Source organism: Aythya fuligula, chromosome 13 (assembly GCF_009819795.1).
Source record: "Aythya fuligula isolate bAytFul2 chromosome 13, bAytFul2.pri, whole genome shotgun sequence".
Classification (NCBI taxonomy): Eukaryota; Metazoa; Chordata; class Aves; order Anseriformes; family Anatidae; genus Aythya; species Aythya fuligula.
In genome coordinates this window covers 11052189-11113136 of record NC_045571.1, presented here as the reverse complement: position 1 = coordinate 11113136, position 60948 = coordinate 11052189, and the positions used below count along the sequence as shown (strand labels likewise).

The 60948-nt window shown below is 48.8% G+C and overlaps 5 protein-coding genes across 6 annotated transcripts; 3 read left to right on the top strand and 2 right to left on the bottom strand.

Moving 5' to 3' along the window:
- Nucleotides 1-9622: 9622 nt before the first annotated feature.
- On the bottom strand, nt 9623-19278 carry DNAAF6 (dynein axonemal assembly factor 6). Of its 2 annotated transcripts, none has more exons than XM_032196296.1 (7): nt 19174-19278; nt 18877-18983; nt 17121-17184; nt 15554-15659; nt 13557-13653; nt 12701-12786; nt 9623-10361 (listed from the first exon to the last, which is right to left on the bottom strand). In XM_032196296.1, the coding sequence occupies exons 2-7, from the start codon at nt 18973-18975 to the stop codon at nt 10232-10234; spliced, it is 582 nt and encodes a 193-aa protein (XP_032052187.1). In that variant the 5' UTR covers nt 18976-18983; nt 19174-19278; the 3' UTR covers nt 9623-10231. The 2 variants fall into 2 exon arrangements, with proteins under 2 accessions (XP_032052187.1, XP_032052186.1); XM_032196295.1 differs by having other exon boundaries at nt 19180-19278.
- A 263-nt stretch (nt 19279-19541) lies between these two features.
- On the top strand, nt 19542-30522 carry NUP62CL (nucleoporin 62 C-terminal like). Its single transcript, XM_032196522.1, has 12 exons — nt 19542-19878; nt 20557-20966; nt 22031-22141; nt 22578-22706; nt 23753-23848; nt 24952-25054; nt 25194-25338; nt 25667-25716; nt 25847-25981; nt 26682-26793; nt 27577-27643; nt 30305-30522. The coding sequence occupies exons 1-12, from the start codon at nt 19601-19603 to the stop codon at nt 30394-30396; spliced, it is 1728 nt and encodes a 575-aa protein (XP_032052413.1). The 5' UTR covers nt 19542-19600; the 3' UTR covers nt 30397-30522.
- An 893-nt stretch (nt 30523-31415) lies between these two features.
- Nucleotides 31416-36517, top strand: RBM41 (RNA binding motif protein 41). Its single transcript, XM_032196256.1, has 7 exons — nt 31416-31476; nt 31588-31704; nt 31802-31994; nt 33393-33597; nt 34621-34994; nt 35443-35590; nt 35918-36517. The coding sequence occupies exons 1-7, from the start codon at nt 31469-31471 to the stop codon at nt 36073-36075; spliced, it is 1203 nt and encodes a 400-aa protein (XP_032052147.1). The 5' UTR covers nt 31416-31468; the 3' UTR covers nt 36076-36517.
- Nucleotides 36518-36761: 244 nt separating this feature from the next.
- On the top strand, nt 36762-50070 carry MORC4 (MORC family CW-type zinc finger 4). The gene is made up of 16 exons (XM_032196422.1): nt 36762-36843; nt 37210-37342; nt 38312-38529; nt 38677-38824; nt 39295-39448; nt 39616-39744; nt 41205-41324; nt 41870-41994; nt 42795-42893; nt 43255-43383; nt 44936-45010; nt 45230-45293; nt 46738-46919; nt 48306-49002; nt 49208-49491; nt 49917-50070. The coding sequence occupies exons 1-16, from the start codon at nt 36762-36764 to the stop codon at nt 50068-50070; spliced, it is 2793 nt and encodes a 930-aa protein (XP_032052313.1).
- Nucleotides 50071-57133: 7063 nt separating this feature from the next.
- On the bottom strand, nt 57134-57829 carry CLDN2 (claudin 2). The gene has a single exon (XM_032196028.1). The coding sequence runs from the start codon at nt 57827-57829 to the stop codon at nt 57134-57136; it is 696 nt and encodes a 231-aa protein (XP_032051919.1).
- Nucleotides 57830-60948: the final 3119 nt, after the last annotated feature.

Here is a 60948-nt window from a genome sequence, read left to right as displayed (position 1 = left end):
CCCGGGGCAGAGGCAGCGGTTGCCCTTGCCTCAAGGAGGCAGGAAAGCAGCTTCCAGTGCACTGCGTGCCTATGCCTTGGGCCCACCAAAGGGGTTAAGGGCTGACAGGTCCTTGTTAATCCCAGCTCTTCCCACCCTGCTTCTCCTGGAGCAGCTCAGGAACAAACGTGGCCCATGAGCAGCCCTTCGAAACTGCATTGCTGGCCGTATGAACTTCACTACGTGCTCGTGTTGTGCTGCTAGCCCTGCTGGCTTCTGCCACATAGCTCTTCTCAGGAAGGATTGCTTCACTCAAAAATCCCTGACAAGTATTTTTGACACCAGCTCTCCAGCAAAATTATTTCTGCGTAAACAGCCACTGTTCTCTGCTTGCAAATATTTCTGTGCCTGGAAACTCATTGAGTCAAGAGGGTCCCTGCAGCCTCAACACCTGTCCCTGAACTTGAGAGCATCATTTCTGAGCGGCGCCAGACTTTCCCCAGCCTAATGAGGGCTGTCTGAAGCCGAGCAGAAGCCGCCCGTCCCTGAATGGCCAGATGCTGCATTGTGCCGCTAGCCCGGAGAGAAAGCGAGCAACTTCGGCTGCACTGACAGAATTCCTAATGGAATAATTAAACTCAAATAATTCAATTAACATTGCAATTGAATAACCGTGTTTGGAGCATTGCTCTAATTGAGCGATATTTGTATTGTCCCGGCCGTGAGGATAGGCACGGTAGCCTTTTAGCAGGCAAAGGGAGACAGATGGTGCTAATGAAGGGCAGGAGATAAATGCGAGGCCACTGAATTAAGTGCTCTTTCTTATTTGGCCAGAGAAGAAAGTCAAGCCATTGTGATCCTGTTGCCTTTAGAAGCCTGACTTGGTAACAGAAATAGAAGGGGCTCTGCAGGATTGCCGGAGTCTGCTCTACCATTAATTACTTTTTATTGAAAGCTCGCAGCCTGCCTGGCATTGCGTCGAGGCGGCAGCCCTGGTCTCTGCCCAGCGAGTCGTTATCTTAATCCAGCGCTGCTTCAGAGCTCAGACGGCAGCAGCGAATGGGCAGCTAAGGCTTCTGGAGGAATTTCTGCCTCCCTTAGCAACCTGAAGGAGCCTGCAGCAAGTGTCAGGCCAGAATTCGGGAGCCCAGATCTCAGAAACGTAAAACAGGGACAAAAATAAAACACCATGCTTTAGGATGCCACATTTGTAGTACTAGGTGTAGCTGCGCCTTGGGAGGCTGCAGGCACAGCAGAATCGCCCTGCCAGCACAGCTCTGGGGAAGAACATCCAAGGTAGCTGCCTCAAGCTTGGTCCAAGCCATCCCACTAACCTCCCTTCCCCCAAAACAAGGGGTACTGCTGAGAGCATAAAAGCCAGAATTTCCCATTGTTGCCCCAGCTGCTGGCTGTGTGTCCATCCCTCGAGGCTCAGGCAGGTGGTTAGCCATGGGAGAGCAGGGAGTAACCAAACAAAAACTACAGCTTACATTGTGTTCGCAGACAATTTAGAGATATAGGTGCCCAACTTCATCACACAGCCTGTGGTGCTGGGAATGGGAAGGCTGACATGTTTTTTTGTAGCAGTGCCTTCAGGTCTGCTAAGTCACTGCGAGCATCACGCACATCACCTCCAGCTACCCTGACCTGGGTCCACAGCTCTGTTCTTGTGCCATGGATCTGTCCATCTCCTCTCCCCAAGCAATTTCTATCTTGTTTCCCCACTCCCAGAGCTCTCTAAGCAATTTAATTTGTTTTGGCAGAATTTCTTAAAAAAAGGCAGCTGATACGATTATGCTGTTTGCAGCTCCTTTCCCCTCCCACTCTCGGTAACTTCTGAGCTTGGTGGTTAATTACTATGAGACCTCTACGCCTCTATCAGCATTAGCTGGATTTATGTTTTTACACCCTGCATGTCAAGAAGCAACTAGATGGAAAAGAAACCCACTTGTGCTCCTACATCAGGGGAAGGCAGGGCACGGGTTCTGGCTCTATCATGGATCAAGATCCACAGGGACTACAGCCGCAGCCTGCTTCTGCAGGAGAGCTCTGGCCACCAAGGTCTGCATTAGGTTCTCCTGCATCTAAGTGCCTGTATCGAAGGGCTGGAGATCTAAAACCAAACTGGTAAGAGGCAGAAAGAGAAAGCAGAAGGTGGTCTGCTCCTTTGGATAGTGAAGGTCTTGCTGCAGAGTAAGTCACGGAGCTGAGTTCAGGCTCCTCTTCCTTCAAGAGCCACAGCAGTGTAAGCGTGAGAGAGGACAAACACGTCCTTGTGACTGGAAAGCCACATGACGGTGACGAGTCTGCTTCTGACTCACAGCAGAAGCAGCGCTGTAATACGCCACCGCTGGCCTGCTCCGACCACCCCAGTGCCCAGGCAGAACCTCAGCGTTTGCTCCCTCCAGGATCCCATTTTCCCACCAGGAGAGCACCTCCAAAGCACACACTGGCTGGTGGAAAAGCAGGTGCTGCTGGCTTCAGGATTGCAGTCTTCAAATTCCCTTGTTTTTTCTTGAAGAAACCCCAGACCAGTTGATTTTGCCTCAGACTGAATGATGGATTGCAAGTAGAGGGAAGCAACAGAAAGTTTCTCTGGGCAAGGAAAGGACTCTGAGTCTTTACCTCCTCTCTTTGATCCAAGCTGAATTTTACAGTTGTGCTGCTGGTCCGGAAGGGGTGAAAAGAATCAATTTATTTGCAAAGCCCAATTTACTGTTGGGCAGCTATTCAGTGGCTGATATGAAACAAGCCCATTTGCACTTGGAAAGGCTTCTGCAGCCCAGAAGGCACACCGACCATCAGCTGTCAGCCCTGCTGCCAGCAGCTGACTGCAGGACAAGGAACAAGCTGCTTTCCCGGAGCCCCCCTGCCAGCGGGCTGCTGCCCGGTCTCCTGGGCCAGGTGCTGAGAGAGGAGGCAAAGGGCTGGCTTCAGCTGCTGGCTTTGGGGGGGGCTGAACAGCCCCAAGCCTCACCAACTCGAGCAGCAACACTTTGTCCACTCAAGCATCCTTTTTTTTCCTTCTTCTCTATTTTAACGGGCACGTAACTAGCAAGTAGGTTCTCTCTTTTGAGAGCTTTCCTCCATTTTTGCCACAATGCTGGACACTGGCTGTTACACAGAGCACATCTTTGGAAGAAGGAAAACTATAATAAACTCATACATAAGTGGTATTTAAGCTGGTCCACAATGCTTCAAGGGAGAACAATGCCAACAGAAAGAAATCTAGCTTGGTAAATGCTGCCCAGGAACATCCCCGACCATCCTTCCGCTGCACTGCACAGCCTTCATTAACTTACAAATGAATTCCTCCTGCGTCTCATGGCTTTCTTCAGCTGTTATTATTCCAGCCTCCAAGGACATAAACAGTTCTCTTGATTTAAGGAACTAGCCTGAGATGCTGCTTGACTATGGTCTGGGGAGGGGCAACAGCATTGGAGAAGATGTTTTATTCAAGAAAACAAAAAAAAAACCTACTTCCAAATAGAAGCAGAGGTCTTATTTAAACCCACGGAGCATAAGCTGGGGAATTCACAGTTCCAGAGAACAGCAGAGACAGGGTGTTCTCATTCAGGACCCACAGCACAGCAAACAGTTGATCAACTTCATCTCTCTCTTATCTGAGTGCTGCTCCAGACAACCTTCTGGATGATGAAACCCTGGCTCTTCATCCAGGAGACATCCTGGCCTGGAGGCAGCACCTTGCTGCAGGATAAGAGCAACCCTAGTCTCATCATTTATCTTAGATTATTATTATTTATTTATTTTTAATTAAGTACAACTAAAACATGCTCTAAATGGGGAAAAGAACAGAGGCAAGAAGGCACACACACGTGGTCCTTGCAGCAGAGGTGGCACTCAGCGTTGCAGCGCGGTGGCTGGCACCACACACTTCACGCACTAATTCTGCCTACCCTGAAACAGCCGCAGCAAGGACGGCACAAAGTCAGGCTGCATCTGCGAGGGTTTGTGGTCTGCAGCCACGTTTCCCCCTCCTCCCGCACTGCTTCTCCTTTCTTCTCATGCTGATGAAAGTAATTGCTGTGTGCCACCTTGGGCTGACCCTGGAGCGAGGCAGGGTTCCCGGCTCAATAGATCTGTGCAACCTTAGCTCTCAGCTCCTCTTGGAGACCTCATAGCTATTCCAAGCACACTTCCCTTTCCACAGCTTCTCTTGGCCCAGTATTTCTAGGGCTGGTGACACTCTAACAGAGGTACTTAATCTGTCCTGAGCTCTGTCTGCTCCGACCTTTCCCTTCAGCCTAGTGATTTTAAGGAACCTCAGTAGTTCCCCTTTCCTCCCTACCATGCTTTTGCCTGGCATCCAGGCCAGGTGGTGAGGTACTAAAGGCAAATCACGATGAGGGTTGTGCTTGGTGGCACACTCAGTGTTTTCTTGGGGCCACCAGAAGCCACACAGCCTGCTAAATCACACTGACACTCAAACCTTCTCGCAATGCCCACGACCCAGAACAAAACCAGAAACATTGCTCACCTTGTCAGAGCTTCCCACGTTGGCCATCACCCAATTACTTCTTGAATCACCTGGGCACAATGCAGACAGCCCCAAAACCAAGACAAATCACGTATCTTCCAGCCACCTTACTGCTCCTTGCACAGCAGTCATACCCCCTTTGTTTTTTCCCCCCATGAACACAGCATGGGCTCTCCCTGCTCACTCTGCACTCATTTAACCCCCCAGCTGGGGCCTTCAGACTCCCAGGTAGCTGGGATCAGCTCAGGTGAAACCAGGCAGAGCTGGCTGTCCCAGGTGAAGACAACCCCTGCCTCCCCTTTATGTATTTGCCTGCTTGTCTCAACACCTGGGGCTCTGCCTGAGCGATAAAGCTGCAGGAACCTGAGTTCTTGGGGAAGAAAGTTGCTGTTCAGGAGAACCCATCGCCTGCACTCCCAGCCTGAGAAAAAGGCATCATCTCCTTAAAATTTAACAAAATCCGCTGTTATCCATCCCCTTTCCTATCCCACCCCTTTTTATGCAGCTTTCCAATGGGTAAAGAACTTTCCAGAAGAATTTTCTTCTCTGCCTTGCAGCTGCAGGAGACAGGCGGCCCAATGCAAGTGAGCTGCCTTAGCAACCTTTGCTGTGTTGTGATACCACCAAGTTAAAATAACTTGGATTAAAAAAAAATACTGATCAACATCAGAAGCGAGCTGACAGGCTGCTGGGATCCACAAAGGAGGCTAATAATTAAAGAGAGATGGTCTCCGAGGATTGTAGGTGGACAGCATCAGCGAGCGTACTGGTAAATTCCTATGATCTTCTCTTCAGAAACGAGTGCATGAAGACAGGAAAGAGATGAAAAGGAGACCTTGAGTTGAGAAAGGCCAAAGTGGTCAAAGATTTCATTGGATTGAGAGAAATATTCCAAAACCAAAGGCGTTCCTGTGTTGTCTGTGTCACTGTTGCCGTGGGCTGGATCTCAAAAACTTCTTTAAGTACCCTGCTGGGACACACAGAGACGTATCAGGAAGCACAAAGAAACTTTCAGGCCTTGGGAAAGGCTGAAATGCTGAACGATTCTGGCTGTTTCTGGATGGGCTCGCTGTTTGCACCAGGGCGGTGTGGGGCTGGCTGTGCTGGAGGAACAGACCCACGCTAGGTTTGTCTGTTAGAGGGGCCCCTTCCCACTTTGCCCAGGCTCCTTGCACAGCTCTGCCTTGACCTGCAGCCTCAGACCTTATATATAACTTCCCGATACACTTTGGGTTCTGCCCCTAGTGCCCTTCCATGCACGTGGAGCAGACACAGAGCAAAGCTTCAGCCCTGCATTAGGCTGGGCAAGGAGAGGTGGGTCAGGCACTTCGCCAACATCTGGCACGTCCAGCCAGGGTCTGATGTGCCGAATGCCACGCATGAGGAGATGGGTGAGACATGTCTGAATGTGGGACAAACTGGGGGAAGTGAGGTGAAGCACTCAGGGGAGATCAGTCCCCTGAAATAAGACTGGAACAAATAACTGGGAGGGAAAGGGGAAAATGGGGCTGCTCGGCATCATGATGTGAATGCAAAATCTGCCTGAAGGAGAAGATAGAATGAGTGAAGAGGGACAAACAGAGAAGTTGTCCCCTGTTCGTCCAGATTACAGGACAGAAACAAGCCACCCACAGTAGATTTAAGGCACCTTCCCTGGGGCCAAGATGACAGGCAGACAGCACAGTGACCTGGCAGCAGGTCCTGAAGGAGATCCCAGAGAATAAGGGTAAATCCAATCTGCAGGCAGCATGGAGAAGAGGGTAAAGGTCTGCCACCAGCAGCAGGCCCAAAGGCACCCTCTGATGTGAGGTGGTGCATGGGCAATGCTTGTGCAAGCCCACTCTTGAGCCACTGCCTGCGTGGCTTGGTGCTGCTGCGTGCTCCTGCCATCAGACTGCCTTGCTGTATACCCAGCAGCTCAGGCTGCCAAATATCCGCAGTAGGTACTGCTAAAAGCAGTCCCCTGCTGCCTGAGCGAGACAATCTGGGATGTCCTGGGGACAGTAGTTCACTGAGGGATTCCTTTGTGTATTCGCGTCCCTCCTGCGAGGGGTGCTGGGAAGCTCGTCCTGCCCCCAGGAGCCCCGGCACACACACAGCACTGGGGGCCAAGGCTAGATGGGAAAGATAGAAGTGATACTGATCTTGTTGCCTTACTTTCTCCATATGCTGTAGGGGAGCGAGAGATCTGTTGTATACCCAGTTAGTTATTAGATCCAGCTTGGCTGTTTCAGATAACCTTTATCTGGTGGGAAGCAGATACTGATAAAAGTGTTTCACACAATGGAAGACGTACGTAGAAAGTCTGGGTACAAACTTTATGCTGAACAGCAAAAATATGAAGGAGTTCTCCTTTTAAAACAAATACAAGGCCTATAGCATGCTGCTACCTGGAGAATGATAGGAATGAGAACAGTCCAGAAGCGAGTCTGCACGTTTCAGGGAAAAATCTAAGTTTAAGTTGTTGTTCTGTCTCAGGCATTTATATGGAACAACTCTTCCAGTTTTTCTGTGTAGCATGAAGAAAGTAGCTTTGCCTCAGAAGCTCAACATGTAGGCAAAAGTGAAATGTGAGAAGAAGAGAAACAAAGCAAGCTGGGCATTGTGCTTTAGCACAACACCGTGGTTCAGATGGAAGGCAGGAGCAAGTCAAAGTGGGAGCAGTGACTCTGCCACCACAACTGGAGGACGCAATGCATGACCGAGGCAATCCAACAACCTGCAGTTTATCGGAATGCTACTGTAAACAGCCTCTATCTCATTTCCACAGCTACAGTACCCTCTAGTTAACTGCAATGCATTTAATCAAGATGTTTCTTAGGGAACCAAATAAAGCTTGATGATGCTTAATGGCTGGGGCTTAATGGCTGGGTTGTTTAACTGGGCTCATAATTTTGATTAATTAAGATGCCTGCAGGTGTTGGAGTGGTACTTAGGCAATAGCTTTGATGTTCAGAGGCAAAGGGGGTTTTGTATCCCCTTCAAAAGCATTTCTACCAGAGCTAGTTCAGCAAAGCAAAATTGCCTTCTAGCACTTGCAAAAAAGTTAACTCTCTTGTAGCCAGCTTCACCTCCCAATTTTCTGGGAAAGTTAGCTTGCATGTCCCCTTGACCACCTTCCTCTTGGGATGATCTGCAGAATTTTATTTTTTTTCCGAGGGTAGCCTCCACCTCCTTGATGAAAAGAAAGTAAGAACACAAGAGGTTCTCCAGGTGGTGATGGCAGTTGACTTGATCAGAACAGCAACCTGCACATCTCTGGGCAGATGTTTCTACTGTCTTGAAAGCACAATAGTTTGTCCTTTTGAACACTGGAAAATATGAAGCCTGGCTTCTCATGAGCTTTTCCCCTGTGTTTGGATACCCTAACACTAGTTTTAGCCTTCCCCTCTAGCATGCCTTGCCCTGTAATAGTGTCCTTATCCAGCTATGTCACCAACTCACCCCCTTCCTCCCATGGACTGGTGAGGATGATCTATTGTAGCCTGGAATATGGATGTAGAGTGACTGGCCAGCAGACAAAAAAAAAAAATACAAACCACAAAATACCCAAGAACTTCCCTTTAGGCAGAACTAAATTGTATTTCCCTCCCTTGTATTTGTATTCAGCAGCCAACTTTCTTATAAAACATATGTACCTTTGAGAATTTTGTCTCCTGAATGCAGATGAAATGTACCGAGGTTAAAAAAAGATATGGGGGAAAAACAGGACGTGAATACCAGTGTGGCACATTCTCATTTCCTATTAGAAGGACTGGAAAGAGGCACAATGAGCCAATCTCACCTTTATAGTCAGTATCAAGCACTAACATTAAATTATGCAGAACTTATGATTGAAAACTTAGGTAATTACTACATCCAGCCGTAAGGGGAATATTGCCTTGTGGATGGAGGACTGGAACGGGGCTCAGAAGAGCAGAGCTGTACTCTCTGCTTTGCCATGGACTTACTGAATGACCTTTGGCAAATGTTATGTTCACCTGTGTATAAATACAGCGTCAACCTTCCATTTTGTAATGTACATAAAAAATGCAACAGCATAACAGCATATTGTCTAGGGACCTCAAGGCAACCTTTTTTTCCAAGAAACAGCTTTACTGTAACTTCTTGGCAACCACACGCAGTACAAACTGAGTCAGGAGGAATGATCTCAGCCTCTTCGTACATCTGCATTGTTCCCCTCCACCATGGCTTCGTGGAGCATGAATAAGAGACATTCAAATGCAATTTATGGAAACTTTAGCAAATACAAACTGGAGTAGCCCCTTAGCAGCATATCCAACTGCTTGTAATGAATCATAACAACTGAGGTACCCATTTTCCATGCAATCCAGTGCATTAACACTAAAGCAGAGGTTGAGCAGTATTATTCTGACCCAAGGAATGGGTCCACTTTAAGGGAAGTGGTTGAAGCATGCAAACATCAGCTAAGTTTATCCTAGAGTTATAAGGAAGTATATTACAAACAAATGCTGAAAATTCTAATTGACCAGGAACATGGCTGAAAAAATCACCATCAGTATCTTTCATCCATCATGGAAAATTCATCCTCTCAGTTGTCTCAGTTCTCAGTCACAAATTTCCTGTCACAAATATAGCTGCATAGATACTATCCACAACCTAGCTAGTCTTTTATTATTATTATTATTATTATTATTATTATTATTATTATTATTATTATTATTATTATTATTATTATTATTATTATTATTATTATTATTATTATTATTATTATTATTTTATGCCAGGCAAATGCAGGACCCAAGCTATTTTGTTTTTAAAGCGATTACAAGATTTTAGTTAAGCATACTTAAAATCCATCAAAGTATAAGTCCTCACCTCTTTGATCATTGAGCATCTTTGCTTGCTGCATGACTAACAATGTTAAGTGAATGTATTTGCCCAGAAGCTGGTAACATCATGGTTACCCATCTCTGTTGCTCTAGATTAGACCTGAAGGGCAAAAGAAAAGCTCCTGTGCACTTCTGCCCTTTAAGAAAGTGGTACTTTGTTATGCAAAGTTCCTCTCATTCCATGTTTAGGAAGTCTCTCAGGACACAATGCAGAGAAGGCAGAGTGAAAGGTAACTGGAACAGTTCATTAGAGCACATTCTTTTATTAATAGAAATCAGAAGAACAGCTGGAGGGGCAGCAGGTGAATAGATGACATCGAACCATACATTGTCAAAAATTGTTCAAAAGAGCCAAGTTGTTCAGCAATGCAGTTGTAGTTGGTTACCTTGTTCTGCCAGGGTAAAGAAGCCTCAGAGGTGTGGATGTGGATCCCTGAAGAGCTTTGATTTTCTCACCAAATATCTAAGAGGGGGTTCTGAACTGGTCCCACTGCCAGTACTGGAGGCCAAACAAATTTCACTTGCAAGTCTTCTAACAGTAACTAAGAACCAGAGTCATTGGTCAGAGCATCCTTGTGCTACTTACCAGACATAACAAAAAAAATACTTTCCCTGGCTTACAGAATTTGTAATCTCCTATCTTCTAATTCACAGAGCCTGTAACAGACTGAAGGAAGCAGGGTACTAACCAGATCAGTGCAAGAGCCAGACAGCCCCAGCTTACAGAACCTATGGGTGCTATAAATAAGTCTTTTTTCCTTCTGACCTACTGAATTTATCCAAGGATGTTCCCCTTGGACTGTTCACGGGGAACAATCTCCTATTTCAGGACCACTTAGATTTTGAGAAGACTTCAAATTTAGAGATTACTGTTTGAAAACTTTCTCCACTTCTCTATCCGTCAGGCAAAATTGATGAAATCAAACTCTCTTGTCATCCTCAAGGTGACTTCCAAGATCTCCTCCTCAGACAAGAAACGAGCTTTACCATTCTTGCTGTCTACGGGGCAAGGGAGATGCAGCAGCAGCTTCCTGTAAAAGAGGACACTGAGTTTTAATGTTCCAAACTATGTGAGCAATTAAGATGACATTGAAAGTTCCTCTTGCAATTCACCAATCAGTATACCAAGGAAAGTCCATTCAGTATATCCTTTTCATGATAGATTGTAGAGTACCTGCAATACTTGATGCACAGCTATACAGGCCCTGGAATATTTCCAACACTTCCTTTCTTTTCTCTGTGGCTACGACAACAGCTTCCAATGATGGATTGTGAGCTCTCTCCACTGTTCTTGCTTATACATGATGCTGCATTTTAAATACAGACAAAGAGCTGCATTGATTATGCTCTCCTGGTGGTAAAAATCTGAATAATGCCTAAAGCCTGAAAGCGTCTTTAGGAGCTTGTCTTATAAGAAATAACTAGCACAGCTGGAGATTCTGGACAGTCTGGTTCCACAAAAGATATATCTACACTGCAAAACACATTTACAAGAGTGAACTTACAGTTGTAAACCTGCCGAAATTCTTTTTTGTAACCTACATTGAAGATTAATTCAGTGATCCCCTACCTTTGGCTCAGGCCCGTACTACACAAAGCTTAGATATTTGACTCAGGAGCTATTTGACATTCCCTCGCTATGGCAGACATTCCTGGAACGTCAGACAATACTTCTGGTTTATCTCCCCGTGAGGATGTCTAGGTCTGGACTCCTTCAACTCTAATAATAATTCAAGCTTACTTGCTCACGCAGAATCTGGACTCTTTCCTCTTTGTCACAGGCTTATCAATTAATGGTATGAATGACTGGCCAGTCTTGGACCTCCACTGATTTGACAGTGCAAAGAGAACCAAGGAGACTTCAGAATAAAGACATTTGCCCAGCCAAACACTATGAAGCCCCGCAAGGCAACACGGTAGTGTGGATAGGGGTTACTTCAAAATGGGGTTTAAAATCATGTTGACTCTTCCAGACCTTTTCGTCTGTGTAATAGCAGCCACAGATGAAAGCAGCACATTCCAAACATCTTTGCATCCCACCTACTGAAGGCAACAAGTTGTTATAATTTGGAAAAGTCCTTAAAATCAGCTGGGCTTAGAATCAACCCCAGGACTACAGAGTTGGAAACAATTCCTTTGAGCTTTTCCATACATCTGTGAGATCACAATGTTTTTTGGTATGGAGAACTTGAAATCTTATTTGTTTCTTTCATACTGAGAAGATTTGCACTTAAATTTACAAAAGTAGCACTGGCTCAGGCTGTACCCAAGCAACCATTAGATTTACAACAAACTTTGTTTTGCTAGGCTTGTGACAGCTGGATACTAAGATAATGGCAGATCTGACTCACCAAAAAGACAGAACTGCAAAAGAAAACGGAAGCTGAAGCTTTCCTACATCTGCAGTATTGCATTACGCTACCTCTTTTAGTACCTACAGGTCATGCTAGTTATTAGCTGGACAATTATTCCTCCTGCTTTACCTGTTTCAGAGCCAGAACTTTCAAACATTCTTTTAGTACTGTTTCATCTTCAGGTTAAATTCGTGCAAGGGGTAATTGATTCAGGCTGGTTTTGTCTGTGAGAAAAGTGACTTTTCTGAAGTTAGTTCACTAGGGAGAGAAGTTATTTTGGCCTTAATCTATGGTGCACACCTTGAATTGATTTGCAGGACACTATTCACATTTGAATCTTCCCACATCCCATTCAGTGCTGAAAGGTGCAGGTAGAGGGTCAAGCTTTCTTACGAAAACACTTTATTGTGAAGAACTTAGAGCATAACAGACATGGCAATTACCTGTGCACCTCAGGCAGGGCAATTGCACGGAGGGAGATATGGAGGAAGATTGTGAGAAACCTGAGTATAAGTCAGTCAGTTCGTTATCTTCATAGTTTTGAAATAGCTAGCCCTGTAACAAACTCAAAGGGAATCTCTTCAGGGAAACCTCGTACCATTTCCATGTCTGCATCCATACCTAGTTATCTGCAGAGTTTCAACACCTGAAAGTGTCTGTACATTTTTGAGCTCCTTCAGTTGTTCATTTGTACAAATTAGTATTTAAAAAGTGAATTTCCAAGAAGTCCTTAAAGACTGGGCAGTTTTTTTTGCCAGACATTTTGGGCCCTCGAAGCCCTAGTGCTTAGATAACCAAAAATCTGTTTTAAAACTATTTTTGCTTGAATAGTATCACAGATTTAAAGCTAGCAAACTATAGACATAAGGGTGAAATATAGTTGTTTATTTCTTCTGTGTAATTAATAATCCCATCATTGTCTTTAACTTTGATTTCCAGCATTCTCTTGGAGGCTTGGTTAAACTTTCTTTGAAATAATATATTGCTTGTACTTCCATCAATTACGTTTCACTTACTTTTGGGGAGTTCGAAGGTCAAGAACCTTGTCCTGGATATCTAATGTGATGTCTGAGACCTTTGTCTCTGGCAGCTTGATTTTAATCTGAAATGACAGGCAGAGGTAAAACTGTGATTAGAAATATAGACCTACAAGCCATAAAATACACCATCTCCACAAACATTTTCATACTAGTGTCAGAGCAACATTGTGAGTAGGTAATATGTATTAGAGAAAATATGACAAAGCGATAATTGTTTTCAATAGCTTAGTGATGTGTGCTGATACCTTAATTTTCTACAAAATCCTGGGCTGATAGTATACCCGGCAGGTATTCTATACCCACCAAAAGCCCCTGGATTTGTGTATTCCAAGGACAGCTTGCTTCAGCTAGAAAAATTGCACAGCAGTTATACCTGTCATGAGGTTTAGAAAGCAGGGAAGTCTTTGATCATATAATAATGGGACAGAATCTGTTCCCTATAACTTTAAAAACTGTCATTACTATAGCATTGTGCTAACTCACACACGGTAATAAATGCAGACAGATGAAAACTCTCAGTCCCTCTCCACCCCAAAATTGTGTCCATGATGAAAACTCATTTTAGAGTTACTTTCATTTCCCTCAAGTCTGTGTGGCACACATTTTAGCACAGATTCTCTTGGATACACTAGGTCCTTGAGGAGATATACACAAGTTCCTCAGGTTAGCAAATGTAAATATCTACAGATGCTTAGATAACTAAGAAAATCCTACAGGAAGCCAAAGACAGCCATACAGCTTGGTGTTTACATACTCTCTCTCAAGAAGGACAGATTGACAGTCTTCAGAGAAAGGGCACAAGGAAAGGATGGGAGATACAGGTTTAACTCACCACCATATCTTCACAGCAGGCTGTGGAAGGGTCTTTCCTGCTCATCCCAAAGAAGACATCTTCTGTTCCCACCTGCTGTTTGAATAAAATCTCATACCTGAAAAAGAGAAGTAATAATTGCCTAATACCAGAGAAGAGGCAGGAAACCAAAGGAGACTGTATTTCTCAGGGGACTATAAACCTTTGTATGAGTGCTGATATCCATATCACATTCCCTCCTACTTTTCTGTCTCCCTTCAAGTCTTCAAGCCAACTGTACTGGAATTCTTTCCAGAGTCATGACTGAGTTAGCTACAAGACACGTGAAGAACATTCACTCCATCTTTCAAGGTAGTCACTTTACTGTCTCTGTTTAACTAACTAGCCTTTGCAGGATCATGGAAGAGAAAATGCATTCCAAGTGAAAATGATACTTATCAACTAGTCAAAAACCAAAAACTCTTGAGAAAAGGCTTTGAAAAGGATGCTGTCACAATTACACGTGTTCTGTTCTGTCATTCAGCCTATTCTTGCAGCCCGAGAACACCACTGTTATCTTGTATAATTTTAATTGCTTTGCATTTGGCCAACATCGATTTTCTTCCCCTCAAAATCAATTTGTTTAATTTAGAACCCTACAAAATCTAGAATCACATGTTCCCTTCCACTTGATATTTAATGAATGAGGAAATGCAAACTAAAAGAATGTATTTAGAACATATTACTCCTGCTAAATTGAGCAAAATAAATGGAGACACTGCTCAAAGCTGTTGGAAAAAAGTGTATGGAAAGTCTTTTTCACATCTCCAGTGTTCATGTGCATATGTAATAATTCCTAAGTCAATGAGAAATCTGTCTAACCACTCTGGATGCACCTCTAACCATCTGTTTTCCTTTTGGGCCTTTTTCCATGATTTAATTTGATGAACTATTACAAAGATTTATATTCTCTTCTCATCTGTGCAATGCAGGACAATTACTTGAGGCTAGCGAAAGACCACACTTCACCCAGCAGGGAGGGGAAGGTCAAAAATAGCATGAGAAAAGCCTCTGTTGTGTCCCCACACAAAGAAAACATGTTCTGTACCTCACAGGTGATAGTCTCAAGAACAAGCACACAACAGTATGTAAGGATGCAGCTGAATGCCAAACCATTTTTGGAAATGCTGAGCCTAACTTCAGACTGGGCTCAGTCCAGTTTTTATATCAGGAAATTGAAAAAATAATGGCATGACTTATGTGCAGAGAAAAGTGATGATTCTGGACTACGATCTGGTGTACAATATGCAGCTTCACAGATTTTGGTGCATCTGTTCTGACATCTCAAACTCCAGCATAGTGCATCAGAACACAATGATTATAAATTCAAAGTCTTCTTTGTGAATTACTTGACCCTGAAGGCTTTTTGACCTCTACAAACTACAGCATATCTTGCCTCATGATCTATTTCAAAAACATTGTATTTCTATGACCAAAGGAAAAGACTGGTTTTAGGCTGTCCCTTGACAGACTATGATTGAATAACGAGATTTTTAAAAGTTTAAAACTGCCTGCATGTAGCCTTCCTTCCTACTGTAGTATTTGTCTCTGAAGAGTTTAATTATTTGAAATATAAACATGAGTTTGAGTACTTTTTGAATTTGAGAATGAAAAATGAACATATTTCAGTTGCAGCAGGAAGAGCCAGGTATTTCACACAAATTTGGCATGTTTCAAAGCTAGTAAATCACTTTGCTGGTCTCCTTCCCCTCCTAATCCCATTTGGTACAAGTATCTGACACTGCAAATAATCTTATGACAGCAAAAACCAACTCTACATTTCTGTTATGCGATCAGAAGGCTTCCAAGGGAGAAGTTAAAATCCCTCCTCCCTTGTTGCTTTAGTTGAAACATTGATATCATTCCCTTGCCCTTTCATGACTAGCTTTTCAGACTGCTATTTTTCACTCACATTGAAGTTAACTCATATTTCCAATAAAACTATGTAAAACCCATGCAGGCAGCCTCAACTGACTTACTCTGGCTGTTCTCTTGGATCCCAGATATCACCAAATTCGGATCCTTCTGGGACCTCATCCGTATTCCAAATAGTTTTCTTGTTTTCAGATTTCACTTCAGAAGTACCTGTAAGTGATGAGAAAAATCACACTGTCATGTTTTATAGAATGTCTGTTTCTCTAGGTTTTCAGCAAACTTTCATTTTTCTAGACTTAAGAAAAATCTTTGTATCAAAAAAAACACATTATAATTAATGATTACAATCTCCTTCCCCTCGATATGATATGAATCAAAATTTGCAGAGGGAGGATGTTTTCTATTCTATTCCCTTAAATCTCCTTTACTAAACCTCTATGTCAAGGAAATTGTCCTATCAGGCATGAAATATCTAGTCCTTCAAAACGTGTAGAAGTATGAAGTATTAATCTTTCCCCATGTCCCTGACGTGAGATTTTAAGTGAGCAGAGTCATTTACAAAAGGATCTCTTCCTCACATATAAATCCAGTTCATCCCATTAACGACTGAGCACAGCACAGATAAGGTACTGAAGACTCATGAAAGTCCATGGGAAGAATAGCATGGTTTATACCTATTCTACAATGAAAAACACATTTTCTAGTTAGCTGGTAGATCTGCAACCTGGAGGTTTTTATTGTAAAATCTCTGGTTATTTCTAGATTCCAGGCAAAAACAGTCTGTTGTATTTACAACAGTTCCTTTCCTGTTAATTTCATCCTGGTCCTTCTTACTGTCTTACAGGTTTAAGCTGTCCAATTATATGACACTGTAAGCTTCAGGAAGAACTTCACATTAACTTTGGTAAGACTGGACTTGATTTCTTTTCTCTTCTGAGTACATTTCAAGGTGTTGACACAAATTTATGAACCCTCAAGGTATTTGTTCTCATTGTCTGAGGGTCCGTCTTTCTATAGGATGACAGAACACCTGGAGTCAGATAGTGAATTTAGTTGAACTGGGTTTCAGGGTAAAGAACAAGGTGCAGTGAGGAAAAAAAATGAAAAACAGCTTTTGGTTTGTTGAGGGCGGCCCTGAACAAAGCTTATTTTTCATCTCACATTTTGTCTAAATAGGGTTGTGAAACTTTTGGGGGTAACAACATGTCTGTGTTTCATGGTATATTTCATAACTCTTTAATACTACAAGCACAGACTCAGTTCCATGCAGTTTGCTCCATGAAGATCCTTTAGGATGAGTACTAAAAGTCCATCTTCTGTGTTTGCTGTAAGTAAGCAATAACAATTCTGTGAGAGTACTTATTTGGAGCCTTTTGCTGCTCCGTTATGACTCCCCCCTCCCAGCCCATGACCAGGCTGCGTTCTATACTCGGTTTGTTATCACCCCTTGAGGCTGGTACCCTCCAGAGTTACCCTTTCTGCTGCTCTTTGTATGCTTTGTGGTTAAGTTTTCAGGAAAATGAGAATTTTAGTGCAATCAAAATGTGGTGCTATTTCCATCTTAAAGGTCCACCCACTTATTGAAGCAAACTATTTGTGGTAATTTACTGCAGCTGTTACAGTCTGCTAACACACAACTGAACGCTAAGGCATACAAACACTCCTCCTTACCACAGGTCTCTTTCTTTGCTGGTCCAATGCTACCAGGAGTCATAGCACTAACAGAACAGCGTGGCTGCAAAAAGAGCCAGATTAAACTCCAATTAATTTTCGTAGACAGCAGCCCCGCAACAGTGAGTATCTATGTCAGTAAGTATAACATTATCTGAGGTCAAGTAAATCACTGCTAGAACAAAAAGAATTCTCCCGGTTTCAAGCCTGAATAACTGAACATGCTTGCTTACATGCTCTCTCTTTGCAGAGAGGAGCTTTGATAACTAACTGGGTTTAGACAGGACTCCCAAAAGTAGCATTAAAGCCAGATGTGCTTCTGGAGCATTTGTTTCTATGGCATTTTGACAAAATTGTCTTGCTTTGCCTGCCATGAAAATATTGAGTGAAAGCAAGGGGGCTACATGCAAATCCCATCATAGCATTTAGATTCCTTTTAACAGTAGAGATCATATGAGGCAACAACATTTTCCTCTAATTATGAATCAATTTAGTGTTAATAGGCCAATGTGAGGCATTTCTATATATAGAGAAGTTCTTCGGTTTGATAAAAAGTGCCTCATATGCACAGAACATTAAATTAAATCAAAATAAAGATTTCAAATTACCCAGATTGACTCAGACTTAATTGACATCACTTGTGGCAATTTTCCATTTCTGCCTCTGAAGTGTCATTCATTTTATTAATAAGATGTAAACAAATTCTTTTAAAATCAGGATGTTTACTGCAAAGATGAACAGCAGTAATGCTGGCTTTAGAAATCAAGCATTAAAGAGAAATGTAGCTAGAGTATGATGGACCACATCTATAATGTACTGAAAGAAACTTCAGGAGATTCATCTCTTTTCCCCCAGATAGTCCCATTGCCACTACTAGCACACAACTGCTGGGTCAGCCAGCTGGCTCCTGGAAGAACTGATGCCACAGAGGAGCACAAAGACTTTTGCCAATTTTTGTTAGCCATGTCGCTATGCAACTTGTTGAAAATCCTCAGACTTGCCAAAGTTTTGAGCTTTCCCTGAGGCCTTGCACATTGTGATTGGTGGGACCTGTGGTCTTCCCTGAGCATGACAGACCTAGGTACTTCTCCCCAGCACACCTACATGCCTAGATAAAAGCAGCAGTTGTATATTGCAGGAGAAAGAGACATTCTTCCAAAATATGTTATTTTATTCTATTCCTGAGGTGAACTAATAAAAAAGAATAGAGAGATATTTCTCTCGTTAACCATTCAGATCTTTCATCTTAGCATGGCTCACTCTACCTTATTCTATCATCTCCAACATACCTACTGTGCTTCAGTGATCAGTTATCTCTACAGTTCTTGGATGTCTGATACCGATTTAATGTATTCAGTTGCCTCTGGATGTTTTACTCTTTATGCAGAAGTTGAGCAGCAACTTCTTCTTTTCTGCATATGAAATCCTGACTGTAATTGCCTTCACCTCTAACAGACTTCAGGGAAAAGTAGGTGGAAATCGAAGTATCTATAGCTCTCTTAACTATGTGTTCTCATTTCCTTTAGGATGAAAAAAGTGAATATCCCATTCTCTGGTCACAGTCTCTCCTCATACTCCTGGGACAGCATCTTCCTTCAAGAGCTTATTACATTAAAAATATCTCCTGTTTGCTTCAGTTGCTCTAAAGCCTTATAAGGTTTTAATTTGTTTTTACTCACACTAAGAAAAAAAAAAAAAAAAAAAAAAAAAAATTTGCACCTCCCTTGCTAACAAGGAGTTCTTATGCCGGACTCACCCCTTGCTCGTCGTCATCATCATCGTCACCAGGCGCATCGCTGAGCAGTTTGGCGAGGGCCTGCAGGGACGAGACTGAGGAGATGCTGTCCAAGTCCATAGCCGCTGCTGTAGGCAGAGAAAAACAAGGGGCAGGGACAGAAGGGGCAGCACTTTATTCTCACTCCTTTTATTTATTATGTTTATTATGTAATATTTATTTATTATTTATATGACTATTTATTGTCACTCCTCAGGGGTGTATGTTCTAGGGGTATCACTCTTGATTTAAGTATTGCGTGTGTCAATGCATGCTTACAGGGACCTGATCTTTTTTATAAGGGACCCAAACTGCAGGTTTTTGCCCCCAAAGGCTCTCTGGCTGCAGAGCGCAGGGACCGGGCCGAGCTCTGGGCCTGCACAGCGCCCCGGGCCCCGCGTCCCCGTTGCCATAGCAACCGCGCTCCGCTCCCCTTCCGCGTCTTCCAGCCAGCCAATCCGGCGTGGCAATTGAGGAGCGACGGCGATCTTAGCCAATAGACAATAAAGGCGGTGAAAAGCTGGGCAGCGATTGGGAGGCTGGGCGAGGGGGCGGGAGCAGGGACTTGAACGCCACCGGGCGCATGCGCGGAGCGCGTCATCAGTGCGCGCGGCGCGGCCTGGCCGCCGGTGGGTGCTGCGGGCGGGCTCCGTGACGGGGCCGGGCGAGGCCGCGGGGCCCTCAGGGGCCGCCAGGCCGCTCCGCCATGAACCAGTTCAGCTTCGGCTCGGCCTCGGCCGGCGGCGGCGGCGGCTTCACGTTCGGCACGCCGAAGACCGCCACCACCACGACGGCCGCCGGCTTCTCCTTCACGCCCGCCCCGGCGGGGGGCTTCAGCTTCGGCAGCGCGGCGCAGACGCCCGCCAGCAGCCAGCCCGCGGCGCTCTTCTCCTTCAGCACGCCCGCCACCACCGCGCAGCCCGCCGGCTTCAGCTTCGGGACGCCTGCCGCCGCCACGCCGGCAGCCAGCGTGTTCCCGCTGGGGTGAGCCACCCTCCCTGCGGGCCCCCTGTCCTGCTCCGGGCTCTCCGTGCTTACATCGAGCCTGCTGCTTGTCGGTACTGGTGCCCGAGCAGGCTCGAAGAACTGCTCGTTCTGTAATAAACCCTGCCACTCAATCCTTGGTGGTTGTGGGAAAAACTGCTAAGGCTTCAGCTCTTAATATAAAACGCTTGAGAGCCCCCCCTTGCTCAGGTGGGGCTGTTTTCTCCGTAGAAATGACTGCCAAGCTTTGAAATGTTTCTTCAGATTTATTGTTTTGGAAACCCGCTACATCACAGCGGTGGGCAGGGAGCTCAAATGAGGGTTAGTTGTGATGCGTAATTAAAAGAATAGGCTTGTGTGGAGGAAGTGGAAAGGATGCTTATAAGCTGAGAGAATAAACAGCTTTATTACACCGCTGTAAATGTCTTACAGCATACCGATAGGCAGAAGTAATTAAGGGGGTGTCAATATAAGGAGATTAACGGTACTGCAGATGACAGGACTTATAATGCAGTCTTTGTCAAAACAGAAATGCGATCCTGGTGGAGTGCCTGTCGTTTTCAAAGATGCTTTCTATTGTTTTGTCAGCAAATGGTCCGTAAGAAAGCTGACTCAGTATTTGCTGGATGTATGTCTTAAACAGGCTGACTCACTACTCTTCTTTTTTTTCTTTTGTAGGGGAAATGCACCCAAATTAAACTTTGGAAGCAGCAGCACAACTCAGGCTACTGGAATCACAGGGGGGTTTGGGTTTGGTAGCTCTGCACCAACCAGCACACCCTCGAGTCAAGCAGCAGCCCCTGCTGGCTTCGTGTTCGGAGCTGCTGCTGCTGCCACCACTGCCACCACCACGACGACCACCACCACTCAGTCTGGGACGACTGGAGGCTTTACTTTCGCTAGCGGTACCACGACCCAGGCAGGAACAACTGGCTTCAACATCGGTGCCACGAGCACCACAACTCTGCAAGCAGCACCCACGGGGTTGACCTTCGGAGCAGCGCCTGCTGCTGCGGCCACCACTGCGGCCACCTTAGGAACCACAGCCCAGCCTGCAGCCCCCTTCAGCCTAGGGACGCAGTCCTCAGGTGAGTGCCTGGGCTTGAAACACGAGCTGTTTTTGGCAGAATTTGTATGTATAAGTGAGCTAATGAGCTTGCCATTTGGCTAACAGTGTGGCTAGCAAAGTGTCTGTATGGAGGAGTTGCTCAGAATGGCGCCTTGGTGTGGCTTTGACAATATGTCAGGGCTGTTGTGGGTAGGGCTTGAGTGCTGTGGATACAGGCTTCTAAGCTGAGTGGTGTGCTACAGGTATTACTGATGTGATGGGTTTGAAAGGTTGTTGCAGGAAGAACAGCCAAAAACATGACAGACAATAGTATGGTCAGATCATGCTGCTGCTGTTATTACCCAAATAGCCTGACTTTTATAGTAAACTTAACAGGGGCGGATAGTGTCTCACACAAGATTATTGGTCAAAAGCATTCAGACAAACAACTGCAAGAAAACAACCCCCTTGTGATTAGCAGTCACGTAGACCTTGTCCTTGAAGCCAGCTGCTGGTAACAATATTTTTCTAAATTCCTCAGTTGGGTGATGTGGGAACACTGTCATGGGAACTTCTCATAGTTGTCCTGGTAGCTCGGTTTGCTCAGCTGCAGCATGCCATGGGATCTTTGCTGTTTCAAAAATCCCTCAACAAAAGGTGAGGCTGAAATAATACTAAAAGGGTGCATAGAGGTGCCAGCTTTATTTGAAGCCTTTTAAAAAATGTTTTGGTGGCTTTCCTAATGTGGGAGGAAAGGGCTTGAAGCAGTGGGGAAGGAGTGCTGCAGGGTGTGCGTGAGCCTGTTTGCTTCTGTAGAATTGGCAGAAATTCAATCTGCAGTTTTTGATTTACTTGGTGATAGTTCAGGCCTCCAAAGGAAGATCTGGGTGAGGATGATGTTCATCTGCATTAAATCATTTGTTAAAAGGCTTTTAAGTAATCTTCGTAGCTCTACTTCATTTGCTGGATAATGCAGAGTATTTGTTACATTAAATATTAATGTTTTACTTAAACTGTTCCTTCTGCTGCCTTGAATACTGCGATCAGTTCCTCTGTAGTAAAGATTCATCTTTCCTTTTCTATGTATCCTGTGTTTTGTTCCAGGTCTGAGCTTCGGATCATTGACTTCAACAGCAGCCACTAGTGCGCCCACGGCAACACTGACCGCTACGACCAGCCAGGGACCCACTCTGCCCTTTGGAAACAAACTGGGAGGTAGGAATAGATTTTAGGAAATGATTACTAAAACTCTGAATCTGTTGCCCTTCTGGGTATAGTTTTCTAAACTGGAGTCTGGAGGTGGGCTGGAACTGCTTGTGAGTTTGCAATGGCATCAGTGCTCTGTGAAAGCTCATTAAATGTAGTTATAAAACTTGATTAGTGCGATGTATTCTGTATTATGTCACATGCAACATTCTGTTCTGCACATCTTTCTGGAGTGTAATGGAAGGGAACCACAAGTTTAAAGGGTACATTGGAAAAGAGTTGAAGCAGAATACAGGAAAAATAATTTCAAATTCTCTTGTACCCATGAAAAAGATGGTCTAATTAGGCAGATTTGTGTCCCATTCATCATTTTGTTGTTCTTCTGAAATGTGTGAAACCCCAAAGGGCTCTGCTTGTACAAGATCTCCACTTTTTCTGTTTGTAGTAACATCCACAGCTTCTACAACAGCGGCTACCACCACAGCTTCCCTTCTTGGTTCAACGGGCCCTACTTTGTTTGCATCTATAGCGAGTTCTTCAGCACCAACCTCATCTACCACCACAGGCCTCTCACGTGAGTCACAATATGCAGATCTGGTGTGTTGGGGGAGTAAATGAGTAGCATGGTTGGTGCTGTCTGTAGTGAAGCATCAGGTGCTGAGATAATATGGGACAAAGCTCTTCTTGCTGCTTGGTGCCTTCCCTCTGAATTGTAGCAAAATTTCTTCAGTAGCAAGGCACAGAAAACTTTGTACGAAATAAAGCACTATTTCGATTCAGTGGGCAAAGCAGCAAGTGGGAATTTTGTCTGTATGTGAATTCTTGTCAGCATAACATCACCACAGCTGAGCTTTCTGGTGATGCTGCTGTTTTCCCAGACCAGTGCCTTGAATCTGGTTACATCTGCCTTTGACTCTTGTATGAGGTGTTCAAACTTAAAGAACAGTGGTCTGTGACAGTGGAGGTGCAGTGTGGTAAAAACACACTGTATTCATACAGCCGTACATGTACAAGTTCCTCTGGTAATAATTGACTTGTTTCCTCTTGCAAAATTATTTTTGGCAGGAAATAATGTCAGTTTTATGACAGCTTCAAGGCAGTAGCTGGAGTTGAAAATGAGTCCTAACAGCTTCCTTTCTCAGCCTGCAAAGACATGTTAACACTTTGGTTTCCTTTGATTATGGAGACTAGCTACAGCAAATGTTAATGTTTACCAGAGTTAACACAACTTTTCCATATAATAATACTGCCTTACACCCATCTCTGAAAACTTAGTAGATGCTCCCAGGGAGCTTCGGAAGTTTTGTTAGTCGTTATTTTTAATTAATCACTTGTAGTGTGAGTTAAATGTCAGATAATTCGAAGTAAGAGAAGGAGTTGTAGTTTGACAGCTGAGCTAGTCGTTTTCTATATCATCAGAACAACAAAGCACTGGCTATTTTTTTGACTTTGGCCTGCCTCTTTTCACATGGTGTCTGTATGAGCCTCCACGTAAACAGTGATCATGGCTAATGTAAACAGAAGACCCAGTGAGGGTGGGTGGGCAGGCAGGGTGGTTTTTCAAAAGGGAGCTGTATTTAATGGGATGTGCAAACTCTTAATTTTGTCTTCTGTTTACAGTTGGTGCCCCTTCCACTGGTACAGCTGGTCTTGGAACTTCTGGATTTGGCTTAAAAGCTCCTGGAACAACAGCTGCAGCAACAAGCACAGCCACAAGTAAGTAGGTGCTGATAAAAATGAAGAGAAGGAAGCCTGACTTCCTCCTAGGAGTAGTGTAAAGGCCCGTGCTAGTGTAGCAGCACAGCAGTGCTAATTTCTAGTGTCCAGTGACTGAAAGTAATACAGTATTTCTTTCTGTGATCCCCCTTTTTCCACAAGTCCACAGTTACTTATGGCTTCTTGAGAGTCTGTCCACAGCAGGGTGTTTGTGAAGGCCTTTAGGGCTTTGATGTTCTAGTCTGGAGTAAGTAGATTAGCTGCTACTCCTATAGCCTGTCTATGTAGGTGAAAAATTGCTTTAGATTTCCCTATTTGGGATAGAAGGGAAGGGAGAGGCCACAGATCTGTGGGGAAGGTTAGGGAGAAATGTTTTATGTTTTGATTCCGCCCTCTTAAGCCGTTTTTTCTGCATTTTAAGTTTAGAAGCACAGGATTTCACTAGCTTTTCTTCCCAAAAATGTGGTGCTAAGTGCTGCATCTGAATGTTGACACTCATGTGAAGATCTGCAGTGCTGCGCAGTGTTGGGATTCAGGACTGAGCATCTTTTTTGGGATGCAGTTACCTGTCAGTGTTCACTGTAACAATATGGATGCTGCTCAGCTCATGGCATTTCCAAAGCTTGTTTCTGGAGTGACTGAAGAGTCTAGATCAATATCTAAAGTGTTGTATGACTGCATGACAGCATCATCTGATAGATGCTCCTTTTCTTTGTAAAAACAGAAATCAATCTTCTGCAAAGCGCACTGTAGCAGCAGTGGTTCAGGGCAGCAATTGGATGTGCTGACAGATCTTAGATCTAATATTGAAACACAGATTGAGAGGGGTGTTGGCTTTGCTGTGTTTCTTTGAATAATGCACAGGTTAAGTGCAGACTGTCAGCTCCTCATTTTTGACTAGATCTAGCAGTCAGGTATTTACAGTCCAGTACTGTTAATTGTGTCAAGATGTGCTTCACTTCCTTCTTGACACACCCAGGATTTGCTTTTTGTTAAAGGGACATTTTAGCTCATAAAGCACTGCATTAGAATTGTGGATTGGGTCTGTTCTCAGTTCGTTACATACCCAATGTCTTCTGTTTGACCTGAATCTCTTCTTTCAGGCACTTCTGCTTCTAGTTTTGCTTTGAATCTTAAGCCATTAACTACAACGGGTGCCATTGGAGCTGTGACTTCTACAACTGCTATAACCACCACCACAACCAGGTGAGTTTTATTACAACTATTCCCTGACTGGGGCAAGAGTCAGTATTAATGCTGGTAGCTGGTGGATGAAGGGGAAATGGGCATGATCACACTTGAACTCTTTTGATCTTATATTCTGTACTGTCTCACGCTTCCTCAGTGCACCTCCAGTGATGACTTATGCCCAGCTTGAGAGTTTGATAAATAAGTGGAGTCTAGAACTGGAAGATCAAGAGAAACACTTTCTTCACCAAGCTACACAAGTTAATGCCTGGGATCGGACACTGATAGAGAACGGAGAGAAGGTAAGGTGATAGCCAGTGTGAACTCATTTTGCTTGCTTAGATTTTTAAAGGCATTGTGCCACAGATGCAGCAAGCCCTCTGGTAAGACTTCCTGCTTTTAAAAATATACATGTAAATTATATCTGGGTGGTTTTGAAAAACTCTCCATGTCTATTCTAGTCTTCTTTATAGCCAAAACTCCATTAGTAAATTTTCGTCTGTAAACATCTGTGCAACTGTTTTGCTTTTCTAGTAGATGGTTTTTGTAATGGCTTTCTCACTTCCACTCGTTTTCTTTTTATGAGATTACTTTTTGAGTATTCCTGGTAAAATTGTCTTCTGCTTACAGATTACTTCATTACACAGAGAAGTAGAGAAAGTGAAGCTTGATCAGAAGAGGTGAGAAACAGAACCCTTGAGATGATTTTTCTTTTTTTTTTTTTTTTTGCATCATTTTGCATTGTGTGGAAGTTCTAGAATGTACATAGCCTCTAAGCCTGTTTTAAATTGTAGGTCTTTCTCTTTTCAGATTGGATCAGGAGCTAGACTTCATTCTGTCTCAGCAGAAAGAGCTTGAAGACTTGTTGACCCCTCTGGAGGAGTCTGTGAAGGAACAGAGTGGGACTATCTATTTGCAGCACGCAGATGAAGAACGGGAGAGGACGTAAGACAAAAATCTGTTTGAACATGTGCTGAAACAGACTAATATGATGATGATCAATCAGAAGGATAATTGGGATGCATGATAATACATAACTATCAATGGCCTTTTTCAAATATGTAATCCAGTTTTATGCATGGCAACTTACATTTTACGCATTAGAAATACGAGAATTGCAATTGGAAGTCTCTTAATGAGCATGAAAAGATCTTTGTTGGATGTTGTTCTAATCAGCTGTCTGGGGAAAGGTTTCTAATTTAGGCATAATCTCTAAAAATTAATGATCACTCAGTGATAAAAGTGATGAGAACAGAATGCACTATGTGCAGCTCAAGCTTTCTTCTAAACATAAGTGTTGAATTTTAGCAGGGTAATTAAAGAAGTGTTTTGTTCAAGAGATAAGAATCTCAAAAAAAATCTGGACAGGTGGTTCAATTCTGACTGAACCTTCCAGAAAGAGCTCAGCAGTCTTGCCTGTCTGTCTCCATATGTCTTATAGAGTGAAAGACGTTAGGAGTTACTTCATCTGTGTAATAAAATGCCTATTGTGGTGCTCTTCCCATATCTGTCATGCCCTGGTTAAGAGGCACGAATGCTAGTTCTGATTGACTGACGTTAGTGTGATCGGTCGTAGCTCTGCTGAAGTACACTTTAAATGAGTACACTTTAAATGTTCTGACCTTGGTTCCCATGCATTTTGCAGCTATAAGTTGGCTGAGAACATAGATGCTCAGTTGAAGCGTATGGCACAAGATCTCAAGGACATCATTGAGCACTTGAATACATCAGGAGGCCCAGCAGACACCAGCGATCCGGTAAATCCAGGCTTTATTTTTTTTATGCTGGAAAAGAGTCACAGGATACTTAAAGAGTGCTAACTCTTCGTTTGCTTGCTCATGGATACTCTTCTTTTAGTTTTGAGCTAGGAAAAGTATTTTGTTTTATCTTGCAATTCATTCACTTCTGGTAAGACTTGCATTATAACATAATGCAAGCCAGAGTGGCTTGCACACTTAGTCTGCAACTATGTTAGTAGCTTTCAAAGTGTCTCACTCTGGTGTGAATTTTTTTCCTCTTCTGATGTAATTATTGCCTAGATAACTAGTTTCTGAGACCTTTCCTGACTTCTATTTTTGCTACCTGCTCCACAGTTTTGTATGAGATGCAGCAGTTGTTGAACTCTTCCTGTACTACTTTTGTACAAGATTGAAATTGCTAGCTTCCTGATATGTATTAAATTGATATTGTTACTCCTTGCATCTCTTTACTACGAAACCTTTTTCAGTAAAAATTTCCATTTGGTGGTTCAGACTGAATTTTTTTTTTTTTTTTACTTCATCCATCTCAAGACGAAGATTAATGTTGTGTCTGAATTTGGCTAAAAGTAAGCCACAGGCATATACTCTAAATCTGTTTTCTTGATGTCAAGCAAACTAGCACGGTTGCTGCACAGCAAAAATGACTGCCGTATTAGTGGAATTCCATGTATGAGAAATATTACTTCAGTACTCCGAAGATGGGGACAGGAAGGCTGTCTTTTACTGCTGTTAGTTTTAATGTACTGTAACAAATAGCTCTCACCTTCTCTTTCTGTTCAGCTTCAGCAGATCTGTAAAATTTTGAATGCACACATGGATTCACTGCAGTGGATTGACCAGAACTCAGGTGAGAGTCCATTTTGCAGCTTTTGGGAAAATGTAAATACAAAGTGTGTAGTGTGTATGCAAGTGTACCTTGGATATAAGTGAGTTCCTGAAGATCACTGAGGAATCTTCTCCTCCTTGGCTTCAATTACATTGTCCCTTATCTGCTTGAATTCTCTTGATGTGCCTTGAGGGCCTCTGCTGAAAAGTAATTTGTGATAACAGCTGGTATTTTATAAAAGTGCTATTGGAAATGCATCAATGCAAAGCAGAGGACTTGAAATACCATATCCTTTGTTCCACCAAAATGAGGTTAAATATTTCAACTTCTGAAATGTTCCTGGATTCCCCCTAGGAATAAGAAAATGCTTGTTTTGAGGGGGGTGGAGATAGGGGAGGTTAGTGTTAGCAGCATTCCCCTCTGAACTCTGGAAAAGCCAAATCAAGGCAGGACTGATCTGCATGTGTTTATCTGTAGGCATGGTAACTGGAGTAATAGTGTAGAAATGTCAAAACATCAATCGCTTGAGAATTAATGTAGAGCAGAAAATGCCCTCTCAAGTGAAAACTTGATAGCATAGCTACTGTTTCTTGTTTTGGATTCACTCAACTAATATAATATGGTGCTTTCAGGGCTCAACACTGAAAACAAACAAAAACCAAAGGAACTTTTCTAATGGGGACTGTGTCCTTGTGAGGGATTCAAGAATTCTGTGGCTTTGCTTTTAACAGATGTTAGCAGCCACAGGAGGGCATTGCAGAATAAAGCAGTGCAGCTCTCACCAGTACCAAATTGTGGCTGTCTGACTGCAGTGCTGTTCACATTTGCTGTAATTCTTGGGTGAAAGGAGGCATGCTAGTAGCTAATTTCTTTTTAAATAGTGCTACTGGCTTGCTTAGGTCTGGATTAAATTTGCCTTTCTTCTAGAAGACAAATGCTAGCTTTCACATTCCCGACGTGCCTTTATCATGAAATCTGGTATAGCTCCTCTGGCACCAGAACGCTGACTCTACAGAATGTTTGAAAAAAGCAATCTGTTTCATTTCAACTTTACTAGAAAGGAGATAATTTTTTCAGTCATTCTGTACTAAAGTAATTGTCTTGTCAGTTAATCATAATTCATTATCTTTACTGATAAACGTGCATTTTCTAAAGAAACAGTTCAGCTTCAGTTTATCTTCAAACAAGAAGGAAAAAGCCTAAGAAAATGCAGTTAAATTAATATATCTGTTTCTGTGGAGTTCTTGGCAAGGAGAAGAATTCCTGAAATGGTACATTGTTGGGGGGGGGGGGGGAGGAAGGTGCAATTCTGAACTTAACCCTCCAAGCAGCTCTTGCAATTAGTAACTTAGATCCTTCCCAGGCCTACTCTTATGTCATAATTCTTTTTAAAATCAAAAATGAACAGACAAAACTCCGTAAAAATAAGACATCTGTGCTGTAGGTAATGTCATCAGTTTTATCAGTTTTATTTCCCATGAAACGCCTTCAGGGCTGTCTCACAACAGCCAGTGATCTTTTCTAGGCATATGTGTACACAGCAGCTATTAACTTGTCTGACGTGTTCAAGAATTATGTGGAGCTGGGGTGCTTTAATCAAACTAATGTTAACTTGTTACTGCAACAGAAGCTGAACATGAATGGGCTTGCTGAACACAGATCCAGGGCGATGTGCCTTCCATAAGGTGGCCTCAGTGAAAAGAGGATTTGGACAAAACCCTGGTCTGAGATTTCCTTTTTCTGAGAGGAACAGGAATTCTTTTCTTAGTTACAACTGAGTTCTGAGTTGAGATGGTGAAGCAGACTGTCATTTCATGCCATGATCATTTTTGCATAGTGAATTTTTGAAAACTGACAAACTGCAATGTGTTGTTTAATATGTTGCTGGAAGATTCTGGGTTTGGCAGGCTCCAAAATTAAAACTTAAACTGGAATATCTCCAAGCCACAGACTGACATAATGCCGTAGCCCTGTTGAATAACTTCTGATAAGCTTTCATGAAATTAAATTAAACATTGCTCTAACTTGTGCCAAGAATTTTTGTATATTGCAATGCCTCCTGCATTTGAAGTTGATAGTCAATCAGTAGCTTATTTGCAGATCACTGATTTGGAAATATGTAACGGGTTATCTGTACTGCGACTGCAAGTGATCGCAGCTCTTCTGTATGATTGCACTCTTTCCTATATTTACAGTTAAAAGCTTGTTACAGCTCTGTGATATCCTGCGGGAAAATATGTATATACTTCAAACAGATTGACTAACCTGTAATTTGCATAATTCAGAAGTAGTTTAGCGTGAGGTGGGCAGGGGAAGTTCCTTTATGCAGCAATTACTTCCTTTCAAGCTGCAGACCAGCTTGCCTCCTGTTCAGGAGGGGTTTGCTCTGCTCTCTGGTGCTGTGCCCTGAAACTACAAGCTGGCTCAGCAAGAAGTGGCAACAACATCATAGTTTTTTTCAGATTCTGCTTGCTAGTCCCTGAATGCCACCATACCTTTTGGACGATCTTTAAAGGCCTTGTAAGGTTAGCAGTGCTTTGTGTTTTCCTGTTTCACTGGGCACTGTCAAATCTGAGTGAATGAATGTTAAAATTGAATGTGTTTTTCTTTCTACAGGCTTAACTGTGCAGTGTTATGTTTTAGGATGATTATGGAACTGATCACTTTTTCTTCTTCCCCCAGCCTTGTTGCAGAGAAAGGTGGAAGAAGTGACAAAAGTTTGTGAGAGCCGCCGCAAGGAGCAGGAGCGCAGTTTTCGGATCACATTTGATTGAAAGTCTCAAACGTTGTTAATATTAACCTAATATCCGCATAGGAACTAGGTTGGTGAGGACCTAAGCTTAAACTTGTGATCTGCTTTTCTTTTTGTTGCAATAAAGTTTTTTTTTATTTCAAAGCTACTCTTTGCGGTGTCTTCCTGGAATTCACCAACTCCGCTCTGAGAGCCTGCATGAAGTTTGTGCTCCAAGCATATGGTGTTCTCTATAGCAGTGTGCAGACTGCTAGATATGAAAATGCTGTGTTTGAGGGATTTGAGCACTGTGTGACTTCACAACTGATCTCACCAACTCTGCATTTAATTGTAACTTGAATATTTTCCACCAGAACTTCATGAAATTTATTCAGAACCTTAGAGATGGCTTAATGAACTGCCATGTTCTCATAAGAAGCTGTAGGAGTCTCATAGATTTTTAGCTTCCCAAAACACAAACCGGAGTTTGCTCCCATTTCTGAAAGTGGGCCTCCTTTCCTATAGCTTATGCATTAACTGCTTTCTCTCTTTGTGCCTTCAACTGTTCCCAGAGTAAGCTGAAACATATTAGGTGTGCAAGTGCAAAAATGGTACCACATTTAGTAGTGGAGTGTGGAGGAGTAGTGGAGAACATGTTGAAAACTCTGAAGACTTACAGTGAATGGTATTTAATAACAATGCAGCTGCACATTCTGTAGTGTATTTACTAATGCAGTAACTGAGTAATTGTTAATTTAGCAGACCAGCCCCAATTCTCATTTGCCCCTCATGCTGCCTGCATGCAATTGCTGTGCTTTATATTTACTTTTTCTCCCCTCCCCCTAGTCTTCCGTACATAATTATTCCCCGGAATAAAAGGGAAGAGCCACCTGACCATAATACTTCGCAGATTTTATTCGAATCTGCGCTTTTGCCCTGTTCTGGGCCGGGGCTCCTCGGCTCTGCCATCGCTCCGCGGCGCCAGGCGGCGCTCGGCCCTCCCGCACTACGATTCCCAGCAACCCCCGCGCGGGCCCGCCCTCCGCCGGCCGCCACGGCCGCTCGCGGGGGCTGCCGGGAGTTGTAGTCCCGGGCGGGACGCGAGAGCCGCGGCCATGAGGAGGTGAGCGGGCCGGGCAGGGCGACAGCGGGTCCTGGAGGGGGGGGGGGGGGCAGCGTTTTGGGATCCCTGGCGCTGTGCGGGTGTCCCCTGAGCGCTGCCTCTGCTCCACAGGGTCAACAGCAGCCTGGGCAGCGATGAGGTGCTCCTGGAGGACTTGGAGACGGAAGGCGAGAGGCAGCTGAAGAGCCTGCTGCAGCAGCAGCTGGACACCTCCGCCTCCATCGAGCAGTGAGTCCCCACCCGGGCAGGGGGTCCTGGGGTTGGGCAGAGCAGCGGGGTCGCCTCATTGGGGTCCCTAAGGCGCTTCTGCCTCTTGGGGTTGCAGGTGCAAGTCGAAGCGGCGATGCTTCGCCCCCGCTGCTTTCTACAAGCCTTTTGGGGAGGAGGCTGCGGGAGCCTTGACCCTGTCGCAGTTCCAGGCGTTGCAGGAGAGCGACCGGGAGACGGCGGCGCTCCGCGAGCTGGGGCTGTCGGACACGGAGATCCTGCTCTGGAAGAACCGGGCTTCGGCGGGGAAGGTGAGGCACGCTCAGACACAGAATCACAGAATCATCCAGGCTGGAAGAGCTCTGCTCCGTCCAAACGTGGCCACGCCTCGCTGACCCCATAAAAAACCCTTTTCTACGCCCATGTAGAAAGCTCAGGTTCTTTGTAAGTCCTTCGGCCGCTCCCTGCATCTCTCACCTGTAGCCACCACCATCACACGTTTTTTCTGGCCTGTTGTCTGTGGTTAAAGGCTCTGTGCTAGAAGCTGTGGTGGAAAGAAGGGTTGGTTCTTTGCACCACAGCAAGAGCTGGCTGCGTGCCTGTCACAGGCCACTCTGATGGCCTTGAGCAAATCATTTCAGCTGTTCGTGTGCCTGAAAGAGGATGTAAAGGCTGGACCAAAGCAGGTCGCCTCCTTCCCCTGCCTTTGCCTCTTTCACATTCCAGAGACAATGTGCTTTTGGGGTCATTCTGCCAGGTGTACTGGAGTGTTTTGCTCTTAATTTGGTAAAAGAAAAGGTGCAAAGCAGGCTGATCCTTGGCTTCCACCCATCTCCTCCTCCTCCTGATCAGTAGCTGTGTGCAGCAGGAAGCTGCCTGCAGTAATCGTGGGTTTGCCTCTCTTCAGCTGAAGCCATTTCTTGCTGTGGTGTTGAAATGCAAACCCAGCCATGGTGGAGCCTGCATTTAAACCTGGGTAATTTAAGAGTGAAAATAAATACCAATGCTACAAGTTTGTTGTATTTGGTATAAAATTGGTTCTGGGGTGTTTAGAAATAAAGAATAGAATGGCAAACAGTACTCCAACAGCACGATCCAGTGACATTAGAGTACGTTCTCTACAGCTCGTGAGAGGAGAAGAAAATGTAGAGAGCTCAAGTCCAGTAGAGATGTGCAACTTTGTATGTGGAGGCCCCGAGTGAAAAGATTCCACCAAGGAGGAATCAGCTGAGACAGAGGACTCCAGATTGCCTGTGGAGCTCTCAGCAAGGTATCAAGTGTAGGCTTCTGTTATTTTCAGCTGCTAAATTGCAGCTTTTTTTAAAAACAAAGTGCTACAAATGATTTCCCAGAATTGCTGCTCCATATAAATAGCCTTTTGCGCCCCAAAGAAGCCGTGAAATGGTGAATGGAAGTAGGGCAGGTACTGGCCCAGGCAAAGAGGGAGAGGTACCCATGGGAAGGTCTTTTAGGCTGTGAGCAGTGCGAGGGAAAAGCCTGATTTCTTACCTTAAACGGAAGCATCTGCCACTGATTCTTGAACTGAATTTGAGAAAAGAAAATCCAGCTACAGCCTCAGAAAAATGTATCCTTGGGATTCTGATAGAGATGGATATGGGGGTAGAAATGCCCCTCCAGGCTTTGGGGTATGTCACTGGGCTCTGGCAGTGCAAGTCTGGTGCCTGAGCAAAGCTGTGCCTGTCTTCCAGGGCTCTGGGCTGGGAGCGGCCCCGGAGGCCACACAGGACCGGCTCCATGCCATCCAGGAGAAGATGGAAGAGCGTCAGCGCATCCTCGCGCTGCCCCAGAGGTTTGCTGGCAGCAAGCAGTTGAGCCGGAGGGAGATGGAGATCGAGAACGCCCTCTTTCAGGGCACGGACCGCCACTCCTTCCTCCGGGCACTCTACCACCAAGGTCTGTGTGCCTGTGGCTGTTCCTGTCTCTGCTGCAGCAGGGAGAGATGGATATGTGGGGGTCTGACACATTTCTGTCTGGCTTTCTGTCCCTGAAGGTGTTCTGTTTTGGCACTGTGTGGGTGGGGGTATGGCCAGTAGCAGAGGTGGAAATGGAGACCAGCAGTTGGTTCCCAGTGCCCTGACCATTGCATGACACTTCTCACCTCAACGGTGTAGTCCCCGAGCCAGAGGTTTCTTCTGGCTTTCTGGATGGAGAGTCTGGTGTTGTTTAGAGTTGGTAAAAGCTGCTCCAGTCTGCTTTAGCTGGAGAAATGTACAGGCATGAACCTGCTGGGATTTGTTTTTAAGACAATATCAAATAACAAACGAGATGAGGAGGAACTCCTAAAACAACTTCTCCTATCTCCTGAAACACCACTTTGGTCAGTGTTCGGTCTATAAGGTACAGCTGACCCAGCATTCTCTGTCCCCTTCTCCCTGCTTTGGTGTCAGTGTTGTGGAAGTTAGCAAAACTGAGAGGCAGCAGAGCTGAGGCTGGTAGGCTGGGAGATGTCCCCCTCATTTCCATGCACTAAGTCTGTGGGATGGACTTTCTTTAAACCCGGGAGTTTAACGTGATGTTGTCCCTAGAAACCAAATATTTATATTCCAAGTATCAGTGCAGAAAGGTAGCATGGCACATCCTGGCCGTGCATGCAGGAGGAGCGAGGGTGTGGTGAAGGAATCACGAGAATGTGCTGGAGTGTGGCTGCAGATAAGCTGCTGGGGTCAGCTCTGGGAGAAACGAGCACTGCACACAGCACCAGTGATGGTTCTGCTCCTGTCTGTAGGTTTGTCCTAAGCTGAGACACCAGCACCTGCTGCCTGCTAGGGCTGCCCTTCCTATTTAATTAACCTGCATGGAGGCTGGTTCGGAACGTGTTTTTTCCTGTTTTGGGGTCCTGTCCGTGTCTCTTTTGCAGTCTGCGTTTTACAGGTGATGGGGGTAGTCACACTGCTATGTTTCTCTGTTGCGGATTAGATGACACTCGGAGGATAACAGATGAAAAGGACCCCATGGTTCACCTGGACAGTGTTTACCAAGAGCTGCTGAACAAGCAGCTACCTGAAGAAGTCCAGCCAACCAAGAGCGACCCATGCTTGCTCCCTTCCCCAGCCCCACGGCATCCAGTGGTGGAGGAGTCATCGCTGACAGACCAGGAAGAGCAGACAGACCAGGAAAAAAGTCCCAGCCTTCCTGCAACAAAGCCCCATCAGTCCCCTCCAAGACCTGTGACTATAAAAGAGCCTGTGGAGTTCCTCCCGGAGGAGGAGATTCGCAAGAACCGTCTGTCAGAGGAAGAACTCCGAAACATACCCAGGTTTGCTTCCTACCATCCTGGAGAGCCCAACAAGGTATTTGGAGATGAGCCATGAGTTATTCGCCTTCCCAGCCAGCATGTCTTAATGCTGCTTCTGCAAACAAAAACTCCTCTGCTACTGCATGGCTGCTGCCTGGAGGGTGCTTGCTTGATCCTGCCTGCCAAGGGGTGGCTCTAGTGGGAGGTTACACAGCTGGCAAACAGCTGTGCTGCAGCCCCTAGCCCCTCCTGGCTCTGGCGTGTCCCTAGACAAAATGTCCCCTCCCTCTCTGAGCCCTTCGGAGACTGGCAGTGACTTTATTTAAACTCTGCTTAACTGCTAGCTGGTGCTTGTGTCGTTTTATGAATATGGCAGATGGTTTATAAATACGGGATGGCAGAGTGGCTGCAAATTCATATGTCTGAGGTGTACAGACTGGGGATGGGTTAAAAAGCATCTGTTGGCATGGCACAGGCCAGCTGACCCTGCCTCTGTGTTACAGGTGCTGTATTTGAAGAACCTGGGCCCTCGGGTGACGATGAAGGACCTAGTGTCGTTGTTTGCTCGGTTCCAGAAGGAGAACAGCCCACTGATCCAGTTCCGCCTGCTGAGCGGCCGGATGCGGGGTCAGGCTTTTATCACCTTCCCCGGTGAGTCGCTGCCTCCTGCCTCAGTTCTTCCCTGACTCCTGAAGGTGCCGCATCTTCCCACAGGGCCCTCGACTGGCGCAAACTCCTCTCTCCATGAAGCAGGAGGGGACTTTGCTCCCTTTCCTTCGTATCATGTCATAGTCTTTGCTCTGGACTGGGGAAGGATTCATCAAAACAGAGGGGATACATTTTGCTGCTGCAGTTATTCAGCTGGAGGACCCCAGAACTGCATGGGGTCACGGTGCAGACTGACGATGTGTGAGCATTGTGGGTGTCTGTGTCAGAACCTGCTGTGTCATCTCAGCCCATTTTGCTCTTTTCTTGCAGATATTCAGTCGGCCCAGGATGCGATGCTGTTGGTGAATGGGTACGTCTTGCAGGGGAAGCCGCTTGTGATTGAATTTGGGAAAAGCAAGGGGCAGCTGACAGAGCCAGATGCTGCCGCCCCCTGCCCCTCTGCTGGAGAGACCCCCCCTGCCAAGTAAGGGATGGAGGGGCGGGAACCTGGTAGACTTGCATGGACCGTGGGAGCTTCTTGGTGATAACTGGGACAGCGAAGGACTGTTGGGAGATAATGTGGCCGTCCGTAAATCCCAGAGTGGGGAAGGGAGAGAGCTGGGGATTTAGGATTCTGGAGGGGAGGAGCAGCTCTGTCCCAGCCCCAGCCAGCAGGGATGGCTTGGGGTGTTGGGGCTGGACGTGGCCTCTCGGAATGGTGCTGGGGCAGCACAGCGTGCCTCTGCCCTGGTGGCACACGAGGATCTGCGTGAAGGCACGGGCTGTGTGGGGCCTCCTGCGTACAACCCTGTCACCGTCCGTACACACTTGGGCTGTGCGGGCTTATTCCTCCCATTCTACATCTGTGTTCTGCCTTTTGTGGCAAGGAAGGGGAGGGGAAGCCATGTAAATAAATGCATTTATAAGGTATTATTCGGAGTGCTCATTTACAAGGGGAGATGAACGTTCCCCTGCCCCGTGCTGCCTCAGCTGTGGCTCCGCGCTGGCCGCCGCCATGTTGTTGTACGGCGCTGGGCGCCGCCATGTCGCCCTACCGTTAGGAGGAGGGACTTAACGCTGGGAGCCGCCCGCCCGTTTGGGAGCCGCCATCTTGCCGTACGGCAGCGCCGCGCGGGGGCTGCCATCTTGTGGCGGGCGGTGAGGGAGCGGCGCCATGGCCGCCCCCGCCCGCTGCCAGCCGAGGGGCTGCGGCTCCAGCCGCACGGGGCCCTTCAGCGCCGTGGCCGAGCTGCTCGGTAAGCACCGGGAGAGGAGCCCGGTGCCTGCCAGCCGTGACTTTTGGGCTCGTTTTGTGTCGCCCACCCCCTGTATCCCTGCGGTGGGGGTACATCTGTTGGAGCCCAGCCGCCCGCAGGTGTCGCAGTGTCCCCCCTGTGCTCCTGCCCTGTGGCTCTGGAGCTGCTCGGTCTCAGGGCTGGAGGAGATGTCCCCTGGCAGCAGCAGGGCGAGCTGCTGTGCTGCCCCGTGGCCCTGGTGTTTGGGGGAGATGGGGTCAGAAACTGACTCGATGGAATTGACCGGAGGCAGGCAGGGTTGGGGAGGGAGGAAGGGCAACGAACCCGCTGCTTCCAGCCTGCTGCCCGTGGTTCTTCCTTCCCCAGACAGCGCCTCAGAGCCCGGTGGGACAGCTAAGCTCCTCTGCATTGATGTTGTGAAGCTCAAGGGTCACCTTTGTTTAACTTTCACGGATAACGGGGCAGGAATGACTCCTCACAAGCTCCGCCACATGCTCAGGTAACGAGCTACAAGTCCTCCTCACACCCAGTATAATGTGCACAAGCAGAGAGGACATGAGGTGCTACTTGGGGTGAGAAAAAACTGACAGAATGAGTGTTCTGAAGTCAGCCACAGGACAGCAGAAACCTGTTTTTTCCCGTAACTGCCTCTTTCATGTTTTTAAGAGGCTGCTGTGTTGCTGGCAGGTGCCCAGCCTGCACCTGAGGTCTCCTTTCTTGCTCTTCTGTCAGCCCCGCTTCCCTGTTCCAGGTGTCATCTGCATCTGCAGCATCTCCTTCCTCTCCTGTGCTTGTCAGATGTGCCCGTGTGGACAGGGCTGTGTCCTGATGGGGGGTGATCCTCACACCAACCATGGTTGTCTCCTGTCCCAGAATTGCTGCTGCTACAAAATGGCCTGGCTTTGATTTTCCTTCACGAGTTGCTCCTTTCCTAGCTTGCTCGTAAAGCACGGTCATTTCAGGGCTGGAAGCGTAGGGGTTAGGACCTGGTTCTTTTTTTCTCCGACAACTTGATTTAATATAAACAAAACGTGAGGGAGCAAAGCAGAGAAACTAACGGTTCTTGAAATGCAGCACACGCAAAGTCCACAGCTCTTCAGAAAAGCAAATGGGTTTCAGGAAATAAAAACAAACAAAAAAATAAGGCCATGTCCCCTTCCCGCCCTGTATTGTGTGGGAAGGAGGAAAGAAATGCCCTGGGCTTGGTAATTTTTTCTGTACTTGCCTGTGAATCGAGGTGGGGGAGGGTGACAGAAAGCTTCAGGAAACCTGAATGAGATACAGCAATAGCAGATGGAAGCTCCTTGCAAAATCTTTCGTCTGTGGTAAGAGAGCAGAAAGCTGGTGATAGTAAGAAGGCGGGGGGAGGAAGCAAAGCTTTAAAAGCTGCTCTGGGGCAAACGTAGTGGTCTAGGTTGAGATGTGGCAGATCCACACAATAACAGTCCGCTCCTTCCTATGCTTTCAGCTTCGGTTTCACGGAGAAGACTGAGAAGAGAGATGTCCCAACCTGTGGATCGAATGGCAATGGCTTCCAGTCTGGCTCCATGCGGCTGGGGAAGGATGCCATTGTGTTCACCAAGAACGGAGGGGCCCTCAGCGTGGGGCTCTTTTCCCAGACCTACCTGGAAGGTGTACAGGCTGAGGAAGTCATCGTCCCGCTGGTGCCATTCAGCCAACAGAACAGTATCCTTCCTCCCAGTGGCTGAGCTGCTACTATCATCCAAAGGGGCACGGGGTAGCTGATTTTTTATTTTATTTTTTGTCCCCCTGGGGCAAAAGGGAGATAAGTGGAGCGGGCAGCTCTGTTCTCCTTGACCGTGTGGCTTCTAGAGAAAATAATTGTTACTGAAGACTCTGTGCTCAGCCTGAAGGCCATCCTGGAGCATACCCTGTTCAACACTCAGGAGGAGCTGCTGGCACAGTTCGATGACATCCCAGGCAAAAAGGGCACCCGTGTCCTCATCTGGAACATCCACAGGTACGGGGCCGGGGTGCCCAGGGAGGCAGCAGTGCCCCCAAGCATGGGAAGGAACTGATAGCAGAGGCAGCTTCTGGACAGTTCTTGGCCTGGGTGGTCTCGGGCTGCTTTTATCCAGTCTGGGTGCTGGAGGAACAGCTGCAGGGGTTTCCCCCTCCTCCGTTGGGATGACTGAGTGCTTGGGATGCCCTGCTGTGAGTTAGAGATGGGTCTAGTTGTCTGTCACGCCTGTGCAATGGAAAACCTTCATTATCTGTGTACCGAGACTGTTCCGAAGTGTTCTGCTGCTTTGGTGTTCTGTGCTGAAACGTCTAATTAAACAATTGACTAATGAGATCCGTGGGGCGTGTGAGATAGGCTGGTTTATCAGCTCCTCAGGAGATTCCCTCGGGACCCTGATGCGGAAGAGCAGACTGGGGAGCTGATGACTGGAGGAGATTGTCCTTATTTTTGCGTCTGGTGTTTTTCAGAAATAAAGATGGGAAGCCAGAGCTGGATTTTGATACAGATAAGCACGATATTCGGTTAGCTGACTTCCTTGCACAGATTCCAAGGAGAACAGGGCTGCGCTGTCGGGAGAAGGTTCAAGAGTGTGCTGCCCCGGAGATGGAGTACTCGCTACGGGTAAGTTGATGAGGGCTGGAAGGGAGCAGAGTGGCCTTTCCCTGAGCCTGCCATGCACGTGAATTGCAAAAAACACGAAATCCAAACTAGATTTTGGGTTCATCTGGAAAAGATTACACGAGACTAGACCTCTGCTTCCTGTCCCGTTGTGCCGTCCCTTCTCCTAGGCGTACTGCAGTGTCTTGTACCTGAAGCCTTGTGTGCAGATCGTCCTGCGACAGAAGAAGGTGAACACTCAGCTGATCACCAAAAGCTTGGCGAACACCGAACACGATTTATACAAGCCGAGATTCTCTGTATCCTTCCTGACACCTTTTGGCATGGCTCAGGCCTTGTCTAGTGCAGAGAGGAACTCAAGAGTTAAATGAATAGGGAGGCTGAATTATTTTCTTCTTCCCATCTCCTGGTCACCTTTGAGAAGCCAAGTCCTGATGTGAAGCTTAGAAGGAAGCTTTCAAAGCTGCTTCCACTGGAGCAGTGGCTAACAGGGCTGAGGGGTCAGGCTGCATGTCAGCCAGTTCCTGCCATACCCCAAAGGTAACGTCCTGTGGTAGGGCAGGATGACACGGGGAAGGGCTTGAGGCTTTTCCTGCCTGGTCAGTTTTGCTTTGAAAATACCTTCTAAAAGGTTGATGTGCTTTTGGAGAACAGAGCCCACAGAGCACAGACTATTTGTTATCCCCAAGTCAAAGCCAAGTGCAGAGAAAAATTTTCCCTTCAAATCTCTCCCAGAAAGAACTTTGCATATATTTTTTTTCTTTTCACTTTGTTTTGAATTACGTCTGAGCATCTTTTACCCCCCTTCCTCCCATGTGCTTAACTGGTGGTTTGGGGTCCTGAATTTCTGTGCTTACATTAATACAAAAATATTGATCAAATATGAAGAATTTATTTGCAAGTACTTAGATACTTGCTTCAAAGGTGCTGTGTCCTTGCATAACCAATGTGCATGAAATAACAGCTCCTTACGATTTGGAGTTTAAGGTCTGCTGTGCACATATGAAGTGGCATTGTATTGAGAAGCACAGGATGACTATGAACATTGCAAAGGCATGAACTCCGACTTTAAGAAATAAGCAAATTAGAATGTATTTAGACAAAAAAAAAATAATAAAATAGCTAAATATTTTAATCCTAATACCACAGTTCCCTATCTGAGAGCAGTCTGTCTGGAACAGAGTTCATGTAACTGTAGTCTGCTGAAGGTGAGCTCTTCCTCCTTTGATGGACTTTAGTGTCATTATTAGTTGTTAAGATTTCTGCAGCCCTGACTGAATGGGCTTGTTTCGCTTTGTAAACACTGCTGCCTTATCTTTTAATCACAATTAAAATTACTAGTCATTAGTTATCGTGTTTGTGATATACTCGGAGGCAGCTTCCTTGCACAGATCTGCCTCTTCTATTATCAGGGCGATGTGAATGACTATCAGAGGTTTTATTAAAGCTATAACCGAAGCACATTTTGACTTGGCAGGAGCAAAGTGACTCCACTCAGTACTGCTGGATCCAGCTCACCTTCAGTCAGTTATGTGTTCTTATCTGATTGCTGGCTGCGTGCACGAGGTGGTTGTTAGTAGGCCGAGTGCTGTTTTCTTCTCAAGGAAAGGAGGTGGCGTGCTGAGGAATGCAGCGTGGGCTGCTCCATCCTGCAGCCTCTCTGGTGTGCTTCGCTTCTTCCTGTGGAACTCATGTGCATCTCCCCTACTCCTCCTCTAGGGCTTGTTGTTTCTTTCTTCCTTAACGTGTTTTCCCTCAGAGCGAAAGGGTGAAGATCACCTTTGGATTCAACTGCAAGAACAAACACCACTATGGGATCATGATGTACCACAAGAACCGGCTCATCAGACCTTACGAGAAGGTGGGCTGCCAAAAGAAGGTGAGTGGCTGGGCTTGTCTTTTAACCCTTTTTATATGGGAGAGGGGAGGACGGGGCTTTGCAGAAAGCAGCCTTGTCTCTACATTGCACAGTGTTCAGGGGTGAACTGAGGGACCTGATGTCAGAGGCCATGTCCCTAGGATCAGATCAGTGTGTGTGTGTGTCTGGACAGGGCGGTTGTCCAGCTTTTAGTCAGCTAGGAACATCCAGCTGCTCTTTAGTATTGCTGTGGCAATAGCAATAGTTCCAGCTGTGGCCTTGCAGCAGTAGCTCAGAGCTATGGCACACCTTGGAGATGGCCATCTTAGCCGTGAAGGTTCTGGTCTGTCAGTTTAGCCAGCATGTGCTTTGCTTTCTGGAACAAAAAGCTTCAGTATGTGCTCAAAATACCCTTATGGCATGGGGTTTGTACCTTATACATGCTGCTGGCCTGCAAGACGCAGGCCCTGGTGTTGCCGTCAACCTTTGTATCACAGGATTTGGGGCATCTGCACTCCTCAAAGGGCTGCTTTCTTTTTTGTTGTGAGCAGAACTGGCTAAAGCAGCTCTTCCCCTTGGTTTCTGACCCCCCAACGCAGGGAGAAGGCGTGGGTGTGATTGGGGTAATTGAATGCAACTTCTTGAAACCAGCGCACAACAAACAGGACTTTGAAGAGAGCAAGGAGTACCGGTAAGACAGACCTTTGCCCCGGGGATGCTGCTTGGAGAGGGCTCTTCTGAGGGCTTTTCAGACCTTTGTTCTGAGCACTGCACATATTCTCAGGTCTGTTTATTCTGAAGTAGCTCCAAATTAGACCATTTTTACTTTCTCTGTTATGCCTAGAGATCATGGAGAATTTTGCCATGGATGCCTGGTGCAAACATAGAGCCCTGGGTTGAGGAAAGGACACAGTGTCTGTGTTCCCTCAGGCCTGGCATCCATGCTTGTTCCCCCACAAGAGTCCAGCCTTGCAGTTGGACTCTATTAGGAACAAAATAGAGTTGAGTGGAGCCTGTGATCATGTGCACTTTAGCAGAGCTGCCCAATCTGGGAACAGACCTCTAAAGCCAAAAAAAAAAAAAGTTGGATGCTTTCAGGGAGCCTCCAATAAAGGGGTGCAACAGAAGGAGGTGACATCCTCCCTCTGGGCACCAGCCCCTGCTCTCCTGGGGTTGCAGCACTTCGGGAAATGCTGCGCCTGGGGAAGGAGACTTGTGACAACTTTAAACTTGTGACAACTTTAAACTTCTGACAACTTTAAGCGAGACAGGGGCAGAACAGGCCAAAGCAGGTTTGTGCAGAACTAAGCGGGGTGGGTCCATTTTTGGCAAGTGTGGGGTGGGTGACAAAGTAGGGTCAACCTAAAACATGGAATTGCAAGTCTGAATCAAGATCTTGGGGAAGGGGGTTGTGTTTGCCCTGGCTGTTCGTTGTTCTGCCCATTGTGTCAGTGGGATTTGTCCGACTTCTTATGGAGTTCTTCCTTTCAGACGGATGATCTCTGTGCTGGGACAGAAACTCAACAACTACTGGAAAGCAAAGATGCAACAGATAAACTTGGGAAGCACGGATGCAGCTCGCGTAATAGCGTAAGGACCAGCTTGCCACTGCTCTGATCCTGTCCAGCATTAAAAGTGCCGCGTTTTCCTCAGGCAGCATGGGATGGGGATGTGCCACCGGGAGGGACAGAGGCTGTGAGGGGGTGACTGGACCCCTCCTTCCTATAGGGAACTGAAATGTGAGCCTGGGGAGTTAGGCCCTGTGGTTGCTGGGGGGATACCACGCCACGGGCAGGGTGTTCATGGGAGAGCAGAGGCGTGCTGGCTGCCCCAGACCATTCCATGGGCGTGCTAGGATTGCCTTGGGATCAGGTAAATGCTCGTTCGGAGCAGCCTTTCCCAGTGTTCTTTCTGCACTTGAGATACTCAGGCTGAGTGCTGGTTCTTGCAGAGACAGACCAGACCAGATATGGGTACAATGTGAGGAGTGTCTGAAGTGGAGGAGGCTCCCTGACAGAACTGACCTTACATCATTTCCAGAGCAGTGGTTTTGTCATCTCCATCCCCTCCACAAATACAGGTAAGGGACTGGCAGGTTGAATCCCGAGTAACTTTTCTCCATGCCGTCACACATCTTTGAAATACAAATGTTTTTTGCCAAATGCATGAGTTCCTGCTTTCCCTCCACATACCTGTGAATATATTTCTTAAAACAGTGTTAAAATAGGAACCTGTTTCAGTACATGCTTGCTGCGGTCACTATCTGATCTCTTTTTCCTGATGCATTTAACATGAGACTGAGCAGCGGAAGCTGGGCCATTTAAATTAAAAGCACTTCTGTAGGAGTGGGTGGGTTTTAGTTAAATGTACTGATTGAATTACAGCCAAATGTTAACCCCGCTAATAACAAAATATGGTTTCTCGTTGAGATCTGCTGACCTATTGGAAGATAAAAAAAAAGCTTCGCCTCCTTGCTAAGGGTATCAGCTAAAGTGCTAAGCAGAAAGAACTGATAGACTGAGGACTGAGAGCAACTGTCTAGATTTTACTGAAGGAAAATCCTTTCCTCTGATGAGCAAATTCCGGAGTGCAGCCAGTTTAAATGGCTGGACTGCCTTTATCCATTGAAATTTGGCATTCCACAAAGATAAATAAGATAGCCTTCGTAATACTGTTATGGAAATCATCTGGCTTTGGAGGGAGAGGGTAAGTATTTATGGCATAGAAAGTAGATGATAAAGCCACTTTTCAACAGAGAAAGCTAATAAAGGAGTGGCTCCATTTAAAGCTGCTTGATACGTTAAAAGTCTGTGATCTGGGAGAGGAAGCAGCATAGATTACAGATGGCAGACAGCTCTTTGTCAAGCCACACAAATGGACTGTGGGATTTGTGAGTACCTTCAGAACAACCTGGTTCAAGCGAGCAATCACACAGCAAGGTAGTGGCAGAGCAGAGCAGGCAGCTAAGTTACCGTGGAAGGAGTAATTAGGATGGCCTAGGTGTACAGATCATTTCTAAATTAGGGTTACTGTCTGAGGAGGGAGACCTAAGGATGTGTTTAACAGTTCAGTGAAAGCATCTGTGCACTGCTTGTGACTGTCAGAAAAGTGCTGCTTCCATTTATTTTTACTGGTTTTGAAGATCCGTGTATGCAGAATTTGTGCCTTGTGCTTCAGGACATCCCCGCGAGTGTACAGTGGGGCACAGGGGGAGCTTTCCTGCAGACTGCTGTCACGTGGCTCGTGACTGTGACAGTTTCTCTCCTTTGAAGCAGCTGCTATTAGTGGTCTACGCTGCCCACACTGGCTATGATGCATTCCTCTGTCAGCTCAAAACAAGCAGAACTGGCTGGCATACTGTATAGTGGGCTGAGCTCCATCTCGTAGTCTGCACTTTATTGCTCTTCATCTATGTTATTTTGTGATTCAAGAGGCTCTTTTCCATTTAGTGCTTCAGCACAGAAGCATTTAACTTCTTCAGTTATTCTCTCGATCCTCTTTTATCTGAAATCCTAAAGGATCAGCGATGTTGCTTCGCTGTCCAAACAGTGGAGATTTTTGGTGGGTGAGGGGAGTCAACCCCTTCTTTCACACACTCAGTATGGTTGGCTGGTTGACTGCTCTTGTTGTAGAAGCTGTTTGGTGCCCGAGGAACTGGAACACAGTGATGAGAACAGCCCCAGATACAGACTGAAATGCATGAAGCAGTGAGTATATCCAGTTCTACTTTGCAGCTCAGCTACCTGGAGCAAGAAGTGGGGAAAGGGAGGCATTGGGTGTCCCTGATGCAGCAGTGGCACATGGTTCTAATGCAGGAGATGTCTGCTGCGTTCCTCCTTTATCCCATTCTTCTCCTGGCAAAAGAACATTTTACTCCTCAGTATGACAGCAAGAAGAAACTTGCTTTTTTCCCTTCTGTGTTCTAGGGAGCAGAGTGGAGGGAAGAAGAGGAGAAGTTCATCCTTGTCTGAGGAGAGTGTGGAACAGCAGGTGAGGCAGGTGGGAGAAGGCTGCAGGAAGCAGCACAGGGAAAGCCTTTGTGTTTGATGCTCTAGAGCTTGGCAGGTTCTTACCCCTGCCTCGCTGTTGTTCTCATTCCCCCAACAGGAGAGACACCAACACGTGATGTTGGAGCATCGTATAAAACGAGACCTTAATTTTTATCTGCCTACAGCTCAGAAGTGCTTCAGACTCTTAACAGGAACAGGGACCGAGGCAGTTCCTGACCCTGTCCTGTCACTCCTGCCTAGAAGAGGAGAAAGAAAGCAGAAAGCTTCCTGCTGATTTTTCTGGGGTTGCAGGACAGGTTCTGTGTGGCCGCCTCTCCTGTTTTCAGGTTAACTGGTTACATAAAGACTCTGATGTTTTGAATTCTCAGGAGAACTGTCTTTCGGACACGGCTGCCCAGAATGGGTTCTCCGGGCAGCTCTGGACACTGCAGCATGCCATCAGGTTGGCCATCCTGTAGGGACAGCTCCCCCCCAGCACTCACTGTAGCGTTCAGATGTCTTCCTGTAGCTCTGCAGCTCCAGCCTAGTCCCTCTGTGTGCCTTCCTCCCAAAGATACCTTCATGTCGCATGCCATCATGTCTTTTTCTCAGTTCATTGGAAGGGACAAACCTGGTAAGGACAGGGGATTTCTCACCCTCCTTCCCACAAACCGTTTTTCTGCTGTGTCCCATCTCTAATAAACTTGCATAGTGCAGACCATGTAGGCAAATGAGAGTCACTGTCAGAGTCTGCCCCAATTTGAGCCTTGGAGGGTTTCAGGGAGTACCTCTGTGCTCACTCAGGTTTGTCATCTCTTCCGTCTTGCAGCATCACGTTCTTCTTTCTCTGCTTTGCTCACATTTCCTCCACGACACGGTCATTTCATGTTACTCCAGGCGCATGGATGTAGAGGCAGCGTGTCTGCTGCATGTTTGTCTGTAAGAAGCATGAAGGCTCTCACTGCACAGCAGCAGGCGCTTTGTCAAAGCACAGAGGAGCTGACACGCTGTTCCCAAATCAAGGAGAAGCACTTCTGCAGCCTGAAACACCGCCTGTGCTTCCGTGGTACAGGGTGGTGGGGTGGCAAGGGAGCATTTTACTTTGTGGACAGTGACTGCACAGATTTGTCATGAGTCAGATAACTGCAAGGAGGCCGGGTCGCAGCTGGCAGCTCCTTGGAGTGGTGTCTGTTGGGAACGAGACCGGCCCCTCGTTGCCAAATGGATATTAGAGGGACTGGAAACTGAGCCTTCCTGGTTGAGCCCCAAGGATCACTGTTGCTGGGGTGTGCTGATTCTAGTGCCTGTCTGGTGGAACCTGCTCAGAAGGGGCTTGGTTGTCGTGCTGCGCGTCTTTCCTCTTGGCTAAGCTTTGGTTTCCCCCAGCGCAGCTGATGTACTGAGGGCTGTTGGTTTACACTTCTCAAAGTTCATTTCTTCCCCAGGTGTCACCCCCTGCGTCCGTGTCATTGCCTGCTAAAACCAGCAGTTACACCTGCCCTGGGAAGCTGGAGCCTGAGGAAAAGTACGCTCCTGGGACTGGTGCCTTTTCCCTTCCTCTCAAAAAGATGACTGCAGTCCAGGGAGGAGATGGACCTCAGGAGCAAGACAGCTGCTTAACAGCAGGGTAAGTGGTCATAGGGTGCATGCTTCTGCCCCACCCGCGTTCTTTCTTCTGCCCATGTGTTGGGATCCATTCTGAGGTCAGCGTGGAAGCTCTCGGTGAGGTGCAGTTTGTTGGAAGTCGTGTGCTGGTCAGAGCCAGTGGATCTGTCTCCCTGACTGGGAGAGTGGCTTGCAGGGCTCAAACTCTAATTCATGCTCCTGTGTCCTGACGGAGAAGGTGAGCAGGGAGGAACTGAGGGAGGATCAAATTAATGGTTTTAAATCCTCCAAGTTTCAGCTCAGCCAACGGCCTGTCCTTGTCGGTGTTAACACCTTCACACCCCTTGGACTTAAATGAATTTCCGTGTTGACAGTTCTCCAGCGCCATGGTCAGTCTGAATGGCAGCTGATGTGGCTGCCTTTCCACTGCCAGAGCTGGAGAATTCAGCTCTAGGAGTTGCTCTGTACAGAGGGCATTCCATCCAAGGGAAGCTGAAGACCACGTGGCTTCCAGTACGAATGCAGGTTTCTGGGGAGAATAATTTTTCTAAGTCTCACATTGTCTTAAAGTCTTTTTTTGAGATATAATGTATTTATTTGTATATTTTCGAATTATCTTCCTTACCCCCTCCTCTGCTGTTTGTAATTCTGCCTGCAAGTGCTGAAACTGTGCATTTCAGGAGGGAGCAATGTGGGCTTTCTCCCACACGGTGGCACTGCCAGCCTGTCTCTGCCCCAGGTGGCAGCCTGGCCGAGGGGCAGCCCTTCCACGTCTCCCCTGTACGGCCTCTGGGCTGCATCAGGGCAGGGCCTTTCCCTTCCTCAGTTTGGTTGTTACAAACAGGTCAGGCATCCGGGGCTCCGACAGGTGCAAGATCTGGTTGGGTTTGTGACCAGACATGCTCCAAATGATTTTTTAGCTGAAGAAACTTAGAGTGGCAGCCCGCTGGGAACAGACCTGCCTGGCGTGTGAAATGAAATGCATTTGGCAAACTTAATTTCAGATGGGACATTTAGCACATTTCTGAGTTGTTTTTTCCAGGGACCACAGTTCAGCCCCACTGCTGTCTCAGACGGGGGACAGGCAGTGGGGTTGGGTAGAAGGGAGCCAGAATCTTTCATCTTTTCAGCTCTGTAGGCCCGATGTGTCCCCTGCATGAAATGGGCATGGTAGCTACTAGTTGTAAGGGAGAGAGGGAGTGTGAGGAGCAGAGTGGTGTGAAAGACAGCACGAGTTGTCCTGAGCAGCGATGCCTCGTACTGGGCAGCAAACACCTGGCCAGGAGGAGGATTGATCCCCACAGTCAGAGCTTGCTCATTTGCTACAGGTGCAGCAGCTACTGAGGTCAGCTGTGCTACGAATGGGAGAGGCTCCTGCCTGCTCTCACCCCCATTTTTTGTTTTCCAGCAAGCCCAAGTTGACCAAAAAAGAAGAAATACCGGAGAAGGCTGAGAACATAGTGGTGGTTTCACCCCCAGTCCTGGAATCTCCTAGCCCCTGCTATTTCTCTCTTCCAAAGAGCTTTGTGTTACCTTACCAAGACGGGGAAAACTTTTTGTGTAGAAAACAGGAGGATCTGAATGTAGGTGGCAGCTCGCACACTCGTGTGCTTGAAGAGCAGCCGGGCACCAGCCTTGCTGACAGTGTGCCACGCTGGGAGCGATGCTGCCTTGAGGCATTGCCCAGTGGCTCAGAAGAAGATCAGAAGACTGGTGTGATCCAAGGCGGGCAGAAAGAGCAAATGCCAAAATTGAAACCAAAAAGATGGTCTGCAGACGTGAGTGTTTGTGTAAATGCGTGCAGGAGCTCAAAGGACATGGAAAATAAACCTTTTTTGCCAGTTGTCAGTGTTTTGAAGGCTGCTACAGGTGGTGAAGCTCCCATTCAGCTCTGCCCCTTTGGATGGCAGCAGAGACTTCACAAATTAAAGGTGGAGAAAGCCCCAGACCTCGGTGATGGAGACAGAGGAGGAAAAGAACTGCAGGTCCTCAACAAACAGGAGCAGGAGGGCATGACAGAGCAGGAGGATGTGAGAAGAGAAGCAGAGAACATCTCTGTGGAACTGAAGAACATTTCTGTAGAGAGGGATTTGCTTCGGTGCAAGGTAGCGAATATGCAGCTGTGTATCCCTGCTGGCTGGGAGGGTGTCAGAGAAGGTGGGTCAGGGAGGAATAAGGAGACAGGACGGCTGCAAAAAGAATGCACTGGGCTTTTTCCTTGGTCTGCTGACTCTTAACTCTTCCTTCAGGCCTGGCAAAACTCATTTTATCTTGCTGGTTGATACCATTCCTGTGCATTTCACATTTCAGGTGGAGGAAATTGAGCGTGAGAAGTGTTGCCTGAAAACAGAATTATTGGAAAGCCAACAGGAACTGGCGACGCTCAGACCTCAGAAGGTGGAAGGCTTGTACTGGAGTGAAAAACACACGGGTTACTGCCAAGCTGAGCTGCAGGAGCTGAAAGCAAAGCTGGCGAGGTCCACAGAGGAGAAGGCAGAACTGATGGAGAGACTCAAGGATACAAAGACGCAGTTAGAGGCGCTCAGGGAGGCACAGGTTTCCTGCAGGGGCCCAGAAGAAGACGACGTGAAGAGGTGAGAACAGCGGGCTGGCCGTTTGGCAGTCCCCATCATCCCTAACGTGGGGGGACAGGGCAGGAGTAACCGTGGGCTGCCATTTCCATGGGACACTGCTGCCCTGCTACCTGTCAGGCTGTGCAGGTAACGGGGTCAGAGCTGAGGATCCTGCTGGCGTGAGGGGGTGGAATCAGCAGGTGAATCCAGATCATTTGATGAGGCTTCAAAGATGCCTTACAGAAGAGTGCTTTGTCCGTGCAGTGTCAGTGCTGCACTGTGGCACATTGTTGCTGGATCCCTCGCACACTGTTGGGTCTGTAATGGAGATCATTATGGGATGGAGCTGGAAACCCCAGTGCACGTGGTACTCCTAGCAGGGGAGGCGGCAGCTGTGCCTGATGGGAGGTGTCTGACTTCTCTCTTGGCTTTTCTTTTGCCCGCAGCCTCATGGAGAAACTGAAGAAGCTGCGTGTGAACGTCAGCTGGCTTCTCTCGCTCATCGTTCCCCTCGTGGAGCTTCAGGATATTGACTTTGAGTCCGATCAGGTGGATGAGATCCTGCAGAACGTACTGGAGGCAAACCGCACGCAGCAGTAGTCATCTCCGCTGCCGCTGGGCCTTCTGTACATCAATAAACCCCTGGGTTCTTCACTCCTGCTCTCGGTGGTCATTCTGTGGGGCAGGAGGCTCTCTTCCGTGCCCTCCCCTGCTCTGACAGGCCCTGCTTTCTGCTCCCTGTTGCTGGAGGCTGGGTTTCCCTGGGGGCTGGGAGCCTGGAGGTGGTGTGAGCCCTGGGGATGGCACAGGCACGGCTCGGACACGGCCGGGGGCAGTGTGACGGCGAGGATCTGAGCCCTTGCACTCGGCCTTGAGTCCGTGGTCTTGATCGGCCCACGCAGCAGCTAAACTGGGTCCCTGCCTGCCTTTTTCCTCCGGAGTGCATCTGTTTGTTTGTTAAATAATGTAGCAACACAAGGTTCCTTGAGCTAAATTTATCTCTGCGTGTAGCTATGGGAACAGTTGGTGGCATGGTGACGCTGGGGCGTGCAGTCAGAGCTGCGAGGCTCCGGGCTAGCGTGGCTGAGGCAGCTTCTTTCAGCAGTAGCTGTCCTGTGGGGGAGCTTCTCCTTTAAACTTCCTTTTCAGGCCTGCTTGGCTCTTTTTTAGCCAGCAGCACGACCACCCTTTTGGCTCAGGGAACTCAGAGAACATGGGGCAGACGTCGGTTTTGGGAGCAGCCAGGTATGATGCAGGAGAAGGGCCACACGGACCAAAGGATGCTGTAGCTGCCCGTCCTGCCTCCAGCAGGCTTCAGAGGCAGCAAATAAGGGCAAGGGCAAGTGGTAGTCTGTCAATATTGCTTAAACCTGTATTTATCTCCAGCTCACAAGCTTCCCAAATCCAATGTGGTTTCCTGCAGGTACAAAATGCCTGGCTTAAAGGAGCTGAGGAGAACCCCTCTCAAATTCCCGCAGTCAGTTCTTGCTGAAGGGACACATCCTTCTCGGGCACATTCTCCTGGTGGGCCTGGAGGGCAGGGCATGTGTGTGTGTGGCCAGCACACTGTGGCTCTTCTGACACGACTTAAGCACTTCATTTGTCCTGCGAAGGCGTGAGGCCACATGACAGAAACTGCTCAGGTGGTGTCACCAGTCAGGTGTTTGTGTTGCCTGAGAGTCGGGAGTTGAGCAACCCGGCTGTGTGCACACAGCGTGCCTCATCCTGCGTGCTGAGGACTTTGCAGCCTCCTTTTCCCCTGTGGCTGGGCTTGCATGCAGCACTGCACAACTTTCACTGTTGCTGGTGCAGGCAGGCAGGATGTTATCAACACAAATGCTTTTTTTCCCCTACAGTCTGTAGGTATTGTGCCGCTGTCTACAATTTTTGATCTCCCGTCCTTCTGTTTGAGTCCTGCTCTGTGTCTAGCTCATGTTTCCAGATCTCAGATCTGTGTCTATGAGCTCTCTTGACATTTTCAGATTGAGCTGTCTGCTGGGTTTTCAGGTCAGTACTGCAGGTGGTAACACTTGAGTTTGAAGGTAGCTCCCTTATCTCCCTCCATTCATGGTTTGAAGGCAGCGTTTCTTATCTCCATTTATGTTTGCTTTTTTTTCTTTTTTGTTTTGACATCTTGCCAGCTGGTCCTCAAACCACAGGATAACACCCCCGTGGCATTTCATTTTCAATAGAGCTGTTGAGGAGATCAAATCTCCACTGGGATATCACAGTGAATTGAAGGTTCCTTTCACAGCGTTTGGGACGCTTGCATTAATTTTACAGTTGCATGAAGTGCAGTTTTGCATAGCCAGAGAGATCGTGGGGAGCTGTCATGCTTCTGGCCGTGCTGGGAAGTTTTATACCATAAGCGAGTCATCCTTTGAATCATCTGCCGTGGGAAGGGGAAGAGACGGAGCTTTATTTTCTTCTCCAAAGCTGCTGCTAAAGCGGGAAATGTCTACACCTCCTTTCGGCTTGATCTCCACATGTGTTAGCTAGTAATCTTGGTTGCTGCTGCTCTTTGCATCTTTTTTATTCCATCCCATTATAGCTAGCTCTGGGATCTGAAGTTTATCCCTAATAGTACTTGACCTTATTTCTTTAGGAGATTTTTTACAGACATCCCCGATGTTTGTCGTGCCGTGTGCGCCTGTACCCTGTCTCCAGCACCTTGGCTGCTGCCGTGGTGGGAGCCGTGGCAGAGCCTGCACAGCTCAGAGCTGCTCCTGTTTAATTCCTGCCGCCCAGGGAACGCAGCCCGTACTCGCATGACATACAGAAATAAGGCGCTTGGGCGTTAGCAACAGGAACGAGCTTTTCTGAATGAGGAGGTGGTGAGGAAAGGGCAGCTTTGATGCAAGCATCGATCGGCAGAGATCCGTGCGCCTACAGAGATGTTTAACAGCCTGTGAGCAGTTAGCGGGTTTCGTACTCTCACCTCTGCGTCTCGCATTACCAGCAAGGCAAAATACAGGCTCTCCACGGTGATACGTGGGTCCCTGACATTTCTCGAGCTGCTTTGTTTTCCTCGGAGGAAAGAAATCACGCAGAACATGGTTGCGCGAGGGAGCGTTTCCGAAATGGATGCAACTTGGCAAACAGTGCAGCTGTTTATTTTCCCTTAGATAAGCTGATATCAAAGTACCTGATTTTGAAACTTGGCACTTCCCTCCTGCATCTCCGACAGCACGCAGCGTAGCGCCCGTGCCAACAGCTTGCATTGCCGTAATGGTTTGGGGGAATTAAGTTGTGTGGTGAAGATAAATCCTTACTGCAGGTGAGGAGGTCAATGAAGCATCTCAAAAGATAAGACCACTTGGCAAAGCTTCCTCTTCCTGAAGCGCTCCAGGTCCTCCCTGGCAGTACCATGCCGTGTCTCTTGGAGCCTTGGAGCTGCAGCAGACAGCCCTGGCGAGGCTCTGGAGGAACCCAGCCTGTCCTGAGAGGTGTGCGGGTGCCCTGCTCCACCCAACCCGTGAGCTGGGAGGCTCAGCGCTGCGTTTCGTGGGCAGCTTCCCTCTGTTTTACAAAGATTTCCCATGGGAATGGGTAGCTCAGGGACAGCCGAGGATAAACTCGTCTCTTCCAACGTGGCGGAGCTGCCGTTGGAGTGCCTGAGGGTGCGATTATTCCCCTTGTCAGACTTTTTCTTAGCCAGGAGTCCCTGAGCTGGGGGAATTAGCTGCACCTGCCTGTGCTCTGTGCAGCAACAGCTGTTTGCAGCTGCAGACTTACAACTTAGGGACATTGTAAGTCTGGGAATGCAACAAGGGGACAGTCCCCAGCCCTGCGGTGCCCGCTGTCCTTGCCTTGCAAAGGAGGAGTTGATTATTCCTGCCACCTTATTCCTGCCTCTTATCGGTGCCCCCTGCCCCAGGTGCCGGCAGGGAGATGGAGAGAGCAGCCTCGCGGCCTGGCACCACCGTGGCAGCGAGGTGGGTTGGGAAGAGCAGGAGGCCAATGAGGAAATGAGCCATGGCCGGAAAGGTAGGGCTGATCAGAGATTAATTGATCTCTCCCCCGCACGCTGACGGCTGTCCCCTGGCCTCTGCTGCAGCCAGGGGAAAATTGAAAGGCAAAGGGCAGCGTGGTCATCCCAGTGCAGCCTCCCTGGAGCAGCTCAAAGGGCATGGGGGCATCGAGGTTGTGGAGCCAGTGGTGGCCTCGGCTCTGTGACGCCTGCAGACCTCTTGGGTGTCTCAGAGGCTTGGAAGAGCTCTCTTCTTGCTTCCACCCACCCTTTAAAAGGAAAAGGGCTGAAAATTTGGGTAACAATACATCCGTTGTGGCAATCTTGGGAGTGTCTGCCAGGTGTAGCTGGTGTTGTGGGACTTTGCTCTGATGACCTGGAGAAACTTAGAGGTTTTCTAGGGAAACGAGTTCAGGGTAGTCATGCTGTTCTGTGACGTGGGTTTTGTCCTGGTTTTAGCCTTTTTTAGCAAGCTGGACATCCCAGAAATAGAGAGGATATTGCAGGTTCTGTGAAAAAAGGCACCTGCTCAAGGAAAGATTAGTTCCCCGCTGTGGGAAAAGCTGCTCTGAAGCACACCCTTCCTTCGAAGTCCTGGGCAGAGGCAGGAGGCGGCCCTGGGGCTGGTGAAGCCTCCTTGGTTCCTGTTCTTCTGGGATGACTTCAGGGTCACACTGAGAGCCTGGAGGGGCTTGGCTGCCTCTCGGGCTGGGTGTCTTCGAGGTACAGACCTCGAAGGTACCTACAGAAGTTACCTAGAAGTAACCTACAGGTTAGCAGCTGCCAAAATAGGGGCGCCCCTGGACTGCAGGCCTCAAATGGCCCGGTGTATCCTGAGCATGGGGACAACAGGCTCGTTTGGGATGATCTGCGGCCTGGTTAGCGTGGTTGCAGCTCGGTTTGTTCACCCCAAGGTGTTCAGGACCCTCTGGCCTTGCTCTCTTCCCTGCAGCACGCTGCTGCTTGACCAGAGGTGGGCAGGGGAGCTGCCCAGGGTGCGCTGCAACTTCTCTTCAGCTCTGCAGGCACTTCCCAGTTCTCCAGGATGGATTTTGTCTGGAGACGAGCCCGCTTTCCCTGGCACAGGCTGCCCAGCGAAGCTCCAAGTGTCCAAGACCAGGTTGGGACTGGGTGGGCTTTACGGTCCCTTCTGACCGGAGCCATCCTGTGATTCTATGATATTTCTGTAAAATCCCTGGTGTAGCTTCAATTTACACTCCTGTACGAGTGCTTCTTGCTGATAAAGCTTGTTTTGCTGGCTGAGTTGGTGTAGGCTGCGCTGATAAAAGATTGTTGCTGCTGCAGATTGCATGTGTGCTGGCTCTGCTGAGATGGCTAACCTGGAGCTCCTCGAGGGTAGATTAGACGTAAATTACGGAAAAATGCGATTGTGATGTTAATGTAATGCCATGAAGATCGAACCCTTGTGTCCTTTTCATGGGCCCAATACCTGATTTTTCAAGGTTAACAGTTTTTATAGCTCTTCTGATAAATTTCTGAGCTGTTGTTCGACCTCAACCAGGAAAGTGTTTTCTAGGAGCCTGCTGTGGTGCACCCAAAGGTCCACTTCCCCTCTGTGTCATGGAGTTTGTTCCGCCTTGCTTACCTCAGATTTCTTCTGTAAAGAGCAAAAGATCCTTTAGGGCTCCCCAAAAGGTCACTTTGCAGAACATGAGAGGCCGTGAGGTGCAGCACAGGCCTTCCCTCTGACAGAAGGTGTCCCCTGAGGAGGAGCTGGCTCCTCACCCGCAAAGCCTCCCACTAAAACCAGAGGAGCTGGGCACCACCAGCCTCACCTCGGTGTCCTGGCTCTGTGCCTCCAGCCACAGCCGTCCCCAAGATTTTGGGAGGGCAGGAAGCCCCTGGAGGTGAGGTACGGGTGCCCCTCCAGGCTGCAGCACAGCGCGGGAGGCAGCTGGGGGCAGGAGGAGGGCAGAGGAATGCGGAGGCCGTCTCCAAGTGCCTCGGCCCATCAGGAACTTGGCCTCAATTTTCTTCCCCTCCCTCCTCTCCTCTCCGAGGGCTTCTCTGGGTTGCACTGGGGGCAGAGACGGTCTCCCCCAGCACCTGGTCCCGTGCTCCTTAGAGAGCCTGTACGAATTATTTGCTGCTTCGGATCCACTGCCCTAGGAGGGAACAGGAGGCAGCTGTGGGGTGGCAGAAGGGGTAAACTCTGCCTGCCTGGAGGGCTCCTCAGTGCTGTGGGATCCAGCCGGGGCTGCCCCTTTTAACAGATGCCTCATGTGCTGCGGGATGCCCGGGGAAGGTGGCATCGCCTGTACCTGTCCCCAGGGCAGGAGGGAGCTCTGTGGGGGCTGCCTGCAGAAGGCGTGGGGCCAAGCAAGCGTCCTTCTGAGGAGGAAGCTGGGGCAGAGTGACGTGCTTGCAAACCCCATTTCTTGCGCCTGTCCCCGGAGGTTGCAGCCCGTGGCCCAGGTGTGGCTGCGGGCTGGTGTGCCGGGCGTTTATAGCGCCTCTATTGCTTCAGAAGATAAGGGCACGTTAATACTTTATTGCCCCCCGTCTTCATTTGAGGCACCGTCCGGAGCCGCGGCTCTTACTCCTTTTGCACCCCCGGCCCCAGTGACCCCGGGGCTCCCTCCCCAGGGCAGCGCCGAGCGGCTCCGCTGGGCACGGGCTCAGTCCTCGGGCTGTGGGGAGGGGGCACGGCCCGTGCCTGGAAATCACAGCGGTCCCTGCCCGCGAGCATCTTCCTTGGGGAGAAGGGGAGAAAGCGTGACTCACGCTGTTATCGGGAGTGTGTTAGCCCCGCGGGTACACACGGTTTCACTGGCGCAAGGTTAGTGGTGACGTCTCAGTGGGGAACCCGGTGCCCTCCTCGCCGGAGCCTAATCTAAATCGTTTTACGAGGGGCTTACAGGTGAACTGAAACCTCCGGGGGGCAGGGGTTATCACGACTCTGGCAGTGGGATGCAGGATACGACGGGCATCGGAGCTGGCACGGGAGGTAAATGCACCCGTTGCTCCGCCACGGGCTGCCTGCACCCTGCTCGCTGCTGCTGGCAGCCCCCACCCCGACCCAAGGGCTGCATGGGGAGGGCTCAGCCCTGCCTCCCCATCCCAAACCAGCCCCTGCAGGGACCCCCTGGGCTCAGAACCCGCCTGCGAGCCCCCGCCGTGTTTTATTTCTTGTCTCCTGTAAGACCCAGAGCAAGGGATGGGGCTCCCTGTGTGTGACGGGCACTGGGCAGGCCAGCACAGCCCCGTCACAGCCCACCCTGCCAGGTGAGGTACTGGGGGGCTTCTGGCCCCCTGGTGCCGGAGGAAAGCTCAGTCACAGCCTAGCTAGAAACACAGATTTATTGCGACATCGGTTTGAAATCAGCACTGCGCCCCCACCCGCCTCCCGCAGTGATTCAGGGCCCCTGGGGGTGCCCCGATCCCCCCACAACCCCTCCGTGGCAGCGGGAGAGCCCTGGGGGGGGCACAGAGTTAGTGTCCCACGGGGGCAGCTCCTGCAGGCTGGCGGCACCACGGTGGGAACAGAAGCCAGGTTCGGGGTCCTTCACCGTCAGCCGGGGTTTCTGAGCAGTCAAAGTGACCAGAGTCAAAACCTGAGCGGGCTGAGCAGGGGGGGTGCCCCCGCGTCCTCTCCTCTCTCTGCCTTCCCTCGCTGCCAGCCCAGGCGTTCGGGGGAGCTGGGAGAGGAGCCAGGCAGGGGCCCCGCCGCTGCTAGACGTATCCCGTCAGGTTGTAGGAGTTGAACTCGCTCTTGGGCTTCTGCGTCGGGCTGACGGAGGGCTGGGGGCTCTTGCTTGCCAGCAGCCGGGACGGGTAGGCGTTGGAGTAGGCGACCGGCGAGTCCCGCGAAGGGCAGGAGGCGCAGAGGATGAAGCCGCCGATGAGGGTGAACAAGGAGGAGATGATGCCCAAGTAAAGAGCCTCCCCCATCTCGTACTTGGTGCTGTCGGGGAGGATGGGGTTGTAGAAGTCCCGCAGCACCACGTGGATGTTCCACACCAGCGGGATGAAGCAGAGCAGCCCCCCGAGGACGAAGGCCACGCCACCCACCACCGCCACGCGGTCCTTGCCCGGCGAGCCCTGGCCGAAGACGGTGCACCTCATGCCGGCCACGGCCAGCAGGCAGGCGAGGGAGGAGACGGCGCAGGAGCTCACCATCAGGGCCTGGGCCGCCTGCACGTCGGAGGGCAGGTTGAGCATGGAGCTGTAGATGTCGCACTGCGTGATGCCCGTGCTGTACGTGGCGCACTCCATCCACAGCCCCTTGGTGAAGCTCACGGCCGTCACGATGCTGGAGCCGATGTAGGAGCTGATCTTCCAGCTGGGCAGCAGCGTGGTCGTCAGCGTGCCCACGTAGCCCAGGAAGGCGATGGTGTAGCCGGCCAGCTGGAGCCCCATGGACACCATGGTGGGGCCGGGCGTCGCCTGTCCTCCTCCCGCGCGCTTACCTTGCCATGGCCCCGCTGGCGGCTCCTCTCGCCGGGCTGAGCCTTCGCCCCGCTCCCCTGGGCGCCAGTTTTGTGCGGGCCCCGCGTGTGGGTGGGAGCAAGAGGGGAGGAGAGGTTACCTGCAAGAGTGGAGAGCAATCCCTCCCCGATTAACGATTGACCCGAGCCCGTGGAGCCGCGCCAAGCACCCTTTCACCTCTGTTATCTTCCCAGGCAAGCTTCAGAGGCAGGCAGAGCAGCGCTGCCCGGGCAGGACGCCAAAGCTCTCCCTGCTGCCGTGGCCGTGGGCAGGGATGGGGAGCCCGCCCGGCCCCGCGGGGCCATCTCCCACGGGACCAGGAGGTGCAAGGGCAAGGAGAGCAGCGTCTCCTGGTGCAAGCCTCCCCCCCTGCCTCTTCCTGCCCCCCCGTGTTGTATGGGATGGAAATATTTCTTCGCTGCCACGCGTGCCCCGAGCTGCTTTTGCAGGCTCAGCTAATCCTTATCTTCCGCTGTCCGGAGGGAAAAAGCCAAAAAGCTGCAGCTGCGTGCTGTGTGTTTGGGACCTGCCGGTGGAGATTTGGGTGGTGACCCCCCGAGGCTTCCCCACCGGAGGCAGGGGGTTGCTCCTGTTCCATCGGGGCTCACGTAAAGCTCCTGCTGCTGCCTGCCCACCCTGCGCTCCAGCGGGGCTGGGACAAGAGGATGCGCTCTCGAGGCTGAACTTTGGCTGCCAGCTCTTCCATGGCACGGTGACAGGGAGGAATGGCAGGTGCCGGTGACACCTGTGTCCCCAGGAGAGCCCAGAGACCCGTGGAGGACAGAAACGCATCGGGCACAGTGGGGTGACCTGTCCTGCTGTGGGGTGCAGCCCCTGCTCCCTACGGGGGTGCTGGTGCCGTGGTGGGAGTTTCCCCTCCCCACCTCGGAGCGGGCAGCGGGGTTTTGGCAGGCGCAGGTTTGTTTTCCCTTCACCTTGTTTCAAAATTCCCCCTGGTGCGGTTCTTGCGAAACGCCAAACCACACGGTGCCGCCCGGCCACTGGCCTCGCGCCCTGGGAAAGTTGCCGGCTGAGGGTGCAGCCCCTGCAGCACCTCCGAGGTCTGCTCCCAAAGTTCCCTCACTCCTGTCTCCTTTCCCAGGCACTAACCAGCCCCTCTGCTCCGTCTTAGGGCTGCTGCTCCTAAATTAGCACCCCGGGACCCTCGTGGGGCTGGCAAACTGAGGCAGGCGAGGGCTCGGTACTTACGGAGGCGGCTGGGGATGCGGGGCCGAGGGAGGCTGCAGGCGAACGGGACCGGAGGGGGCTCGGTGGGGCAGGGCGAGTGGCCGGGGACCCGGGGATCAGGGACCGTGAGTTGTTCGCGGCGGCTTTGCAAAATCCATCTACAAATCTCAGCCGGGATCAGAGGCTTATTGCAGATCAGAATTAAACCCTTTCAGCATCAGGAAGGATTGGGGAGCCGGGCTGCCTTGTTTTGCTTGTTTTCTATTAATTATCAGGGTTTGCCTAAGTGGCTTGGGATGCCAGGCTGCGGGGGGCTCGTGGCACAGGGGGGGAGCGAAGGGAGCAGAGCGAGGAGGAGAACCAGCTGTGGAGAGAGAGCCAAATTCCTCCCTCACCGTGTGGGCTCCAGGGAACCTTCACCTTTGGTGGCAATGCCCGGCTGGCAGGGGGCACATCGGGGCTGTCGCTGCCTGTGGGGCTCAGCAGCCCCTGGGAGCTGCCGTGGGGCAGTGCAGCGGGCAGGAGGCGCGGTGTCCCGTGGCACCCCGGCACCCCCAGCGACGGGTGGCTGCTGGTTTCATCTTGTGCCCAGGTCTGATCCGTGCTGGGCTGCGTGCCCGCTGCTGGCAGGTTGAACTCCCCAGCCCTGCTCGTGCTCCGCGGGGTTTGTTATCACAAGGCTCCTGGCCCAAATGAGGAGCAAATGGGGACGGTAATGAGGGCTGTGCTCGCGCCGTGCCCCCTCCCGCTCCCCGGCTGCCGCAGATGGAGAAGGGCAGGGGGGGCCCCCGGTGACAAATTGCACTCGGAGCCCGGCCAGGTCCGGCCGGTGTTTGGACACTGGCAGAGCTACAGCAGGGACCATTTGCTATTTTCTTTCCTTGTTCCAAACTGAAACTCTCCCAGGACCGGGAGGTGACCTGCCCGCCAGCAGCACCTCGCCTCGAGTGCCTGAACAGGGGCGTTACAGGGGGTCAGGGCGTGTAGTGGTGCCAGGGGGGTACAAACCTGGGCAGGACCGTGTCACCCCCTGCCTTCTGTCTTCCCCCCGTCCTCTCCTGAGCATCCTTTCACCCTGGTTGCTCTGTGCTCAGCCCATCACGCTGCCCCACCGTGCCCATCGCACGCCGCCGTGATGCCCCAGCACTCCTGAGCCCTTCCCAAATCCCCTCTCCCTTATGCAAACGGCTACAACGAGCACTTAATCATCCTCCTTAATTGTCTCTGCCCTCCTCCGCTGCCCCCCTGGTGCCCCTGGTGATTTTCTCACAAACGGTGTCTAACTTTTCCCTTCTGTGTTTTGCTTTTCCACCGGAGCTCCCAGCACCCCGCTCCCAGTCCCCCCCAGCCCTCTGTTTACACAACTGGGACAAATTTCACACCCGTACTGCTGCCCCCAGCCCCGCGCTCCCCTGCCCTGAAGAATTTGCGAGTCCCTGGCCGGGGCAGGGCTATAAAAGCATCCTTGCCAAGGGCTCGCAGCCTCGGAGGGGACACGCCGCTGCCCATATGGAAGCTGCTGCCTGCCGCCTGCCTCCCCGCTGCCTGCCGGTGCCCCGGGACGGTGCTCACCCAGCCCCGGGGCTGGAGCAGAGGGGAAGGTACCTCGGGTGCTGCCTGCCTGGGTCGGGGTGGGTGGGCTCTGGCTGGGTTTGGGTGAGGGCTGCGCTGCTCCTGGCTTGGGTCAGGACCCCGGCACTGGGGGTGCAGAGCCACTGTGACCAAGCTGCTGTCCTCACCCAGGCCCCTGCCTCTCTGGAGACCGTGGCTGCCCCAAGAGGAGGAGGAGGTGACTGGGCGGCAGAGGGAACGGATGGACACTGTGAGTGCTGGGCTCCCTGCTGGGGCTCCCCTTTTCCTAGAAAAAAAGG

Excerpts from the sequence above, each read along its gene's own strand:
- DNAAF6 (XM_032196296.1), bottom strand. The coding sequence starts at position 18,975 with ATGGACTTGGACAGCATCTCCTCAGTCTCGTCCCTGCAGGCCCTCGCC. Across the intron at positions 17,185-18,876 it reads ATGATGACGACGAGCAAGGG|CCACGCTGTTCTGTTAGTGC; the intron begins GTGAGTCCGGCA and ends CTCTTTTTGCAG. Across the intron at positions 15,660-17,120 it reads AGCAAAGAAAGAGACCTGTG|GTACTTCTGAAGTGAAATCT; the intron begins GTAAGGAGGAGT and ends CATCACTTACAG.
- NUP62CL (XM_032196522.1), top strand. The coding sequence starts at position 19,601 with ATGAACCAGTTCAGCTTCGGCTCGGCCTCGGCCGGCGGCGGCGGCGGC. Across the intron at positions 23,849-24,951 it reads AGCAACAAGCACAGCCACAA|GCACTTCTGCTTCTAGTTTT; the intron begins GTAAGTAGGTGC and ends CTCTTCTTTCAG. Across the intron at positions 25,055-25,193 it reads ATAACCACCACCACAACCAG|TGCACCTCCAGTGATGACTT; the intron begins GTGAGTTTTATT and ends ACGCTTCCTCAG.
- RBM41 (XM_032196256.1), top strand. Across the intron at positions 31,705-31,801 it reads ACCTCCGCCTCCATCGAGCA|GTGCAAGTCGAAGCGGCGAT; the intron begins GTGAGTCCCCAC and ends TTGGGGTTGCAG. Across the intron at positions 33,598-34,620 it reads CCGGGCACTCTACCACCAAG|ATGACACTCGGAGGATAACA; the intron begins GTCTGTGTGCCT and ends GTTGCGGATTAG.
- MORC4 (XM_032196422.1), top strand. The coding sequence starts at position 36,762 with ATGGCCGCCCCCGCCCGCTGCCAGCCGAGGGGCTGCGGCTCCAGCCGC. Across the intron at positions 39,745-41,204 it reads TATACAAGCCGAGATTCTCT|AGCGAAAGGGTGAAGATCAC; the intron begins GTATCCTTCCTG and ends GTTTTCCCTCAG. Across the intron at positions 45,294-46,737 it reads AGGAGAGTGTGGAACAGCAG|GTGTCACCCCCTGCGTCCGT; the intron begins GTGAGGCAGGTG and ends TTTCTTCCCCAG.
- CLDN2 (XM_032196028.1), bottom strand. The coding sequence starts at position 57,829 with ATGGTGTCCATGGGGCTCCAGCTGGCCGGCTACACCATCGCCTTCCTG.